Raw genomic sequence first — 72,089 nt, 5'->3', positions numbered from 1 at the left:
TAACTCTTTATTTTTTGGTTGATTGAATTTATAGATTATTTAAACAAAAAGTGACCCAACAATATTGGTCATTAAACTCCTATTAAAAAAAATTTAGCCTCACATTTTTCTCCTCCATTGAAATCCTATAAAATTGCAATATAAATGGTGGCCTTATATACATGAGATTTGCGGAGCCTAAACATATCGATGAATTATATTCTTTTTATACCCTACTTTCACAATCACATCTCTAATATTAATGATCATAAACAAAAAGTCACTAATAACCTAGATCCTAATTAGAGTAAATTACAGTTTTGGTCCCTATGGTTTAGGTAGATTCGTACTTTTCGTCCTACCTTTGAAAAATGGACAAAACGCATCCTTGTGGTTTCCCAATCTTGCAGTTTTGGTCCTTGATACATATAAACAAATTATATTGCCCTTTCTAATTTCTTTTACTCACTTATAAAATTTGATAATATAAAAAATAAAAAATGTCCACACCCACTCACCCCTACCTCCTCACCCCCACCCCTCTCCACCCCACCACAACCCATCATGTTCATCTCTATCATTCACCGTCGGATACAACCTCAAAGCTTTAGTGGTGGCCGTTACTTCATCTCTTACTATCATCAATCAACACCACCATAAGAAAATCAAAATAAGAAGACAAGGCACAAACAATTTCTTGCCAGTAAGTACCTCCCTTCACATCGACTCCTTTCCCAATCTCCTTTAGAAACCACCCATCACCGTCCCTTTGCCTTTGATTCATCACATGCATATATCACAGATCCTTCTGTTCCCTTTGATTCATCACCTTCAGATCTCAAAGATCCTCCATCTCCCCCTTTAGTGTCTCAGCCTCTCTCCCTCCAACGACCTGTAGATATCTCATCTCCATCACCATTTTTTATTTCTAATCCTAGTAACATACCAATTATAACAAATGACTCTTCGACTCATACTCACATTTTCCAAACTCCGAAACTATCATATCTTTGACTATGTATCAACTATCTTCTCCATTGTCGCCATCCTATTCTTCATCGTCATACCCCTCCCCCTCTCTTGGTGACTCCGCTACTTCCTACAGTAATTAAACCATCAGCTGCTCCACCACCTCCAATCTCAAACATCTACCATTATTATGATTCTATGCTGATGAGGAAGAAGAAGGAAGGAAGAAATAGGAAGAAGAAATGTGGGGGTAGAGCGACATTCTTGAACAGAGTGAAAGAAGAACGAAATAGGAAGAAGAAGGGAGAGAGACAATGAGATGGGGTGGAGGGTTAGGGGAGGTGTGCCCAAAGTATATTTTATATTTAAAAAGAGTAAAAGAAAATAGAAATATAAATTAGAAAGGGCAATATAGTCTATTTATATGGATTGAGGACCAAATCCGCAAGATTGGAAAACAATAGGGATGCGTCTTGTTCATTTTCCAAAGGTTGGACCAAAAGTACGAATATACCTAAATCATAGGGACCAAACTGTAAATTACTCTCCTAATTTAAGTAAATTACAAAACTAGTCCCTAAACTTTACCAAATATTGCAAGATTGGTCCCTTGTTTTTGTAGTTTTCCTAAACATTTCCTTAAGTTGCATTTTTCTTCCATAGATTGCACCCTTCTTAAATTGCATTTTTTTTTCTCTATATTAATTCTTGTAAATTTAAAACTCTAGTATTAGAGTTTATCTACATTTAATATCTTCTTTTTCTAATTCCTTAATATACACTTATAATCTTCATTACAAGTTTCAAAAAATTCATTTGGAAAAACCGACTGATCTAGAAGATGACAGTGTTCAACAATGGTGTCAAAGAAGTGGCAAGATCCAAAATATTGGAATTCAAAAAAGCAAGTTGAACAACTTCATATAAACGATAAAAAAACGGAATAAAACTACTAGAAAACTGCAAAAAATAAAAATAAAAAATCGAAACATAGTACTTAACATGATTCATTACGATTTGTTTAATCGGCTAATAAATCGACGACCGAGAGATGATTTTCCTATCACCAAAAAATTACAATCATAGAAGAGTGCACTTATAATCTCATATTCACATTAATGTTACACTAACATGAGCTGCCAACAAATAATAATCTCTCTTTATAGAGTCTATTCCAATGTTGAATGTGCTTTCAACTTCATAATAAATGCTCTAAGAATTTTCTCACAGGAGTTGTGCTCTTAATTTTGTATGGACTTCTACATTTTGCTGCACTTCTCCAATCTTAGAGCACACACATATATACTTAGCGAGCCGTCAACTTTTAATTAGCATTCACACATGTGTAAAACCAATAAAGCCACTGGTTGATGTTGAATTGCAAAATTTATTTTAACATATATGTGGAAATGATAAAGCCACCGATTGATGTTGAATGTGGAAATGACAAAGCCACCGGTTGAGAATTGCAAAATTTACGCCTGCCTTTCATGACTGACTTTCTTCCTCGTACATGAAAAAAAAAAAAGATCTACCAATTTGATACACGACACAAACACGATATGGGCTTTCCGTGTATGGGTTTTAGAAATTTATGTCAAAATAAATTTTAAAATTCGTGTTTGTGTCTTACGTGTGTCAAACATGAATTTACCAGTTTAAACACTTATAGACATAAATTTAATTTGTGTTGACACGCGAAATGTATAAACACGCGACGCACGACACCTATAAACACAAATTAATTTTGTGCAAATTCGTGTTTATCCGTGTTTTCATGTAACATGGTTAAAACATGTTTATTCGTGTTATATCACGTGTCACACGAATTAATTACGTAGCGTGTTCGTGTTTGATACCTAAGACATGTTTTACAGTTCGTGTCGTGTTTATGTTTGTCAAGTTTGTGTTGTGTAATTGTAAATTCGTGTCTAACAGGTATACAGGCAAACACAAATTGCTAGGTCCCAAAAGATATTGAATTGATGATAGTTATGATTTTGTCCCTTGAACTTTAAATATCTTCTCATTCATGGCTTCACAAAACCAACAATCTCCCACTTGAAGACTTGTATAATTTAGCATTTCTCTTCCATCCAAGACTTTTGCAATATGGGTGTACAGTACTTAACCGATCCAATTCAAACCGATCGATCCAATTACAAACCAACTAATTAGAGTGGATTGGATCGATTTCAAAATTTATAAATCCAATTGGATTGAATTGGTTACTGGATCATCCTGAAAATCCAATGGATAACCGAACCGAACCGAACCAATCCAATAAATATCCAATTTCCATAAATATTATTATCCAATTAATTTTAAACTAAATCGTAAATATACCAAATTCTCTTAAAGATTTTGCATGTTTCAACCTTGGTCGTTGAAGTTGAAGACGTGAAGTGTCGTTTGGTAGTCATATTTAGCGTAATTATATGCACTTTCATTTTAATTATCATAATTATATTTAGTTGTATCGGATAGAAAAAGGATTAGAATTGGTTGTATAATGAATCATCAATCAAATATATCCAATTGATAAAACCGATCCAATCCAATACCCAATTGAATTAGTTCGTTTCGGTCGTATATAATGAATTCGATTGGATTAGTAGACAAAATACAAAAAAATATATAATTGGATTAAATTGGTTCCATCAAAATCCATTGGAGTTGAACCGATGAACAACCCTAAACATTCCTTAATCTCTCTCACTCTTTCTATCGTTCCATTTTCTTAGAACTTCTAGAAGGCCAGCTGAATCGATACAAAGCTGAATCGATACAAAGCTTCATCTTCTTAGTAGTAAACATCTTGGTACACTTATTTGTTGAATCCTTTATAGCAAGGAATTTCTATAACTTTTCAACCCCTCGGTTTTGTAACGCTCGTCTCAGGTATCAAATTATTTTTAGAAATTTTAGGGTTTTGGATTGGAACTCGACGAGTGGGGGAGTTCCAACTCGTCGAGTAGAGATCATTTATGAGGATGCAGGACTTTGGATCTACTCGAGGAGTCGGAAGGCCCCGACTCGAAGAGTAGATACTGGAAAGGAAAACCCTAATTTTTAGGGTTTGTACCCTATTTAAAGGCCTTAAGCCTCATTTGTAGCCTCCCTTATCACCCCCTTTATCCAAAGAAATCCTAAATCGTGTCTCATCTCCCATTTTGAGTGTGTGAAGGATTAAGGGGTGCCTTTTTGGTGTTTATGTGAAGAAGCTTGAAGTGGTTGGTGTATAGCTGAAGAGAGAGGCTGTAGATCCGATGTTTACTCTGCTGTGGCAACCATTTTAAGGTATAAAGTCGAAACCTTGACCTTCCATTGCTTAGATATTCTTCTATGAAAGTTTATGACCATTATTAGCCTAGTTTGGTACCATTCTTGGTTTTGAGCATGATATGAAGATATGGATTTAGATTTGGACATCTCAGGGCCCTTGGGGACTTAAAGTTGCCAACTTTATCAAGTCTTGGCCCTCCTTCATGCTCTAAGTCCCTTGACAAGCTTTGATTAAGTGTTTTTAGCCTTTGATGCCTTGCATGCACGTAAAGTTTGCAGCTTTACGTGGTAACTACACTATAAGGGTTTGGATCTGTAGTTTAGAGCCTTGGATCCCATTGGAAAGGACTGAACACAAAAAGAGCTGAAGGGACTCGAGGAGTTGCTTAGCCAACTCGACGAGTCGGGAAGGGTTTTCCCGTTTTCCGGATCCTAAGTGATTTTGGTGAGTTGATTAAGAGATTTCGGTCAAGAGATTTCAGTTTAGAGTTTTCAGCCCTTGGATATTAAGGAACTCGACGAGTTACTCAGGTGACTCGGCGAGTTGACTTAGGACTTCAGTATGGAATCTGAAGGAACTCAGTGAGTTACTGAGGTGACTCGGTGAGTTGGCTCGGGATTTCAGTTGTATGGACTCTGAAGGAACTTGATGAGTTAGTCAGGTGACTCGGCGAGTTGTCTCGGGATTTTAGTTGTATGGACTCTGAAGGAACTCGACGAGTTACTTAGGTGACTCGGCGAGTTGGCTCGGGATTTCAGTTGTATAGACTCTGAAGGAACTTGACGAGTTGTTAGACGCACTCGACGAGTTGGGTCAACATGGACTGTTGACCTTGACTGTTGACTTTGACTTTGACCTTAAATTTGGGCAAATTAGTTCCAAGGGATGCTTGGAGTAAACTAAATTATAATGGAGGAGATTATAGGATTAGATTAAGGCCTGTAGGGAGTTGGGGCCCAATTTGGAAAATTAGGCCATTGATGGATTTATGGACATCATGGTGTTAGGCCTCAGTTTTGGATCATACTGGGCTAGGGGTAGAATGGTCATTTTACCCCATGTATGGATTAAGGATTATAGTATGGAACTTAATGGCTAAATGGGTATATTGGTTGGTATTGACAACTTGGGAAGTCGGCAGGGCAGCAACTAAGGATGTCATTCGGGAAGCTTCTACATTCGAGGTGAGTCTCCTCACCATACCAATGGGTCAAAGGCACTAAGGCTGGCCCATTTTATGTTATGTGGTACACTAGTTGATGTAGTGATATGTGGTATACTAGTTGGTTATATGCTATGTGATATGCTAGTTGTCTTTGTGATGCTTCGATGGAAGACCATAGGGGAGCCCATGACACTTGGATGTAAGTGTTGGATTAGTGTCTAAGTCCATAACTATTTTGGTATGTACTTGACCCGATGGTGCATGGTCCTTTTGGGTTACCTTCACCAAAGCAACTTGATAGGATGAATTATGGAGAGAAAGGATTAATTATGATTTATTAATATGTTATGAGAATAATATATTAAAGGAGAAATCATATTGTTTAGTTAATATTAGTCAAGAATTAATTGATAATTAATTTTGTGACTAAAAGAGATTAATTAAAATTAAGGGACTGGAAGTGTAATTATAAGATAATTGCATTTGGGCTATAGATTACTTAATGATATATAAGTTGGACGAATTCTATGGGGAAGCCCATTAGAAATCGTCCAAGGGATGTACCAATGGAATCCATGGGCTGCTTAGGGCTTAAGCAGTCAGATTAGGGTTTCCTAGTTTAAAACCCTAATAGCCTACATGTATAAATAGCACCCTTAAGCCCCAAAAAACGTATAGAAGAGTTCCTCTAGCGTTTTCACACGTTTTGGGTAGCCTCCTTCTCTTCTCCTCTTCATCCTCTTGCTCTTGGTGTTTGTGAAACATTAGAGGAGTGACATTTGTGACTCTAAGCTTTCTAAAGTCATTACAAGAAGGATTTGAGATTGTTATTGTTCCATAACAATCAAGGTAATATCTTAAACTCATTCGTATGTTAATATTGATTATCACATGCTAGAACTAAGGTTCAAAGTATTGGATGAATTGCATGTACAATAGAGAAACCTAGATCCAAGCATTAGGGTTTGTATGAGCACATAGGATGTTCTTATGGCTAAAACCCATCAGTGGTATCAGAGCCTTGATTGGTTTCTATTGTACTGATGCCTTGTATGTTTGTTCAAGCTGTAAAATCGATTTTTGGCCTCCCTGCATGCTGAACTCGGCGAGTTCCAATGTGGACTCGCGAGTTGGCTCCTACTCGGCGAGTCCATAGAGGAACTCGGCGAGTTCGAGCGTCAGAAAGAGGCAGTTTCGGGATTTCTTGCTGTTTTACTCAAAGATACTTGCCTTAACTGTTATGGGTCATTAAAATTTGAATTTTAATCATATTTTGAGTGTATCCTTGATTGAACAAAAGATAATTACCAATTGATTAGATAATAACTTCCTTATTTGATTAAAGTTTGATTATTTGTATTAATTGGGTAACTTATTTTGCTTGAAATTGAAATTAGGCCAAATATAGATAATGATAAAATTAAATGTTTAATTTATATTATTTGTTATTTGATCCTTATGTTATGAAAAAGTTTAAATTTTCTCCCTTTAGGTTTTATAGTTTAAATTTGAACTCAAAAGTTTTTGTTTTGAAATTTAAATAGTTGACACCATAATGTTTTGAAAAGTTTCAAACTTGCCCTCAAGTTTTGGAATTTAAAAGTTGATTAAAAGTTTAATTAAGGAATGTTAAATTCTAAAACCCTAATATTATTTTGAAAAGTTCAAATCTCACCCTTATGGTTTTATTAATTAATTAAGGTGTATAATTAAAAGAGATTTAATAAATCCATATAGTTTTTGGTTTACATTTAATTAAGTTAAAGGTATAATCTTTAAATTAAACCAACTAGTATTTTAAAAGTGTAAAGTACACTTAATACTATATATAACATTAAAAGTGTAACATTATATATATGTATGAGTAAAAGTCAGTCTTACCGTTAGTAGGCCTCATTCACGAAGCTGGTCTATAAGGGGTGTTTAAGGAAATTGCCTATAAAATGACGATTGAATGGGTATCCACTCTTACCCACCGCACTCTTGACTAGTGGAGGGTCATTAGCCGAACGGGTAGGATAGGACAAAAACCTTCCATTATAAGTATAATGAAGTACAAAAGTAACTAAATGTTTTACAATTCCCGATCTTAGTTACTTTAGGCAAAAGTGAATTGATGCAATTCGATGAAATTACACTTTGTACCCTTGCAAAGACGTTAGTGGAGCGTGTGTGGTTTACCGACACACTAAATGGTTCTAAGGAAAGGTAGCAAAGGGTGACTCAATGTTTGTCATAGTTCGGTGGAGCGTGTGTGGTTAACCGGCATATCGAATAGGTGACTATAACATGTGGGGGAACCATGTAAGTTTGCATGGTTATTCACACCCGCTTTGCGATCCTCGGTACCCCAGTCACAAACTAGAGGGGCATATCGAGATTTAAACATGCCATAAAAAAGTTCAATGAATCTCAAAGGATCTAGGAGTTTTCATAGCATTTAAAACTTAATCGGTTTTTCGTTTTTCATGGTGGAAAATTAGTGAATCGTCATTCACTTACCTTCAAATGTTCTGCAACTTGGGTTACGACATCTCTCTCCCGAGTTGTGGAATATTGTGTTGGGTCCTAGCCTTAATATCTCATTTGGGTGATTTATTAAGGACTCAATCATCAACTAACTTGAATTTATTTTCTCCCGTTTTGTTGATGTCAAAGTACGACAACTATGGTCTTCCCAAATCCCGTGGAACAAACATTCCACATGAAGATGATATTCCACGATTCGATCGAGTAACAAGAGATCATGCTTCACTTCCTCCACCTCCTCCAATTATTCTCCATAACCCACAAGTTCGAAGGCTTGAAAAATTCAAACTCACTCAAGCCCTTTGGCAAGTAAACATAAAGAAGGAAAGTCGGTGTGTGCACACGTCCTAGGGATGAAGTCACACATTGATAGGTTAAGAATGTTGGGATCCGTTGTCTGTGAGGAGATGGTTGTTGACTGGGTTCTTCAGTCGCTTCCCAAATCATATAGTGAGTTCGTGAGAGAGTACTATATGATGAACCACGATGTGACCCTCATCGATCTCACCTATATGCTTATTGCTGCTGAATCAGAAATGGTTTGGCGCACTGGAAAAGCAAAGTTGATTGGTGAATCTGCCTTCCAGACCTCTATGGATATAGGCAATGGCAACGAAAGACATGCCATGATCAAAGAGTTTGATTATAAGAGAAAGGCAATGTCTGAAGTAGTTCCATGTGCTGTTCCAAAAGAGTCAATTTGCTTTTATTGCCAAGAGAAGGGGCATTGGAGACGAAGCTGTCCTATTTACCTAAGATATCTAAGAGATGGGAGAGTCAAAACGTATGGCTTTGTTTTAGGTAAAATCCATTAACTAAATCTTTTAAGCTCATATTGTAGATTCTTAATAAATGATGTGATAAGATTACAATTGATGTTTTGTAGGATCGAAGAAAAGAAAGGAAGTTTAAGGGAAGAAGTGAGCTGAATCTAATCATGAAGAAATGGATTTCGATCGCATTGCTTGAAGATTAGAATTTTGATCTACTACTTGGAGTTAGAATAAGAGTGCTAAGAAATATGTATTAGCATAGTTTTTCAATGAATTGCATTGTAAGGACAAATTTTTCCGCAATAAAAAAACTAAATTTTGATTTTATATTATTTATCCTTGCAATGGCGTGTATAAAAAAATTGATGTTTGAATGTTTCTATTATTAGCAATAATGGATTTGATTCTCAATTAGGTTATTTGTGGAAATGTCGAGAATTTACCAAATAGGGAGAGTTTCTCATCACCCAAGTTTCAATCGGATAGAAACTTGGAATCATGCAACTTGGTTGCACGATGAATGAGAAATTTCATATTTGGAAATTAGACTAATTGATTGACCAAGTGTCAAGTGAAGGACTAAGAGATCGAGTACAGAAAGTTGTGTGTTGATTAAGTCCACCACAAGAGTAAAAAAAAAAAAAGAAATTCGTCATGATTTACTAAAAGTTTAGTAAATGTGATTATACTTACAAGATTAAGTGTAATTCTGAATTGATTAAAAGAGTTTCAATCACTAGCAGAACGAATAAGAAGAATCAAGTAGGCAGAAGGATAAAAGTTTCTCTATTCTAAGAAGAAGAGAGAGTACCTTTTATTATGTTTTATGATATGTTTTAATGATTAAGAACCATATCTTAATTAATCCTCTACGTGAGTCTTAGTGCAATTGTATGTCTAAGAAGAGGAATCAAGAATTGAAGAAATGGTTAAAGCAGAAAGTCAATCATACTTCGTTCAAAAACAAGTCTTAGAGTTAAGATTGTGACATTAAGTGACAAGTATTAGGAAGGTTTATAACATTCATCAAATGTGAAAAGTTGTGATGTCTTGGATAAGACAAAGACCAACTAGGACCAATTTATGAAGTGTTTTGATAAAAAACTACACTAACTCTTGAATATTTGTTTGTCAAGAAATGTTTATTGACAAGAGAATCTTATATGTCAAGGAGTCAGTGGGAGTCTTAATGGTCTTGAAAGGTTTCAAGAACAAATCAAAATAAACCTTATCGATCATCACTAGCACACGAGTTGAGGTTTACAACCTATCGTGTTGACACTATTTTGTTTCTTTGCCGTTCCAATTGAGTTAATTATGCATGTGAGTTCTATGAGTTCTTATTTGAACGCATAAAAGACAGGCACCTTGATCAATGGAAAGTACATTGATAGGAAAGGATGAGCTGCTTAACTACTTGGAAGACATGGTGGGCATTGGTGCTACCATAAGGCAAGAAATCAAGATTGAGAAAGCTCGGTCCATATGAGTTTGAATTTGTCGCAAACTTTAGTTTTGAAAAATTCACATGGATAGGAACACATACACCATTAAAATATAAGTTTCATGAGATTCCATCCTTCATGAAAATGACTGTGAGAAAATGCTTTCACTAAGAAAGATTTTAAGAAGATAGTGATTGTGAAAATTGGATTCTCGAATTCGATTATGGTTACGGTATCCCTTTCCATGATTTGAATTGTGAGATTTGGCAATTAGTCTGAACTGTTTAGACACACATATGAGCTATCTAAGGCAAAGGTGTATAAGCTTAGATAAAGGATTATCAAAGCATTAGTTATTAGAAACATGGACTTAAGAAATTCAATAGGTATTGTTTTTCTGAAAGTTAAACTGTTTCTGAATACATGTCAAAGCTAGTGGGAGCATAAGTGTTATGTTTATAATAATCATCATAGTGGGAGCATAAATGTTATGATTGTATGACTATTAAGGCAAGTATTGCAAGTTAGCAATATTAATTATAGAAAAACAAGAGTTATACCTTGCAAAGTCGTAAGGGTTGTAAAGTTGTTTTACTATAATTAAGGGAGAGAATATTATGCTTCATTTCAAATCTAAAGGCTTAGGTTGTGGAATGTTAATAAATTTAGTCAAATATACCTACTGCGTTCTCAAATTTCGATTATGATTATGGCATCATTCTTCATAAATCGAATTGTGAGAATGTGACACATAAAATATTATGGCAAAAGATTGATAAAGTATCAGATCTTTATGTAAGACATTATGCATGGTGTCCTATACGATTTGGGTAAAGGATCGAATGCAAATGCTATAATATTTAACCATTCTAAAATTTTCCAAATGTCTAGCACATTTAGAGGGAAAAAGGACAAGAATCGGTTTTGACTAATATAATTAAACAACTATCAAATGACAATCCAAAGTTCGCCGAGGATTGGTCGCTTGTGAGTAGTTGGAAGCATGATATTGGATGGACCATATCGACATTATTATGAGTAGATAAGATTCTATTGAGAATGAGTAGTCATATGGTAAGTATGGAAAGGTTTCCATACTGGGAGTTGGATATTGAGAATCAATGTCTAGATTAGAAACTTTTATGCAAAAGGATATTCAAAGGAATGTATTTGAGTGAGAAACATCACATCTAAGGATTTGTCTTGTAACAATCTCCAATAGAGGATTTTGTAATTGGCAATAGTTATTGTGACTTTTGTGCTATTACATTACGAAAGGATCATTGCATAAAATGTTAGAATCTACCATATTCTATAAGTGGAAAGAATTTGATATTCTTTCACTTGTGAAAAAGGATTAGGAGTTGTGAAATAAGTATGATTGGAAATGTGTTCATTTGATCTATTTCACAAAGTAAGAACCATACGTAAACATTGTGTGCATGCTAAGAGCATGGGACAAGTGTTGTAATAATTCAAGAAAGAAGTTGATTACCTGAAACAACAAATAATGAGTAATCGATATGGTGATAAATAATAGGTGTTTTATTTATACTTAAAGGATTGAGGCCATATGGGATTAGTATTATTCTTGTGTTTCACTTTGCATGTTTTGACTTCCTGAATAATTTAATTGGTTTAGAATAGTAAAATTATTCGAACGGGCCACAGTCGTTCATATGTTGGAAGTAGGTATGAATGAAGACTGTCGTGAATTGGTGTGTGGATTGTCTAAAGAGTATTAGACATAAAAAAATGTTTGCTGGAACGTTCATGAGTGCTTATGAATATGATTTGAGCATTGGATTAAACCCACGCTCACTTGGATCACTTCATGAATTGTATCACGAGTTATTGGCGAGATGATAACATCTTATATTCTTGAAACCGAGATGTGTGAGTTGTATCTTGCAAATCAGTTGCACATTGATAATATGTAAACGCACCAGTAACTTGGTGTTATAAAACATATTGTTGTGTGTGATTTGGTGAGTGAGTGCAAGCAAGCATTGAATCAAAGTTTATCCATTCCTTTTATCCAAAGTAGGATAAAAGCGATATCTTTGGTCCCTCGATGATTTAGTGATGACAAACGTAAATGCTCGGCCGGGATAGGGCTAACTTGATTTGTTCAATTAGTCAGTCGTCATAAATCGGAAGTCGGGAAATAGTATAGAGAGAATGATTAGAATTCATGTCTTATATCTATACGATATCTAGAATGGAGGAATATATGATCCCTTATCTAAAGGACACGTGTATCTGATAAGATCAGAGTTGACAGCGGCTTTAGAAAGCTATGATTGCAGATCAGGATCTGAAGTCATACGCAAAATATTTATTAGACTTATCCAAGTGGGAGAATGTTGGATTAGTGTCTAAGTCCATAACTATTTTGGTATGTACTTAACCCGATGGTGCATGGTCCTTTTGGGTTGCCTTCAAAGCAACTTGATAGGATGAATTCTAGAGAGAAAGGATTAATTATGATTTATTAATATATCATGAGAATAATATATTAAAGGAGAAATCATATTGTTTAATTAATATTAGTCAAGAATTAATTGATAATTAATTTTGTGACTAAAAGAGATTAATTAAAATTAAGGGACTGGAAGTGTAATTATAAGATAATTGCATTTGGGCTATAGATTACTTAATGATATATAAGTTGGACGAATTCTATGGGGAAGCCCATTAGAAATCGTCCAAGGGATGTACCAATGGAATCCATGGGCTGCTTAGGGCTTAAGCAGTCAGATTAGGGTTTCCTAGTTTAAAACCCTAATAGCCTGTTGGATTAGTGTCTAAGTCCATAACTATTTTGGTATGTACTTGACCCGATGGTGCATTGTCCTTTTGGGTTGCCTTCACCAAAGCAACTTGATAGGATGAATTATGGAGAGAAAGGATTAAATATGATTTATTAATATATTATGAGAATAATATATTAAAGGAGGAATAATATTGTTTAATTAGTATTAGTCAAGAATTAATTAGTAATTAGTTTTGTGACTAAAAGAGATCAATTAAACTTAAGGGACTGGAATTGTAATTATAAGATAATTGTAATTTGGGCCGTGGATTATATTATATTAAGGCTTGGACGAATTCTATGGGGAAGCCCATAAGGAAATCATCCAAGGCCTTAATTAAAGGAGTCTATGGGTTGCTTAGGGCTTAAGCATCCAAATTAGGGTTTCCTTGTTAGATAAGCTTAATAGCCTCACTATATATAGAACCCTTAAGGCTCAAAAACGTGGGGAACTTCTCTTCTAGGGTTAGAACATGTTTTGGGCAGCCTCCATCCTCTCTCCTCTTCATCCTCTCGCTCTTGGTGTTTGTGAAACATTAGAGGAGTGACATTTGTGACTCTAAGCTTTCTAAAGTCAATACAAGGAGGAATTGGATTGTTATTGCTACATAACAATCAAGGTATGATCTTAAACCTATTCTCATGTTAATATGATTACTTGAATGCTAGAATTAGGGTTTATAGTCTTGGATAACTTGCATATACAATAGAGAAACCTAGATCCAAGCATTAGGGTTTGTATAAGCACATAGGATGTTCTTAGGACCAAAACCCATCATAGCCTACATGTATAAATAGCACCCTTAATCCCCAAAAAAGTAGAGAATAGTTCCTCTAAGGTTTTCACACGTTTTGGGCAGCCTCCTTCTCTTCTCCTCTTCATCCTCTTTCTCTTGGTGTTTGTGAACCATTAGAGGAGTGACATTTGTGACTCTAAGCTTTCTAAAGTCATTACAAGAAGGATTTGAGATTGTTATTGTTCCATAACAATCAAGGTAATATCTTAAACTCATTCGTATGTTAATATTGATTATCACATGCTAGAACTAGGGTTCAAAGTCTTGGATGTATTGCATGTACAATAGAGAAACCTAGATCCAAGCATTAGGGTTTGTATGACGTGACATCCCCATTTTCACGGCCAGAAAAGACTGATTTTGTTTATGCTTTATAAAAATCAGAGTACTTCTTTTAATAAAAATGTTGCGGAATTTGTTCCCAGAAAAATACGATAAATACGTTATTAAAACATTTTCGAGGAAACGTATTTCATTTCAAAATGTTTGGGATGTCATCGTTAATATAGAAACATAAGCATAAACAGAACTTACATTTATTTACACTAGTTATCTACATCGCTTTAAATCTCTCAGTTTAATATGACTTCATATCAACACCTGTGATATAAATAAACTGAGTGGGTCAGGTTGGGAAACCTGGTGAGTACATAGGGTTTTCAACCCACAATAATATAATTATTATGTTTAAACAATCAAACAATCAACCTAATTACCAATCCCCATTATCTTCTTTAATCTTAAGGATCTACCCTAAGAATCAGCTATTCCTCGTTCATTCATTCCTAAGGATCATCCTAAGGAATCGGCACAAAGTCCATCGTTGCCACGGTTTACAACGGGCACTAAGTCTGCATAGTCGCCGGGGTTTAGGCATCAAGTCTGCATGATCACCAAGGTTTAGGCATCAAGTCTGCATGATCACCAGAGTTTAGAGTACACCGGGTGAACACATCGTTCACAACACCTACAGGTTGCGAGCCTGCTAGTGTTCCACTGACTGTCTAGAATAGTCTGTGGTTGTCATCCATACTCTGCTGAATGACGGGGCCATCATTTGGGAAAAAAGGCTTCTCACATCATCCACCTCTCACCCTCACCTCGTGGTCTATAACACCTCTCAACTCATCATTCAACTCATATTCCATCTATTATATCTACCCATGTTTACCCCAACATTATCGTAGATATAAAATACATATACAGTTTAAATCATTTAAAACATGTATAAAATCGTTCATTTAGCATAGACAACTAGTACTCAGATAATATGCACACATAGCATGTAATTTATATAAAATACTTCATATCTATGTGTAAGATGAAAGAGAACTATGCACTCACCTGAAAGGTGGTGACTCAGCACTCAGACAGCGCTTCGATACTCTCAAAACAATTTCCTTCGATAAAACCTAGTACCAATACCACTAGGGTTTAGTCTAACGATAAATGCGACAAATTAATTAGTCTGACTATTATTATTATTATTATTATTTATATAAGCGTTAATAACACTTAATATAACTCATACTAATAGCCCAAATAATTATTTTAAGGACCTAATAACATTCCTATAATTATTCGAAAGCTATATTAAAAGTTGCGTAAGCGGAGCTCACTTACAGTGAATTTTATCGAAAACCGGAACTTTATTTGGAGCAGTGTTTCGAAACCGAAAGACTCCTTTTTCTCGGGACTCCGGGAGCCTCGGGGCTTCCCTCGGGAGCTAAGGGGTTTTCCTAGGGTTTAGGGGTGGTTTGGGGAGCTAGAGAGAGAAAGAAAATAGAGAGAGAAGGAGATTTTGGTGTGAAAATGGAGGCAGCCTCGGCCTCCTTTTATAGCCGCGAGGCCTCGGATTACGCTGGGCGTAATCCTTGGCTACGCTGGGCGTAAGGCTCGGATATGGTTGCCACCCGGATCCAACTGTCTCGCACTCGTCGGAAGGATAAGGCCGGAGGTACGCGGGGCGTACCGGACCTTGTACGCGGGGCGTAATACGAAGGGAGCCGTGTCCTCATCGGATGCGAGACCGTGGGGGGGGGGGGGGGGGGCAAGGGAAGGTCAGGATTGTGCCACGTCATCGCAGCTTCGCAAATTGCACACTTAACTTCTAAAAATCATAACTTTTGCATACGAGCTCTGTTTTCTATGTTCTTTATATCCACGCGAAGGTGGGAACGTACTCTACAACTTTCGTTTAGACTTCGTTGGCTAATTTTGACTCGATTTTAAATTTTACATTATTAACAGACCGGGACAAGATTGGTTCATTAAATCCTCATAACTTCTTCATCCGACATCCGTTTTCGCCCATCTTTTTGTCGTTACGCTACTCTTATCGAGATCTTCGATTCTCGTTTAGGTCGTGTCGGCTAAAAATCACTCAATCTAATATTCGAATTTCGTGCTGTACACTGCTAATCCGAAACTTCGAAAAATCATAACTTATTCATACGAAGTCAGATTTGGGAGTTCTTTTTATCGATGTTCTTAGTTTAACATATTCTACCACTTTTGTTTAGATCGATAAGGTTAAATCTCGCTCTATCGTAAATTACTATTTACGCTTCCCGGTATCGTGCCGGTTCCGTCGCGAAACTTCAACGGGTCATAACTTCTTCGTTATAACTCGGATTTTGGCGTTCTTTATATGTATGAAAACCTTGTAACATATTATACAACTTGGTTAAGATTATTTATTCTAAATAATCTTTTGTCGAAAAAGTCGTTTTCGACCTGTATTACCTCTAAATCAACTAGCCCGGATCTACAGGCGTTACAATTATCCCCCCCTTAGGATGATTACGTCCTGTAATCATCAACGAAACAGGGCTCGCATGATGACTCCATTCGTTATCTATTCATCCTAAGTCATAACTTCGATGTTTCTTCGAACGTGTATCTAACTCTTAGATTCCTTGACTACAGGCGGTGCTCGATCCTACATCCGCCCTCTATCTCACATTGGACTCCAAATTATGACCTTCAACTCACAATCATCAATCCTCAGTTGATACGAATTTAATGGAACGATGCGTCATATTCTAATGACCTATCATCTTGCGATGCATTGCTTGGACTTAGGTCGTCTAGAGTCAAATTCCGGAACAGTCTATACCTTCCTTCATGTTCTAATTTACATCTTAAAAGGTAGAATTTTTAGCAACTGTCGCGATAATTCTACTGATCACTTTGATTAATTCTTCTGGCTTAAGTCGGTGCTACATCAAACTTGGTTCTCTGAACCACGTAACATACTTATCGTAGTCGGACTCAATTCGATATGACCACTCGGGTCGGAATATCAACAATCTTCTTGGTCATTACCGAAACGATGGTAACGACATGTTTGAATAAAACAAAATCATTTACTAGCTTCTTGGTAACCTTGTGACTTTCCCCGATCCAAGCGTGAGTCTTGTGCTTCCGGTAGTATATGCATCTACTACCTTCCACACCTACTCATACTCGTCCCAAGTATTGTCTCGCAGTTTTCCCAAGTCACCATACAAGAAAATCACATAACAGTTTAACACATCAGATAACAAAACGAAGGTTTTATTATTTCTTGAAACTATTACATAGGTGTTCAAGTTCACCCTAGACTATGCCTCTAATAGGCTACATCATACAATACTATGGGTACTGCATAACTCGATCTTCGGATATGAAGTCCTCATCCTTGATTCCTCGCACGGTTTTCTGCTTCATCGAGGATCATGTGGAATGTCCGTGGTCTCGGTGGCATTTTTGGTCTTGCTGCTTTATTTTTCCCCGGGCAGTCCCTAGAAATATGCCCTTCCTTGTTACATCCATAACACACCTTCTTGTTGGACGCACACTTGCTGGCGTAATGCCTTGTCTTTCCACATGTGTAGCAAGTCACCTCCTTGCTACATTTCCCAAAGTGCTTCTTTTTACACTTCTCACACCACTTGGTTTCACCTCCTCCTCCTTTTTCAGTCTTTGAGAATTTCCTTTCTTTGTTGGATTTTGAAGATCCTTCATGCTTCCTTTTCTCGCCAACTTCAGCTCTCTCCAGAACTTTTTCCCTAATCTGGGTCTCAACATTCCTGGCTGCCCAGATGGCTCCTTTCAAAGTGGTTGCTTGCTTGACCATTGGTCCAAAGTCTGCTGGTAATCCATGGGCAAACTTATTGACCTTGGAGAGCTCAGTTGGAACTAGGTAAGGAACAAGCTTCATTTTCTCTGTAAAACTTGCAGCATACTCGATGACACTCATCTTTCCCTTCTTTAGATTCTGAAACTCGTTGTTCATCTCCAGAAGATCTTGCTCAGAGCAGTACTGCATTTTTAACTGCACCAGAAAATCCTCCCATGACATCTTGCTCGCTTCTCCTTTGGGCATCAAATCGGCTAGTAGCTTCCACCAGCTTAGTACTCCATATTTCAACAAGGGAACCGCGAGAGCGGTCTTCTACCTTTTGCTACACTCGCGACTCTCAAACATCGTCTCCATCTCAGAGATCCAGTTCATGACTTCCACTGGCGTCGGGCTTCCAGATAGACTCGGTGGTTTGGACGCCATGAAATCCTTGTATTTGCATCCACGTCCATCATTTCCTCCATCCTGGTGGTTTTGCCTAACTATCGGTGGGTTGGCTTGACCAACAGTCCCACTGTGGTTTCCCTCTTCAGTCTGCCCTTCGTTCAACTCGGGCTGTTCAATCTGTATGGTCGCTTCCTCTCGATTTTGCTGGAGCAAACATCTGGTTTCCTCCATTTGACGATCCAACATCGCCTGGATCATCGCTTGTACTCCGGCTAATGTTATTGGCTCAGTAGCGGCTACCACAACCGGTATTTGCTCAATCACTGGGGGTTGGTTTCGGTTCCCATTTGTATCCACGTTTCCGCTATCGGTCCTTGCCATCTTTATCTATACACCGAATAAGGTGAATCTAGACCTTTACTTAGGATTGACGTTTAAATCATCCTTATCACTCCGAAATGTTTATATGATAGTTCTACTATCGTAGTAGTACGTTTAGAATCTTAAACACATAAGGTTTGCAGATCCGGTCGGCAACAGACCGTAGATCCGAACAAATAACAGCATATAAGGCATCTTTATAGCTATAACATAAATCATTTAGCATATAAAACTTTTTAGGCATCTTTCCTAAAATAAACTAGTGCCCGTGTCTAAATTATAGCAGACACTCATCTCACAATCATCACTTAGCATTCTAAGTTTAACTCTAGAAATAAATCCTTATTCCTAGTCCGCTTAAACTAATGCTCTGATACCAACTGTGACATCCCCATTTTCATGGTCAGAAAAGACCGATTTTGTTTATGCTTTATAAAAATCAGAGTACTTCTTTTAATAAAAATTTTGCGGAATTGTTCCCAGAAAAATACGATAAATACGTTATTAAAACATTTTTGAAGAAACGTATTTTATTCATTTCAAAACGTTTGGGATGTCATTGTTAGTACCGAAACATAAGCATAAACATAACTTACATTTATTTACACTAGTGATCTACATCTCTTTAAATCTCTCAGTTTAATGTGACTTCATATCAACACCTGTGATATAAATAAACTGAGTGGGTCAGGTTGGGAAACCTGGTGAGTACATAGGGTTTTCAACCCACAATAATATAATTATTATGTTTAAATGATCAAACAATCAACCTAATTACCCATCCCCATTATCTTCTTTAATCTTAAGGATCTACCCTAAGAATCAGCTATTCCTCGTTCATTCATTCCTAAGGATCATCCTAAGGAATCGGCACAAAGTCCATCGTTGCCACGGTTTACAACGGGCACTAAGTCTGCATAGTCGCCGGGGTTTAGGCATCAAGTCTGCATGATCACCAAGGTTTAGGCATCAAGTCTGCATGATCACCAGAGTTTAGAGTACACCAGGTGAACACATCGTTCACAACACCTACAGGTTGCAAGCCTGCAAGTGTTCCACTGACTGTCTAGAATAGTCTGTGGTTGTCATCCATACTCTGCTGAATGACGGGGCCATCATTTGGGAAAAAAGGCTTCTCACATCATCCACCTCTCACCCTCACCTTGTGGTCTATAATACCTCTCAAATCATCATTCAACTCATATTCCATCTATTATATCTACCCATGTTTACCCCAACATTATTGTAGATATAAAATACATATACAATTTAAATCATTTAAAACATGTATAAAATCGTTCATTTAGCATAGACAACAAGTACTCAAGTAATATGCACACATAGCATGTAATTTATATAAAATACTTCATATCTATGTGTAAGATGAAAGGGAACTATGCACTCACCTGAAAGGTGGTGACTTAGCACTCGGACAACGCTTCGATACTCTCAAAACAATTTCCTTCGATAAAACCTAGTACCAATACCACTAGGGTTTAGTCTAACGATAACCGCGACAAATTAATTAGTCTGACTATTATTATTATTTATATAAGCGTTAATAACACTCAATATAACTCATACTAATGGCCCAAATAATTATTTGAAGGACCTAATAACATTCTTATAATTATTCGAAAGCTATATTAAAAGTTGCGTAAGCGTAGCTCACTTACAGTGAATTTTATCAAAAACCGGAACTTTATTTGGAGCAGTGTTTCGAAACCGAAAGACTCCTTTTTCTCGGGACTTCGGGAGCCTCGGGGCTTCCCTCGGGAGCTAAGGGGTTTTCCTAGGGTTTAGGGGTGGTTTGGGGAGCTAGAGAGAGAAAGAAAATAGAGAGAGAAGGAGATTTCGGTGTGAAAATGGAGGCAGCCTCGGCCTCCTTTTATAGCCGCGAGGCCTCGGATTACGCTGGGTGTAATCCTTGGCTATGCTGGGCGTAAGGCTCGGATATGGTTGCCACCCGGATCCAACAGTCTCGCACTCATCGGAAGGATAAGGCTGGAGGTACGCGGGGTGTACCGGACCTCGTACGCGGGGAGTAATGCGAAGGGAGGCGTATCCTCATCAGATGCGAGACCGTGGGGGGGGGGGGGGGGGCAAGGGAAGGTCAGGATTGTGCCACGTCATCGCAGCTTCGCAAATTGCACACTTAACTTCTAAAAATCATAACTTTTGCATACGAGCTCCGTTTTCGACGTTCTTTATATCCACGCGAAGGTGGGAACGTAATCTACAACTTTTGTTTAGGCTTCGTTGGCTAATTTTGACTCGATTTTAAATTTTACATTATTAACAGACCGGGATAGGATTGGTACGTTAAATCCTCATAACTTCTTCATCCAACATCTGTTTTTGCCCATCTTTTTCTCGTTATGCTACTCTTATCGAGATCTTCGATTCTCATTTAGGTCGTGTCGGCTAAAAATCACTCGATCTAATATTCGAATTTCGGGCTGTACACTGCTAATCCGAAACTTCGAAAAATCATAACTTCTTCATACGAAGTCAGATTTGGGAGTTCTTTTTATCGATGGTCTTAGTTTAACATATTCTACCACTTTTGTTTAGATCGCTAAGGCTAAATCTCGCTCTATCATAAATTACTATTTACGATTCCCAGTATCGTACCGGTTCCGTAGCAAAACTTCAACGGGTCATAACTTCTTTGTTATAACTCGGATTTCGGCGTTCTTTATATGTACGGAAACCTTGTAACATATTCTACAACTTGGTTAAGATTATTTATTCTAAATAATATTTTGTCGAAAAAGTCATTTTCGACCCCTATTACCTTTAAATCGACTAGCCCGGATCCACAGGCGTTACATATGAGCACATAGGATGTTCTTATGGCTAAAACCCATCAATAAGACCATGTGAAGAGCCCATGACTTTCCTATCAAAGACCATGGGGGACCCCATGGCACTTGGATGTAAGACCATGTGAAGGAGCCCATGGCTTTTCAAGTCAAGATCATAGGGGAGCCCATGACACCTGGATGTAAGACCATGTTGGGAGGCAATGGATTTTCTATTAAAGACCATGGGGGAGCCCATGGAACTTAGGTGTAAGACCATGTGGGGAGCCCATGGAATCCTGGAGTAAGACCCTGGGGACGAGCCCACGACATCCTTATATGTTTATATGCATAGAGTATGTGATTGATATGGTTTATGTAGTTGTTATAACTGATACGGATTATGTGGATTGTGTGCGGTATGCTCTGGGGAACTCACTAAGCTTCATGCTTACAATTTTGTTTATGGTTTCAAGTATCTTTGGTTTTGAAAGGAAGGGTCCAGCTTGATCGCAACGCACACACTCGTATTTTCTGCTTTATGTTATTTTGGGACGTAACTCTGATAAAAGTTTTAATTTAAGTAATGTTTTGAAGGATTGGATGAAGTAACATTTGTTTTTGACTATAATGAAAATTGAAACTTTTACCCTTGATTTTTGGTTCGTTACAAGTTCCTTATCTTGAACTCTTTAGATATTTGTATCTTAAGTTCGTTGATCTTCTACATGTCGGAACTAGCAATCAACACGACATCAACATTCAATATAAGGATGATCTAAGAGGGGCTGAATTTCTTTAAGTAACAACAATGATATATTTCATGTCTCTTATACCATGTACTCTTTATGAGCTTATCAAACTTTAATTACCACGAATGAAAAGCATATTTCATGCCATACAAACTTTTCTTAATCTTGCAAACTAGATTTTCCTTACCAACTATGAAAAATCCCTCTACTCACACCATTTAGTTTTCATATTACATGTCTTCATGGATAAATGTTGTATTCACATCTAGCTGCTCTAGATGGAGATTTTTAGAGGCTACAATTTCCAAGACTGATCTGATTGTAGTCATCTTCTCAAATGGAGAGAAGATCACATTATAATCAATATCTTTGTTTTGTTAGACCCCCTTGGCATCCACTATATCCTTATAATTATTTCTACCATCTATCTCATACTTGAGCCAAAATACGCACATGTTTTATAGTTCTTTCTTCCCCGATGGGAGCTTGACCAAAGACCAAGTATGGTTTTTGTCAAGTGATCTTAACTTGTCTTCTATAGCCTTCTTCTGGTGTATGAAGTCTTTCATACTCAATGCCTATGGATATGAATCATGTTCATAATTCTCAGACAAAAAGTATTTAGCTAATGGAGAATACCTTACTGGAGTTCTTCATTCTCTAGTAGACTTGGACCTATGGACAGTACGAGGTTAAATCTGTGCATCATCTGCAACCTCATCCTCTGAACTACTATCCTATGTGCTCCCACTATCTCTAAATACATTAGATCCCCACTGCTTCCTAAACTTTCACCCATCTCTAGAATACATATAGGTCTTGTTACATCATCTTTAGAAATATCTTCAAACTCAACTTTATTATATGTTCATCCTTGTATAGAGCTTTCTTATTGAATATAACATCCCAAATTGTTATAACCATTTTGTTTTTGTTATCCAAAAAATGGTACACCATGTCATCCAACCCATAGCCTATAAAGGTGCACTTACTTGCCTTAACTTTTAGCATATTTCTCTCAGAGTATTTAAATTTTACATACTAGACATAACCAAAAACTTCAAGTGTTTGAGTTGAAATGTCACGAACTTTCCGTTGCTCTTGTGGAATCTTGAGCACTATAGGGACTGAGGGCCTTCTACTGATTGAATATACTATTGTGTTAACCGAATCAGTCCAAAATATATTGGGTAAATGTACATGGAGTCTCGTGCTCTTAGACCTATTATTCAATGTATGATTCATCATCTCAGCTACTTCATTTTACTGAGGTAACTATAGCATCTTCATTCTATTTTCACTCATATGACCAAGGTTTTAGTGCCATATAATGGATTCCCCAACTTTATTAACAATGTGTGCTTCATCTTTAGAATCTCCACCATAAATTCCCTTTCTTCATTCCATTGTGGATCACCAAATGTAACATAGTGGCCCTTATTATCAAGTTTCCCTACTAGATCAACATTCTCTTTAAGTATAGAATGAAATTGATATTCTTCAAAGTCCAATTTGTTTGTAAAGTCATCTTGAGAACCATGTGCTCAACACCTCTGATATCTAAGCACTTTTTATATGCTAGTATGAAGTTCCCATTGTAGTGCATTGGAATTTTCTATTACATCTTTGGAATGACTAGAATGAAATAACACACCCGAATCCATGATACATGATTCTATTAGGTTTTTGATATGATAAATAAGTATGTAATCATAAAAATCTGCTACCACATTCATCTCCTTCTGGCGTTTACTGACCAAGGGCTTCAGACACTAATTTCTAAACCGACAACTCTCTTTGTAATTCAAACATGTAACATCCTTCATGCTATTTTTCCACCCCTTTTTCCCTACATTGATCTTTCTATACCATTATCCCATATATTAGACCTCCTTCATTTGTCTTTCGTACTCAGCAGACTACTGGAAGATTACATGTTACTCTAAATGTGTACATCGTCACCAAGGATTAAATCTCGAATAACTTCGAATGCCAGCTTATCATGATATATAACAAGGATATCTAACATGTATACCATGGGAACATCAATCACACACACATATTTGGGCGACACTAAACCCCTAACCCTCATCCATGAAATCACCCGAGGAGGGATGAAACCCGGTATTGGGTTACCGAGGATCTACAATATAGAAACATAGTCATCATCCAAATGTATAAGATTAAGATGCCAAACTAGTAGCAAACATAATTATGTTAAAAAACATTTTTTCTTGCAAAATAATTATTTTCACCTTAAAGGTATACATAAACCCATTCATGGTATGTGAGTCCCTCTAGCCGATTCTTCAATAGTAGGGCTACATAAACATGATACATGTTGAATTGGTCCAAGTTAGACACAAATGCAATCTATTGTTCTTTCACTAGCTACCGAACAATGAAACGATTTGAAATCGAGTATTACAACTCTCCCCTACTTAAATTTGATTTCGTCCTTGAAATCATTCCTTACCATTCCCGGCATGCCCGATAGGCCAAGGGACACAGTCATAACCTTGAGCATACAACGACCTTCCCAAGGAAACCGAGCCGAACCCAAGAAAAACTTTCCAATCCGAAGAAGACGAATCCAAAATCCCATGCATAAACCAACCCTACTTTTTCTGAAATCTGAAATCTCGAATTGGTATGACTCCCCGACTGACCGCCCATACTGAACCATTGCTAAATCTATTCCACTTATCCCCCAACTGGCTACTCGTCTTCTAATAACTTGAGGTCCCCATTAGAGAACATAATCACTGTCCAATTATTGATGTAGAAAACTTTTACTTGATAGAAGGCTCATATAATCCTTCGAGTAGAGGACTCATCCCTGCAACGGTTAGACTTAAACGAGAGTTGCACAACAAGGTCAAATCTTTTACTCTGAGATTATTTAACCCAAACTGCAAGTGATCTAACATATTCTCCAATAACAAGCGACTCCACCCATGAGATCCAAATCAATAATACCATCTTGACTTATCTTGTTGTCCTTCACGAATAGAATCAATTCAAGACACATTCATAAGAGCTTGATCTATCATCAAAACTGAACCCATTCATTACCCTTGAACACAACGATTGATGCCCTTGGCATATAGATACCCCAATTTGTATTCCACTGAAACGAAAATCCTACACAAAACACTCACGCTACCCGATTTGAGATCTTACCCAAAAACCAATTCGATACTCAACTCATAACCCGAGATCCACAAATCTACATTTGCATCTCACACCAAAACCTTTTGATTCCCGATGACCCTTCAATTGACCGATATATATATATATATATATATATATATATATATATATATATATATATATATGTCACACCCCCGAACCAGACGACGGAAACGTCCGGGGGCTGTCGTGACTCAATTGAAATACCATCACAATGAATATACATGAAACATAACATTATACATCACCAAGCATTGGAATGATACAACTGGTAGCGTTCACATCCATTACATTGTTTCAAAATATTATATTCCAAAATACATGGTTCATTGTTACTTAAACAACCGCAAAACAATCATATAATATTGTCCTTTCTGCACTTATCTGTTACCTGAGAATACAAGTATTTTGAAAAACGTCAACATGTGAAATGTTGGTGAGTTCATAAGTAATGTTTAAAATCCAATGTTTGTAATGTTTAAAAAAAAAACCACCAGAAAATCCGATATTTTCTGAAAATAGAATAGCGTAAAAATATGTGAAGATCCGTGAGTATGCTTGTTTGAATTCTATAGATGTAAGCGTAATAGTTGTGAAATTCAACATGTAGTTCATAAGTGTACTCGTTGAAAACCCTAGGAAAACCCGACGTTTTCCTATCACTTTGCTTTACTTATTTCGTGTATGGTTATTTCGTTACGTTAGAGGTATTTGTTGAGCTCCGGAGGCATTGAGTATACAGTGGGTGGTGAATTGTTGTAACGTCCGTTAATGAAAACGTCCAGTCGACAACCGTACTAGTGATCCCTTAGGCGTCACTCGCACTTATTCACACAACTCAATCCTCCCGGACTTGTGTAGTCCCACGACCGAAGGGAAAAAGAGAAGGTGCGAAATCCTCGGTATTTCCCTACGTCGTTCAAGACCATTGCAATTGCGAAGGGCCCGAAGCCCAACCCGCAATCGTGAGTTCCCAACTTTACTAGCAGCACTGAAGGACCCTTGGGGACCAGCAGCATGTTTGCCATTGAAAGTCCTTTTACACGCGGTCGAGTCATATTAGACCCAACTACATGTAAGCAAGTGTCCTTTGGGCCTAAAGATCATGTCATCGGGCTAGCTAGGCTCGACAAGCATGATTTGCAACTTTTGGGCCTAAGGAGTGTACGTCGATGTATTGAGTAATTCCACGAGAGTAAAGAGTTCCAAGAGTTTCATATGTGTATTGAGCGTTATAGTGTTAGTAGTTTTGGATTTGTTATTGATTCGAGACCGAATCAATTCGTTTGGTAACGATTGTTGGTGATATTGTGTATTGTAATTCATCGAGAGTCGTAGTGTCAATCTTTGTTCACAACGAGTGTATTGAATTACCATTGAAAATTTTCTTTTTACAACCCCTCTTTATTTTGTAAATTTACTTTTTCACCCCTTTAAAAAAAAATTTCCGGTTTAGTCCTTAAACCATTTTTCTTGACATTTTAACACCAAAAATTATTGAAATTAATATTTTTCAGCATATTTTTCATTGAAAACAGTTTAAGTCCCTGAAATTGCAGTTTTCTCGGTTACGACCCCTCTTTTTCTCAATTTTTACATTTTTGGCCCAAATTGGAGAATTTTTGCAACTTTGGTCCTTTTTAAATTTGTAAAGCATGTTAAACCTTTGAAAAGTACTTGTGACACTAATGGTCCATTGTTTTACAGAAAAACACAGTTTTGGCCCTCCAAAACAGAAATTTCGCATAATGGGCCCTATTGGGCCGAAATTGTCATTTTTAGCCCATTAAGCTTGAAATTTATGTTTTTAATCCTCCAAATAGTATATTTTCAGAAAATACATTATGGAAACTGTTTTGACTCATCTCACCCATCAGATTTCATAATATTTCATTTTAGGCCCTTCAACTTCGTATTTTTAACATTTTGTGTCAAAAAAATGAGTTTTTAGCCCAAAATAAGTGTTGTCAAGCCATTTGGCTATTTTTCTTGGTATACTTTGCATGTAGTAGTATATTTTATGCTAGTATAAGATATATCTCGGTTTCTAGCAATTCATAACTAGATCTAGCATCAAAGTCATACAAAACATAGATATAAGCATATAAATCAACCAAAACATACACATAATGATGGATCTACACCTTTGCTTGTATTCTCCCCCACAAAAACTTATAAAAACCGAAAATAAGGGGGTATGAAGCTCACCTTTGGATGTTGATTCAGTTTTTGAAGAAAGGATGGAAGAGAACTTGGTGATTTTTGACCCTAGTACCCTTTGATGAAGATTTCGAGTTTATGGAGTTCTAAGACACAAGTTTATGATTTCATGAGAGTTAAGAAGAGATTTTTGAAAATAAGAAAGAGTCCAAAGCATGGATCCAAGTGTAGCCTTACCTTAGATGATGATTTTAGTGGAGAATTTTCCTCTTGAAAGCCTCCTAATTTTCGAGATTTTTGTGTGGAGAGGAAGGAGGATTTCTTGAGTAATCTAGAGAGAATTTGTGAGGTGTATGTATGTGTGCTACTCTCGGCCGAACAAGAAGAGGGAAAGAGAGAGATAAAGTTGCATGAAGAAATGAGATGGCATGGAGGTTTGGAGGGTAATGCATGGATAACCACCATATAATAAAGATGTGGCATGCATTAGTCAACCCTTCCTCTCCTCTTCTTGGATTTGGGCCTTGGGCCGAAAATTTGGGAAGGAAAAAGGTTTTTGGGCTTTTTGCCCCTAAGCCCAATATTAGAGTTAGTTTGAGTGAGTTTTAACCAAAAAAATATAATATGATTTTTACACTTTGTTGGGCTAGTTTAGGTTAATCATGGTTCATAATTTTGAATTTATTTCATTCTAGGCCCAATATGGCCCAAAATGTTGAAATAAATAGATGTGGGTCCAATTAGAGCCCATTTAAGGGTTCTAAGCCCATGATAGTCAAATTGGAAGCTTATTGATCCATTTAGGTCCAATAAGGAAGTCCTAGTCCCAAAATGGACCTAATCAAGAACTTCTAGGGTTTCCAATTGCTTGATGTAGTGAATTGGGGTTTAGTTTTCCATTGAGTAAGCATCATACATGCTCTTGAGTTTTTGAATTCAACATTTACTTGAGTATAGTGATTACAAGACACAAAATTTCTAGTTGTGACAATATATGTTCCTAAGCTATCTCTGAGACTACCAGTCTCGCACCTGGTCCAACCATCAAGTTCCCAAGAGTCTAAACAACAAGGCTACCCAACCTAGTAACCCCTATGCATCACACACTTACCACCCATTTGATCGTGCAACTCAAGATCCAAAACCTTGACCCAACGATCTCTACCAGGTCCAACCTGTATTGCCATAGTCACACGGGTCTCGCCCACAGGACCCACCCATCAAGAGCTACTCATGCCTGATTCCGCCTCGGACCCCAATGGTCCTCAACCTAAAACTAGAATACTCCTCGAGAATCATGGCCGGTGTGCCCAAGGCACGAACCAATTCCTCCACCACACTCGTGAGCATCTATAACAATAATCTACCTCGAACTGGTGAATTCTACGATCCCATCACAGTCTTACAACACATCAACCAACCATGGTTACCACCCATGGCCTTACCACACCCTAATCATCACAACTCTAGGTATCCTGAGCCAAAACCTACATCCAACTGCATCCCGATAGATGTTTGGGACATACTTCGAATTTTGAAGCCCTCAACTTGGACTCAACCACAAGACTACTATGCATAATAAAGGAGACACCAACCAGCGGTTGGAAGTTTCTTGAACTCCCACCTACACAAACTCAATCTGAACAGCCACATGGGTCGTCTCTCTCCCCTGGATAGAATGTGAAACTTGCCCTAGCTCCACACCCTTCCTAAATTCCTGAGATCTGGATCGATCCTCCCCCACTTGGATTCGATGAAGCTGTCTCTTTCACCTCTTAATTCTGTTGGATCTTCGACCCATCTACCACAAATATCATGAACCGTCTATAAGCTTTGCTAATCAATACTAGCATTCCATTGCTAGCCCAACTCAAGGATCTCCCAAATTCTGATACCCTGAAGAATTCTCCTGAAAGCTTAGCCAATCTGATAATCCAAATCACCTTCATGATACCATACCAATTTCCCGAGTTCTTATGCTGGTGACTAAAAACCATAACCCTTGCCCTAAACTGACGAATCTTCACCCCGGTTTCCATTCTCAAAATACCACTGAACTCTAGTCGCCTACAATCCATGTGAATCTATAATTCCCCTGACACATCCAATGACTAAACAACTCATGCAACTGACACCACTATCATCTTGCTACCGCTCATTTCAAATCAACGGTAGTGTTTTAACCCAACAATTCTTCCACAACAGACTACCGCCCTACCGGAACAATTACTAAAACCACTGAACCTTGACGATTATGGGAGAACTAATCGCTGAATCCTGACCAAAGACCTTCCACATAATACCCCTGAACCAATCTTGACCAAAAACAAAATAACAACCGAACACATTGGAACCCGCTACATGAGATACAACCCCTCAATAACCCACTAATGATCACGACATGCAAAATGCATATAAAAATTATTCGAAGATATAAACCAAGAATAACAGAGAACTAAACTAAACATAACGGTTACCTAAGCCAAAATAAATTTCCAAGCAACATAAATATACTGATAACAACCAAAGAGAACACAAAAGGTAACATACTGCAAAATTACGTGCTGAAGCACGAGTCTCCCCTGCCTATCACTGAAATAACCAGCTTCCCCATTGTTGGGGCTCCTTCCCTACCCTCACAACTATAAGAGATCCACAAAATAGCTGGAGCAAGCACACTTATTGCTCCTCCCCTCCTCATCGGACAAATGACCCTCTTGTAGCCTACTTGGTCGTAGAGAAAACATAACGGGCTTGCCCCTGTGGATAATCCCTACTGACATGATCAATCCTTCTACACTTGTAGCAAGCCATACCCTTGGAATGACCAGATCCATCTTGCAGTTTCATGCATGTGCCGTACTGACCCCGACCTCGATGGCCTCCTAATCGTTGATCTGAAGTCTTCGTTCTTTTCTTGAGACCCTCGCTTATTTGCACTTGATCTGGCCCCCTCTTCCACAGGTGCTCCAAATCGATCTCCCCTCATAGAAAAATGAAGTAAGAGCTCCAAAGATACCCATAACCTTAGAATGGATCGCGCCCAAGTGCTCATCTAAGAACTCCAACAGTGAACCAAAGATCGCAGGAGTTTGCTCCAGAACACCACCGGTAATCTCCGACGAGATGAATTTCCGCATCTACTCGATAATCGGCTCAATACCTGCACCTGATATGGAACTAGAACCGAAACCTCCTTCATGGGTGCTCATCACCCAACTGAAATACACCATGCAAATGATCAAAACATACTCAAGAATACTCTTCCCACATGCTCCTTAGGTTCTCCAAGACTCTACCTGATTCGAGTATGGATCTTGTGTTTTCAGTAGTACGGCCCAATATTACCTTCCAAACCTATCCATACTTTCCTCAAGAATCATTCTAAATCCTCTAAGTCACATTCTCCAACCGATGCACCCAAAACTCACTAAACAGTGCAACAAAAACCACTAAATTACTTTTTAGGCTCTCCTAGGTTCCCGACCTCACCCTGCCATCAAATGCTGAAGAACTCCCCATAATATGCCAGTCACCCACCTCATGAATACATATATATTCACTTAGTAGCTAGCTCCCATTACCTAAGAGTTCCATAAAGCACAAAGCACAAAGCAAGCAACTTTCATGTAGTAACACTCCAAACCATAAAATGATCATAATACATTCAATTCACATACCACAACTCGTGCTAGAAATTTCCACTCTTATTGCCGACTGCCTTATGCATGCGAATTATACACAGAACATGATCAAATAGACTGTCGAATAATAAAATCTACCCTAGGACCACAACCAGACAAGGAACAGGAAATAAGGCCAAATGAATTATTTTAGGGCTATAAGATCCTAACCGTATACAATTTTTAAAGCATACACTTAGTAGTACTGATACCAATAGAAATTTCCATTACAGTGTAGCACCCAATACTCCCATGACTACAAAGCATCACACATATCAAGACAATCTATCACTGACTAATCAGCTCTAGCTTGCAAGTCTACCATCTCATAAAATAGACATACAAAGGCATCTCCCCTAGCATTCTATCATGCATAAACTGAGTAGATCCTTAGCCATAACTAGCATGTGATTCACAAATTCATGAATCAAATCGTATCAGATAACATGTATGGGTATTTTGGGAAGCTTACTTGAGTTCAGCTGATTGCATGCACCACACCCTTTGCTTATCATAGAAAATTTATTTTCTTAAAAATAATTTTCTTTTGAAAACTCTAGAAAATCCTCAGTTTGAGTTCAGACACACCCGAGAGTATGTCCGAATCCCTCAAACCAAGGCTCTGATACCAACTTGTAACGTTCCAAAAATCATGACATAAAATTTTTCATTTTTAGATTAATAAATCGTTACTACATATCTTTCCCATAAAACCAAAGTAAACAAGTTTTAGTTAAACATAATCAAATCAGAGTAGTTCACAGAATGAGGAAACGTGTGGTGTGTGCTCTGCAATCATCCCGAGCCCTTCTATTTGAAAACCGGAGTATCTGAAACATAAACTGCAAACCGTAAGCACAAAGCTGTTGGGTTTTATGTACTCTAACATTCCTATGGTGCACATACAACCATAATGATTTGGATCTAAGTTTTCTCTAATTATACATGCAATAAACATTTTCCAAAGCATGAAGCCTAAACTAGCATGCAAGGGGATATTTAAATCATAAAAACTAGTTAGAATATTACCTTGTGTAGTAGCATGAATGACTTGGTCTCAATAAAGCTTAGCACCCTAAGTGTGATGCGTCAAATGGAATCACAAAACACCAAGGACAATTAGGATGAATATGGATAGGTTTTGGAGACTCTAAAATTGGTTCTTACTCTTCAAAATACAAGTGGTAGGCGTAACTGATTTTAGCTTATGAATACATGTATATATATATATATATATATATATATATATATATATATATATATATATATATATATATATATAGAATATCAATGGTCATGTGTAACCCTAATCCATAACCATAAGCTTATGATCCATCCATTTGATTTGGATAACCACTTTATGGACTAACCCATAAGCCCATCACAAATCAATCATGGATCATTAGCCCAATCCATATGTATCAATTTAATTAGTCTCTTTTGATCACTATATTAATTTTTGATCAATACTAATTAAATAATATGATTCATCAATTAATATATTATACTTATAATATATTAATAAATCATAACTAACCTCTTACTCAAATATCCTTCCTAACATATTGCTTTGATGAATGCAACCCAAATGGACCATGCTACTATCGGGTCAAGTACATACGCATTATAGTTATGGGTTTAGACACATTTTCCAACAAAATCTTAGTGAGTTCCCCAAAAATACCACATAACATACAACCACAGAATATCATGCAACATACAAATAGTTCCCATGGGCTCCCCCATGGTCTTTAACTGGAATGCCATGGGCTGCCCCCATGGTCTAATATCCAAGTGCCATGAGCTCTCCAATGGTCTTTTCCTGGAATGCCATGAGTCCCCCATGGTCTGATATCCAAGTATCATGGGTTCCCCCATGGTCTTTCATGCAAGTATCACAAAGACAACTAACATTCCACACAACAAGTGATGGGCCGACATTGGTGCCTTCGATCCATGGATATATTGAGAAGATTCATCTCGTACTGCTGGATCCCACAGATAAATCCTTGGCTGCTGGCTGATCGAACCCCAAACTATCAATATCAAAACAACACCCAATTAACAATTGGGTTCCAATCCATAACCATAAATCCATACTTGGGGTAAAAAGACCATTTTATCCCTAACCTAGTTTGGTCCAAGACTAAGGCCCAAACTCACAATTTGCAAGACTCAAAGTCCAAATAATCAACCAAGGCACAAATATGGCCTAATTTTCTAAATTGGGCCTTAACCCTTACATGGGCCTTACCCTAAAGCCCAACCATTCATCATATTCCAAAACACTTGTACCTAGATGGCCCATTAATAACTTAAACATCCAAACCCAAACGAAAGCCCAAACTTGAGGCCCAAAATGCAAAACCACATCTAATTGAGTGCACCCCACATACTCAATGGGTACGCTAAACGTATGCCCAAGAATCCCAGTACACCCCGTGTACTGACCCTGCCCACATCCAACCTAGAAACGTCTTAAACCCTTTAGCCAAGATGTCCGAAACCTCAGAATAACTAAATTTAAGTGTCTTGATCCACAAAGTCGAAACTTTTAAACCTTTGCATGGCTTAATGAAGCCCAACACCAAACATGAACTCCAAAAGGTTAGAATCACCTCAAAATGTCTTAGGAACTTCTTAATACCTTAAGACCTTAATCCAAACTTCCAGATCTTAATCAAAGGGACTTCTTAAGTCATAAAGATCCCAGATTTATGAATTAGCATGACTTAATGGGACCCAAATCAAAATCCTAAGTCCCAAGATTCATCAAAAGACTACTAAATCATGCATGTGAGGTTTACACTCATCAAGATCCAAACTTTATGACTCTATAACCCCAACAAAGGCCAAAAATAAGGATTAAAGGTTCTGGAGTAACTTCTACTCACAAGAACCACCACAAAGGGACCAAAATCGTAACCAAGAGCCACCTAGCTAGATCTACAAGAAAGAGTAGTCAAGGTTGAGACTTTATACACCCAGAAGTAAGATCTAGGTGAACAAAGCCTGGATCCAAAAGATCCAAGTCAAGTAATGACTCTTGAAGAAGTTCCTTCTTCCTCCTCAAGCACCAAAAGCACAAATAAATCACTTTAAGCTCAAGAATCACTCAAATGAAGGCTAAGGGTCGATTTCTAGGGTTTGGAGGGATGGAGGCTGACGATATTAGGGTTAGATTATGAGATAAAGAGCTTAAATAGGGTCCACAACCCTAAAATAGGGTTTGGGTCTGATTGGAGTACGCCCAACGTACTCTATAGAGCACCCGCGACCAACTTGAGCAGTATGCCCAACGTACGCCGAAGTATGCACCGCGTACTGCCCTTTTCACTATTACACTATGCGTACACCTGTGTACGCCCCACATACCCGACTAAACCACAAAACCCACCAAACTTCCGAAGGCCATAACTTCTTCATTATAAGTCCGTTTCCAACAAATTTTATAATTATGGAAAGGTGACGAGAAGCCTACACTTTTATCAATTGACCTCCACCTAAGAACTTTCTGAACAAAAACCCAAAATTAATAAAGGAATGAGATATCAAATTACGATTATACCCTTGGGCTCCGAAACACAAACGAACACTCGGATCACTTAGACTATAATACCTATATCCAAAAGGGCCAAATCCTTGCTTCCCCAAGGCTGAAAACCTTATGATGACCGATGACCATGCCACAACCCCAAACAATGAACCGATTTGAAACTGAGTGTTATAGTTAATAAAATGCAAACCTTTTAGATCATCTTTGCAAATTTCTAAAATTAGAGTTTAAAACTGGTTACATGAATTAATGGATGAGTTTTTTTAGACCAACAAATCTAATCTATTCTTAAGTTACTCTTTAAAACCACCTATGTCTACGACAAGACTTGAACGCTCAACCCAATGTCGCTTCTGAGGATTTAAATATTCTCAAATGCCTAGGATTTAAAAAAGAACTCTTATATATATACATACATACATATATATATATATATATATATATATATATATATATATATATATATTATAATAATAACTAGGGAGGAGACCCATGCTTTGCATGGGTCAGGAGAGGTTTTGTTTTTTGTTTGTCTAAACATAGTGCATTTTGATTGGTACTTTGAGAATAATAGCATTCTACTAATGTTTCTTTACACATAGAAGCAAAATACATACAAATTGTTGCAAATTCATACCTATAAAGTACACTCATATTATGGTTAAAAACTATAAGTATGTTGGAAGTGGCAATTTGGCTTTGAGGATTCGAAATTGAAGTTTCAAGTGGTCGCTCCCTCTCAATCCAACAACACCAACAGTCCCCTGCAATTAGCAAGAAATTGAGATGTTCTCAACAACTACAGTTCTTCCTATAACTGTAATACTTCATATGTTCTCCATCATCCCAACCATAATGTCAAAAATTGGGCTCGAATCACCAACCTGTTTGATTAAAATAAAATCATAACACTTCAGAAACTTGCTACACCTCTAGGGGCATTTTAGTAAGCATGTGATAATGGGCAAATGAAACCAAAAATTGTTTTTAATGAGTATTTCGTCCCTTTATGAAGTAAATGAGTAAATTGGCATATTATGAGAATCATAAAATCATATAATAAAGCAAGGAGAGGCACCCGAAGTTTCAACTTTTAAGAAGTCCATTATTTTATAATTACCTTTTTGTCCTTCTTAGGCACATCATTGTTAATTTCCTCACTTGTGTCAAGTGAAACATATAACTCCATATTTTCTTCATCTAAATATGCAAGCTGTTAGAAAATTCAAACTAAAATGACTGATAATAAAGTCTTTCATGTATTGGCTTACCAGTTCTCACGTCTGCTGCTCCTTCTCCTAATACTTTCATCTCTTTTTTCTTCATTTTGCCTTTCTCTTCCTCTATTTTTACTTCTTTCTCACTTTTATCTATAGCACATTCTTGAAATACTAATGAAGTAGTTTTATAAAGTAGTTTCAGATAATGTAATCAAAATAATGAAGTTTGAAGCACATTGTTCATGGTGGTGTCTCGACACTCTTCAATGCAATATCCAGATTCTCCCTTATTTGAATAACAAACTTCGTTTTTCCTATATGAGGCATAAGGTTGCAAACGGAAATGAAGCTACTTAGGTAGGAAAGACTAAATACGTCAAAATGCATTTATGAATGGTAAACATGATGTTACATGTATGGAATGTCGATGTCGACAATTCTTTTGTTAGTTTCTGAACAACCACAAAAGCAGGGAGCAAAGAAAAAAATCAACACATGTAGATAGTCGGACCATACAGACGATGGTGGAGCAGGGAAAGAAAAACGGTCGTGTATTGCAGCTCCGATGAAGACAAAGGGCTTGTTGGGAACATGAACGAAAAATGTTGTTCGGATGCTTTTCTTTGTAATGTATTTGGAAATCCTCCCTGAAACAATCAAAAAACCAATGGATTAGAAAAAATAAAGAGTCGCCAGTTTAGGCGTTATAACCCAGACGGCGGTGGTTGGAATCGACGATGGCGATATTTTGAAGGGCGTCACAATTGGCAATAGTAGGACAATTGACGGACCAACACGCTAGAGATGATTGATTGTGCACCCCTTTCTCCAACTTTGAATCAAAGGATTTATGACTGAAGATAACAACCAGTGAGAAAGGATGTGGGGATCGTAATTACAGAAAAAGAGGATTAAAGGTATAGATACATTTGAGGCGGTGAACGGTGTAACCAAGGTAAATGAAGCGGTGGAGTACAATAATCTACTTTTAGTGGTTACAATGACGGTAAAATCTGAAAGATTGAAAAAAAAGAGAGAAAAATCAACCATTGACATGGAAAAACTGTGCATAAGAGAACAAAAAATTAATAGTATAATAATAATAATAATAATAATAATAATAATAATAATAATAATAAAGTTGGGCCTCAAAATTAGTTTGCTATCACACATTGGTATCAGTTGTTCTTTTAGTAGACGACATACCCTTTAAAAAAGTTAAAAGAAGACAAGACTTATCCCTAAATATTATACATTTCCAAACCAAAAAATCAAATATTCTCCTTTGTTTTTCTTTCTATTTCTCTTTCTACTTATTAGATCAAAACAAGTGTTAAAATTAAGAAAAAGAAATAATGGATTTTATATGTCATTATTTTATAGAAATATGAAGATTGTTAAGAACAAAAAGTAGAATGATATTTAAATTTTCTTTTTTTTTTATATTATTTTTTAAAATTTTAAAATTTTTATGCAAACGAGTGATTATAAGACTAAATAGGTGTGAGCAACATATTTCGAAATGTTACCATACCAAAAAAGTGTCACCTCACATGCAATGTCAGTCATAGTGTTATAACACAAAGTGAGAAAATATACAACATGTTATAACACCCATTATTTTCCATGTCATCATTTTTTTGGATTTAATTTTAAAATTTTTTAGTAACCAAATTAATTTAATAAAACATGTTATTTAAATAAATCTAATTTGTTTTAATTAAACATAACATTTAAAATTCTAAAAAAGTTACAACAAAACAAATAATATTTAAAAACAAATACATACATACATACATATATATATATATATATATATATATATATATATATATATATATATATATATATATATATATATATATATATATATATTTCCCCCTAAATTATTCGTCTTGGTTACCATCGTACATATAATCTATCAAGTCTTCTCAAAGTTGTTTTTGTTTTAGCGCATCTTGAATATCAATGACTCTATATAAATATTTTGCTGTTCCTGATTGAAATTCTGTTGTCCATGGTTGAAAAGCACGTTCCACGTCCTTACGTACTCTTTTTTGTCTTCTCTTGAAAATTTTGTCTATTGATGTTATTGGGTGTCGAAACGCCTCCACAAATGTGGAATATGCTGGATATATTCCATCCATAAGGTAATACCCAAACTTATATTGATTTCCATTAACTGTGAAATGAGCATTCAATGCCTTTTCTGACAAAAGATCGTCGAATATTGGTGACTGATCAAGAACGTTGACGTCGTTGTTGGAACCCGCAACCCTTAAAAAAGCATGCCACATCCATAAATCTTGGGAAACAACAACCTCTAATACCAATGAAGACACTCCATGATGACCACTTTCATATTAGCCTTTCCACACCACGAGACAATTTTTCCATTTATGGTGTATGCAATCAATGCTTCCAAGCATATTCAGAAAATCATGTATTTCTTCATGCACTGTATATAGTTGTTGCATCTCATTCAACGAATATTTGTGTAAATATTTCTCACCGAAGGTTCGACAACACCTCTTGCTAATCTATAATTTTTTTTTTCGTGCAACTTTCTCAGACATTCGCATATAATCATCAATAGAATTAGACGACTCACCCATAGCCATAAACTTAATTGCCGCAATACATTTCTACAACCCTGTAAATCATCGCTTACCTCTAGCATCATATCTCATTTGGAAAAATTCATATCTAAAATATATTTAACAGGTAAAAAATTGTATTTATTTTTTCTAAAAGCTACTTCTATAATTTATTACAAAACTTGAAAGAAATGATATCTGCTTTCCAATGCGTTGACTATCCGTTCAAACACACTTTTTCGCAAACGGAACATTCTTTTGAGATCGTGTGACTGACAAACACAATTATCCGTAAAATGACCGTGAACTAGACGCTTATGCCATTCTTCACGATCTCTGTTTAACGTCACACATCGTCTTAGTAGTGGAGACTGGATCAGGTTGTAGTAACACGTTCGTACAATACTGGTACATCATACTCATAAATATATCGTCATCATCATCATTGGACAAGTCGAACAGATCCATTTTTTAAAAAAATTGAGAAGAATTGAGATTTTATAAAATGTAGGGAAAGAAAGAATGAGGGTGAATGAATGAGGAATGGATTGTATGTATATTGGGTAAATACAAATTAATTTTTTTTAATGAAAATTGACCCTTCAACGATCACATTAGTCCAAAATCAAAAAAATCAAACGTGTTGCATTCCGTTATCATGATCACATTAGTCCAAAATCAAAAAAATCAAACGTGTTGCATTCCGTTATCATGATCACAGGACACCACATAACGGCTGAGGGGGCTATCTACACCCCGTTATGGGGCGTGAAGAAGCTCCCACGTTGGCAATAACTTACCCGATCGTCTAAAGAAAAAGTTGGGTAAAAAAAAGAGATTTTTTTCCATCACGTGTTTAAAATTTTATATATTTGTGTTCATTTATTATTTCATTCCGTTTTCTATGTGTACCGTTATTCTTTCAAACGTTTCTTTAAAACAATGTTAAATTCAGAGAATACATATTCTGACACTGTTAAATGCAAGCATTAAATACTTGTAAATGTATTTCTTTGTTGATTTTATGAGAGCATTTGTTACTCTTCAAAGATCAAAGTATCAAACAATTCACGTGGCAACCAATTTACCGCATCAAAAGGGCATGCAGTTTGCAATTCAGAAGTCTTAAGACTTTCATCTTATTTTTAGCCTAATTTTTTCATTACTTTTATTCATCCACTTTTAATCGCTTTATTATCTTTCTCATGTCATATTATACTATTGTATGATTAAATATATATTAATATTCAAATTGTAGAATCATATGTCTAAATATTTTGTTCTTCTATCATATAATCTATCTCATCCAAAAATTAAATCGTGCAAATAACATTTAATTACTTTCAACTATGTAAGATTATGTTTGGTGACAGAAAAGTTATTTGATGGATAAAAGACTGGTTGCTGATATATATGTTAGTGCCGATAAAAAATGATGTTTGATAAAACACATGAAAGATATATAATGATATAAAATATGATTTAGGATACTAAATTTCTATAATTAATTAAGGAATATTTAGAATATTTTCAAAAAACTTCTGTTTTAAAAAAGACAAAACTATAAAAATGGTTCTTGTGGTTTGTAAAAAACTTTGGATAGGATCAAAAAAGTTTTTAACTTCAATGGAAAGTTCAAAATCAAGAAATTCATGCTATTTTAGTCCAAAAAAACTTGAAAAGACGTTTATACCCTTATTTATTTACTTTTACTTTTTTTTTTTTTTTTTTTTTTTTTTTTTTTTTTTTTACATTTTATTAACATAATAATAATAATAATAATAATAATAATAATAATAATAATAATAATAATAATAATTGGTTTTGCCATCCAGAAAGGACTAACGGCGCAGCTTGTTGCCCGTTTGCCTTGAATCGATATGTATTGAACTTTTATGTAAGATTAATTAATATATATTTGTTAGAAAAAAATAAGAAAAAATAGACAAAACTCTCCTTCTCTCTATCTTATGTCTCTCTTTCTCTCTTTCTCTCTCTCTCTCTCTCTCACACACACACACACAAACATATACTCACAGACGATCAAACCCAAAAGACTAGAACATCTCCGACGTATCCCGTCCTCTGATGTATGTTATCGTTCACCCTTCCCTTTTTCCTCAAAACCCACAGACATATTTCACACACAAACACTAGTTTCTTGGTTTTTTTTTTTATTTTTTTTTTATTTTTTTATTTTTTATATTTGTGATTGTATATAAAACCCAGTTTCAAACTTCAATCTGAAGCTTGAAAATTACACATACATACGCACCATTGGTAACTCCTCAAAACTCGAGATTTCTCCAATAAGCTTGCATCCGGTCTCATCCTAATTTATCCCTTCCTCATCAGCAAAAGAACGACAAAACATTAACTCCATAACCTCCACTCAATTGACTCGTGTGGTATTAGAACACAATGGTTGGTGGTTTTTGATACAATGTGATCATCTCAGTTCTCTATGCAAATTAGATTTTAACTAAACCTGAAAAACTTATCCAGAAAGGCGATACATAGTTCAAAGTTTAATTTGACATCCTGAAGGGGAATGTATATATCCGAGTTCTACTTAAATAGTCTCGGTTTTCATATTCTTTATCTTTGATATGTGCAGTCCTCAATCGCCGGACGGCTGCCCTCCACCCCGTTGCTTCACCTGCATGCCCTTTTTATCATTTGTTGGCTAGCCCCTTGTATTTCATGGCATGACCCTCGCTTTCCCACCGACGAACCAGTATAGAAGTCGAAAGGGAAGGCAATAGAAAGGGGTCTCCCTCTCTTTGTTTTCTTCTCGCCGCTTTTCTCGTCCATCCTACCCTGTGCCTCTTAAAAATTCAGTTACATGTATATAAGCATCCATTAGTTAAGGGGGTTGGGGGGTTTTTAGGTTGTTAAGTGGGGGGCGGCCCCGACCCCCTGGATGGCTAGCTGATTCCGGGTGCTCTTTTCTCTCTGTTCATTTAGTTGTGCTCTTTTCTCTCTGATTCCGGGTGCTCTTTTTCTCTCTGTTCATTTAGTTGTGCTTGAACCGCGTACTTTCCCCGACCCCCCTATTCTGCCTAAATTCATTTTCTTCTTCTAAGCCCTTCTTTCTTAGCACTAAGTTACTTACGGAATCTCAAATCTCTCTCGCTTCTTCAGCTTGTTCCTGTTCGTCTATTCGGGATGGGGCAGGCATCCCACATACATGAAGAATAGAGAGGGGGTTATCCTGCTTAAACTTGGGAAGTTTACTACTGGAAATTGGGAATGGCTATAAGTAGGCCGAATCTTCCTGAAGTGAGCGAATTGCATGTAGAGATCCGTAGGGGCTTATAGCTTAATTGGTTGAAACGTACCGCTCATAACAGTGATATTGTAGGTTCGAGCCCTAATAAGCCTACCTTTTCACCTTCGATGGTTTCTCTTCACCTCAGTCAAAGTACCCACCAGCCTGCATATCTCAATCTAGAGACGGGGGGTTTCATCGAAGCTGTGTTTAGGAAATCTGCAATGGGGTTCACTCATTAGGAGGCTGCGCAATTGACTGGAGGATGCCGACAATGGGGTTAAGAGGTAGATTCTAGAAGATGAAATGACAGAAACTTGTAGATGTCTGACAATGGGGTTTTACCATCGAGGTTTCATGATGGTAGGTTTCAATATTCAAGACGTGAATCCATTGGTTCAAGAAAAAGGGGGGGGGGGATAGAGGCGATGAGAAGTAAGATACTTACCGGCGATGAAGGGCGGCGAGAAATCTGGGCGGTCGACGACGACATTAGGGTGGCCACGTTAGGGCTTCTCGACGGGAAAGGTGAGTGAGAATGGAGAGCAATTTTGATGCTGATGACTTTTTGATGAGTGAGAGAAGGAGAAAGAAATAAGTCGGGGTGTTGTAGCTTGTAGGGCCCATTATTTTTTTTAATTATAAAACAATTAAAATAAATAAAGAAAATTTTAAAAAGAAATTAAAAGGGCATAAAAGTCATTTCAAGTATTATAGGGATTAAAACCAAAGAAAGTTTTTGATTTTGGACCTTCCATACAACTTGCAAACTTGTTGGACTCTATCTAAAATTTTTAGAAACCACAGTGACCAATTTTACAGTTTTATCTTTAAAAAAAACTAACTTATAAATTATTTTTTTGATTGACAAAAATAATAATTTAAAAAATTAAAAAAATAAGTTAACTTTATAAGTTAGTTGTAGCTTATTAAACTCAACCTAAGACAAAAGTTAAGACATTTAATTGGTAATGTTTCTAAAATACGTTATGATTTTGTCTTTTTTAACATTTTATTGTTGTAATTTATTAACATATTTCTATATTTAGTTAGCAACCATTAAAAAAGAGTTTATTAGTGATTATATATAAAAAATGATTTTTCCTCGTGAAGCATTAAGATTTTGTTAGTGTTTACCTACTCCTTTAAATATGAATTTTCCTCATGATTCATGAAACATAGAGATTTGAGAGTTGCAAAAAGAAATAAAGGTGCAGAACCAAGGTGGGACACGTATCGAATCAAAACTAGAGAAAGCCGGAGAAGGGAAACGAAGAAGCAACATGAACTTGTAGTTGTTCGGCTGCATGGATTTGTTGGTTTAGAATAGAGATATGTATGTTAAACACTTAGTTACTCACACACGCATATTTGTGTTTGCATGATCGTGGTCGGTTGATTATTTTATTATTGATCACTTGAACTTATTAGACACATGTCTAATCTATTTTTGGTTGATGTGTTCCATGATCACATGTGTAAAGAGGCTAGATATGATCTAGCTCGTAATTGATAGAGAATTTAGATCGAGACCACTTTTGGTGACTTCGTTTTTGGAAGATAGCCTTTAGAGTTTTCAGGTAGTAATCCCCAATAGCATGAATATCGAGTGAACACCACCCCAGGGGTGGGTAGGTTGCGTGTGACGTGAGGCGGAAGACGGGTGAAGACGGATGCTCTGACTGGGCAATTCAATTTTGGACCGTTGTAATACCTTTTTCAACCGTTTGTGAATTAAAAAAAAAAAATCTTTTTATTATTTTTCAAATTCTATCTATATATACATTCATTTTAGACATAATTTCCACTAGAATACACCCATATTATTCCAAAACAAACACACACATTCAACCAAAAAATGAATAATTTTCCAGGTTCAATTTATGTGTGTATTATAGAGCTATTGCATGTATTTTGTGGCGTGGTATTGTATAAATGTAATTTTTGCCGGATTGATCAAGGAAAACCCATCACCACCATCATGAGATGGTGGCTGCTACCGCCACCGGCCGCCACCTTGGTTGGTTGTGTGCTCTTGCATGTGATTGGACCGTTATTTGGGATGATTTTGATATATTTTGGTTTAGAATCATAACCACCATCACCGCGAGGTGGTGGCTGCCGCCGTGAGCCGCCGTCGAGGACCACTGCCTGAGGTGGCAGTAGGTGGTGCCCGGCCTAGTGAAACCCTAATTTGACCAAAAACTTAACAATTAGACTAATTGGCATGTGATTGGGTTAGAAACCCTAATTAGGGTTTAGAAAACCCTAATTTTGGAGATTTTAGTTTGGACTTGCCGGGACCCGCGTTTTGGACCAGTGTATTGAAGCTATGACTTATGCCCAATTACATTGTATGATCGGTCTAGTGGAGTGATGGACTTAATGGATTAAGTAAGAACACTTAACCCTAATCGTCATATTATGTGAAAACCCTAATTGTGTTGGGGTTTAAGTTGGGCTTAGATGTTTGGATTCTTGATGGGCCATCCAAGAACAAGTATATGGACTAGAATATTTGGATATGCTTTAGGGTAAGGCCCATGTATGGGGTTTGGGCCCAAATTGGAAAATTAGGTAATATATTGGGCCCTTATTTATTATTTGACTTTTAGGCCTCCAGAGTTTGATTTTGGGCCTTGGTTTTGGACCAATCTGGGTTAGGGTAAAATAGTCTCTTTATGTCACACCCCAAAACCAAGAACGGCGGAAACGTTCTGGGGCGGAGGACGTCATGTAAAGTATCACAACACAGTGAATGTAAATAAGCAAACAACATCATCCATTGCATTAAATATATAATTTTAATACAAGCGTGTTCTGTACAATATAGACACCAAAAATAATGTATATCAAAATAATAAGATGAGTCTTGGATGCGCTCCATCTTCTCAAAAGATGGCCTCGGTACCTGTCTACTGATGAACTGAGAATACAAGTTATTTTGAAAGAGTTTATCAGCATTAAGCTGGTGAGTTCATAAGTATTTTAGTGTCGGTATTTGTCATCCAAAAATGTTTGAACATGTATCAAGTATAAGTTTGTAAAATGTATGTAAAGGTTTGCAATTGTTTGTAAAAGTTTGAATCTCTCAGAAAAACCTATATTTTCTATTAAAGTAGCCTTCTACCAAGGCTTAACTGTTTTGTATGCTCGTTTGATGTAAAAGTGTGTAATTTCCCAAACGTAACTATCATTTAACAAAATATAGTTTGTACATTATCATTTAAGTGAGGTTATCACTAAAATATGTAATGGGTAAATCATTGTAGTACTGTAGTCTTGTATTATAAGAACTACTGTTGTACTAACTACCTTAAACCGGATTTATATTAAGGCATTATGTGATAAATTGCACCATACTATCGACTAGTAACAACGACATAATGAATGGTCGTAATAATGGAATGACGTTTGGCACCCGCAGACCTGCAGGTCTGGCTGTAGCTAGCAGCAAGGTGTAGGATTGTCAATCCAGTATAGATCTATACACAAACTCACGCTCTCCCTCCAAGAGAATTCTGGCTACAACTCGAGCCATGACATTTAAGTCATGCTCCGATTTAAATCACAATAATTAAAGTATTCATGTATATGTAATGTTTCTCGTTCTAGTATAGTTGTATATGTATTGTTTCTAGCATCGTTGTATATGTATTGTTTCTAGTATAGTTGTATATGTATTGTTTCTAGCATCGTTGTATATGTATTGTTTCTAGTATAGTTGTATATGTATTGTTTCTAGTCTAGCTATATATGTATCGTTTCTAGTATAGTTGTATATGTATCGTTTCTAGTATAGTTGCATATGTATTGTTTCTAGTATAGATGTATATGTATTGTATTACCCCGATGGTAACTAGCTATTGATGTACTGGTAAATATGAATATGGAAGTACTTTTTATGTCTATACATGTATATATGATATATAACTAATATGGAAACGACCCTCGAATGGTCACCCGAAATCCCACCAGACCACATCTCAGTGCGCGAAAAGGAAATAGGGCGGATGGCCTTCCTAAGCCCTTTAAACATTACTTATATATATATATATATATATATATATATATATATATATATATATACACATATATGGGCATGCAATTTATAAGAAGTAAAACAAAGTTTAATAAAAGCATTTGATAAGTAAAAAGAGTTTGTAAAACATTTTGAAGTGAAACAGTTTGATAAACAGTTGAACAGTGATAAAATCATTGGTTTTCTAGTTATTAATCACATGTGATTAATGCAATCACATGTGATTGATGTAATAACTATAAGTATTTGACTTGTATTCCCCACCCCATAAAGTATTTAAAACATTTAAAAGTATTTCAAAGGTTGATTAAAGGGGTATGAACTCACCTGTGGTGAGTACATTGGATTGATGTATCGGGTACCGTGCTAGGTGGCAAACGGAGACTTGTTCACACGTTCGAGCCTAGTTATCATATAATGAGCATATATATAACTAATTAGCCAAATAATAACTTAAAAAAGTAAGTTAAGACACTTAGGAACATGTATACACTTTATATAAGTGTTATAGGTCCTAATGGTTGCATCTAAGTTGATACGGGACAAGGCAAAGGGGGTTTAATGCACCAATGACCTTGTATATGAGTTCACCACCCAACAAACCCCACCCTTTGGAGTTTATTGCCGTGAACCCATGAGTTTACAGTCGTGAACTTCTCACTTGGTGGTTTTGGGTGTTTTTAAGTGTTATCTTGATCCTAGAATAAGCCTAGCCTTGTTGGAATAATCCTTGAAGTAGTTTAAGGCCTTGGAATGCTCCTTTGGGGAGTTTACGGCCAAAGGAACATATCCCCTAGAGTTTACGGCCGTAAACTCCCTTTAAGGGATGATTTTGATGTAATTTGTTCCCCATTCAAGTCCCAAGTAGTCAAGGTTAATTGTCTTAAGGCTTTAAGGGTGTTTAGGGCATCTTTAACACTTGAAAAAGGGGTTTACGGCCCAAGATCTTTCCTTGGCCGTAAACTCCTAAAACCCTTAGATTTTGAAGTGTTTTGGTGTCAAAATTAAGCACAAGCATTAGAGGGTAAAGTCCTTAAGCTTTAGGGGGTGATTTAGGGCATTTATAACCCTTAAAAAGGGGTTTACGGCCCAAGAGAGTTCCTTGGCCGTAAAATCCTATAAATAGGGTTTCTTTGTTGATTTCTAGTCCTCCGTTTTGGACTTTACACCCCAAGAACGTTCTTGGGCCGTAAGCTCCCGGATCTTGTATTTTGGACATGTAAACAATGTTATAAAGCATATAACAAACATTAAAACACATTTAGGAAAGTAGACTCACAATCCGGGATGAAAACCCGAAGATCCGTCAGAGAGAAATGGCTTTTCTCTAGTTGGAATTGTGAATAATGAATTATTTAAATTCAGAAATCTATTTATAGTCCTGAAATATTTTGACAGAAAATATTTTTATTCCAGAAGTCGGACTATAACATTATGATACTTGAAATGTTCAAGTTTCACAATTACAGGAGCATCCACTCTCCTGATATATCCAGAAACGTAAACCCTAAAGTCTGGATCGTCCTCTCACTCTATCCGTCAGTCTGTGGATGGTAGGTTGTGCTCATGTCTAGCCTTGTTCCTAGGGAATGTTGCAGTGATTGCCAGAATTTTGAGGTGAACCTACTATCTCGTTTGGAGATAATGGATATAGGCACACCATGTAGTCGTATGATTTCCCTAATGTATGTTCTCGTCAGTTTCTCCATCTCTTCGGTTTCTTTGATAGGCAGGAAGTGTGTAGACTTGGTCAATCTATCAACGATGACCCATATGGTATCAAGTCCACCCGTTGTCTTGGGCAACTTGGTTATGAAGTCCATAGTGATCCGCTCCCACTTCCATTCTGGAATCTCTGGTTGTTGCAGTAAACCGGAGGGCTTCTGGTACTCGACCTTAACCTTTGCGCAAGTAAGGCATTTACTTACTAAGGTAGCAATCTCTGCTTTCATATTAGGCAACCAGTATAGCTTTTTAAGATCCAGATACATCTTATCTGAACCTGGGTGGACGGAATACCGAGTGTTGTGCGCCTCGGTTATGACTAAGTCTCGGAAACCACCGTGTTTCGGTGTCCAGATCCGGTCCATGAAGTATAAGGCTCCGTCACCCTTGGCTTCTAAATTCTTGTCCATTCCTCTGAGGGATTCACTCGTCACATTTTCAGGTTTCATGGCTTCAAGTTGGGCCGCCTGAATTTGGTTAGACAAGTGTGAATGGATGGTTATTGATAGTGATTTGACTTTGCGACCAGAATATTCCTTCTGACTTAGGGCGTCTGCTAATACGTTGGCTTTACCCGGATGATAACGAATGTCGCATTCGTAATCACTGAGTAGCTCGACCCACCTTCGTTGTCTCATGTTGAGCTCCTTTTGATCGAATATGTGTTGTAAACTCTTGTGGTCGGTAAAGATAGTGCTCTTCGTTCCATACAAGTAATGTCTCCAGATCTTCAGAGCAAACACCACTGCTCCCAGTTCAAGATCGTGGGTCGTATAGTTAACTTCGTGTGTCTTCAACTGTCTGGAAGCATAGGCGATGACCTTACCTCGCTGCATCAGAACACACCCGAGCCCTTGGTTCGATGCATCACAATAGACTACGAAGTCTTCTAACCCTTCGGGGAGAGATAGTATTGGTGCGGTGCACAAGGCTCGCTTGAGCGTTTGGAACCCTCTCTCTTGTTTCTCTTCCTAGTCAAAGGCCACGCCTTTCTGGGTCAGGGTTGTAAGAGGTTTCGCTATTCGGGAGAAGTTCTGAATGAATCTGCGGTAGTAGCCAGCGAGACCTAGAAATTGACGAATTTCTGTCGGTGTCTTGGGTGCTGACCAGTTCTCAATGGCTTTAATTTTGGATGGGTCCACGTGGATTCCCTCTTCGCTTACCACGTGTCCTAAGAATTCGACTCTTCGGATCCAAAATTCACATTTCGAGAACTTCGCATAAAGTTTCTCCGTTCGTAAAGTTCCTAAAACTAGTCGTAGGTGATCGCCATGCTCTTCTTTATTTCGGGAGTAGATCAGGATGTCGTCAATGAAAACGATGACGAACTGATCCAAGTAAGGCCGACATACTCTGTTCATCAGGTCCATGAAAACTGCTGGCGCATTGGTCAATCCGAATGGCATCACCACGAACTCGTAATGTCCGTAACGAGTTCGGAAGGCTGTCTTCGGCACATCCTCCTCGAGCACTCGTAACCGGTGATATCCGGATCTTAGATCAATTTTGGAAAAATAGTTCGCCCCTTGCAGTTGGTCAAATAGATCGTCTATGCGAGGCAGAGGGTAACGATTTTTGACCGTCAGTTTGTTGAGTTCTTTGTAGTCGATACACATACGGAATGATCCATCTTTCTTCTTAACGAACAAGACCGGTGCTCCCCAAGGTGAGAAGCTTGGTCTTATGAAGCCCTTGCTGAGTAGTTCGTTAAGTTAATCAGATAATTCCTGCATCTCTGCTGGTGCTAAGCGGTAGGGCGACTTGGCTACTGGGGTAGCTCCTGGGACTAAGTCGATTCTGAACTCGACTTGTCGTTGCGGAGGTAATCCAGGTAGTTCTTCTGGGAAAATGTCGGGGAAGTCGCTCAATACTGGAATGTTCTTGAGTTCTTTCGTTTCGAGGTTCGTGTCGACGACATGAGCAAGGAATGCGTGGTATTCTTTGCGCAGATATTTCTGTGCTTGAATACTTGATATAATGCGAAGACTCGCACCAGGTTTGTCGCCGTAGACTATAAGAGTTTCGTTAGACGGAAGGTTTAGTCGGACTGCTTTCTCGAAGCACATGATGTCGGCGTGATGAAGACTCAATCAATCCATGCCGATGATAACGTCAAAGCTTTTTATTGAGACCGGCATGAGGTCGATTGGGAATGAATGGTTATCTAGGGTTAGGATACACCCTAAGTATATGTTACTGGTGTTTTCTGTTTTTCCATTAGCCATTTCTATTGTGAATTGTTCTTTAAGTGCGTGTGGCTGTTGTTTAAGCATGCGAGCAAATTTGTGGTTCACGAAGCTTCGCTCCGCTCCACTATCGAACAGAATGCATGCATAGGAGTTATCGAGGAGGAACGTACCAGTTACCACTGTCGGGTCAGCAACTGCTTCCCCATGGCCTATAGCTAGTACCCTCCCTGCTCCTCCAGCATTTCTCGCTTTGGGGCAGTCCCTTTTATAGTGGCCTGTTTCGCCACATCCATAGCAAGTTGGGCTCGCGCCAGAGCCAGGGACTTGTGTGATTGGTTATGCCAGGAACTTACAGAAACGGACGGTGTGTCCTTTCCTGTTGCAGTTAGAGCACTGCATTTCACGGCAGGGGCCGTTGTGGTGGAAGTTGCATTTGTTGCACTTCGGCAGACTTCCAGCATACTGCTTCATCGGAGCAGTAGTAGTAGCAGGGGTTACCGTGGCATGTGCTGCCACAATTTGCTGCTTCTTGGCAGCTCACTGCCTCTTCTTGTCATCCTAGAACTTCCGCTTGGTGTCAGCGGGTTTGGAGGGTTCCGAGATGGCTAGGGTTGTTGTGGTTGCAGGGGTTTTGACACCATGGTCAATGAGTCGCTGTGCTAGTCGCTTGGCACTGTCGAAGGTAGCGGGGTTTGATGATAGGACATTCCCCTGATACGGAGGCACTAGCCCCCATATGTACCTTTCAATCTTCTTCCCTTCAGTGGGAACCATATTAGGGCAGAGGGCCACCAGTTCGCTAAATCTGGCGGTGTAAGCAACAATGTTGGTGCCCTTCATGGTCAGGCTCCAAAGCTCCTACTCTAATTTCTGGATCTCGCCCCTCGGGCAGTATTCCTCAATCATGAGGTCTTTCATCGTATCCCAGCCTATGTTGTTGGCCACGACGAGAGTTAGAGATTTAACGTGGCCGTTCCACCACGTCAGTGCCTTCCCTTCGAAGGTGCATGCGGCATATTTGAGTTTGCTCGCAGCAGGGCAAGAACAAATTTCGAAGACTGATTCAGTCTTCTCGAACCATTACGAGAGAGCAATGACTCCGCCGGTCCCATGAAAGGACTTCGGCTTGCAGTTGGTGAAATCCTTGTAAGTGCACTCTCTCGAGCGCATAGGAGTTTCAACCGGAATGGAGTTAACCGGGGTTCCACCTCTGCTGGCATCAGTAGAGTGATACTGAGCCATGGCAGTTGCCACTGCTGTAGCTACGGCAGCATTTAGGGCTGCTGTATCAATGACCGAAGGTGGTGGAGGTGGTGTAGGTGTAGGGTTATTCCGGGTAGATTTGTGAGGAGGTATCTTTCAGCTATAAGTTTATAAAGATGAGAAAAGTGGTAAGAATCAATTTGTAAGTAATGTGAGGATGACACATGGACTAACTAACCATAGCCCAACAATTGAATGAGTGTTTGAGATCGTAACCAGAAAGATGTGTAGGAAAACCCAAATGTAAAGATTCTTCCCACAGAGTAGGTAGTTGTCAATAATACTGGTATTACTGATGTTATGAGTTCAATGAAAATTGACCTAACAGTAGGTCTTACATCATACCATACGGAAAGTTTGATAGTTTTTAAATTCCTAATTAGAGTACTGAAAGTTAGGAATATTTTACAGATAAGTGCTACTTAGAGCACGGATGTTAAAGGCTAATCCTTAACCCAAAAGATAATGATGTACTAGACATCATCTAACAGCGATGAGTATTCCTCGGGAGAACCCTGAGGTCTCTCATTTGTCGGACCACCTCTTGAAGGTGTCGTTCATGAGCCCTTTGACGAGCTTGCAGTTCCATGACTTTAGCTTGAGAGGCAACCAGATGTTGCTGTAGGGTTTCATTGGTTCTCCGGGTCCGTTCCATGTCTTCTTCGAGACGGAGAATGCGGACTGTGTTGACACCAAAGTTGGCATCAATCTCCACGACCCGGTCGACGGCTGCTCGACCTTGCTCGACATTACGAGCTATTCTGCGGATAATGACAGGTAGAGCTCGGTCAGCAGAGCCACCATCACTGACGTTGTAAAAGATTCGGTCCCCAAAGTATGGTAAGGGTTGACCTTGTTCATCATTCCAGCGATTCTAGTTATCTACCCACAAGGGAGTGGGACCTAGAAACGCTGGTCGAGGGTTGTTATTCGGGGCTTGACCTACTGGAGGTAGGTTGTTGATTTCGGGCTCAGAGTCTGATCCATCCTAGAAGCCTTCAGCTTGATGATCATCCAACGGGATTTGGTGTTCATCGTCAGACTCTGCTTCGAGCCATCCTGCGTTGCCTTCATTTGGAAAGTATGGGTCGCCGTGATGGAATCCAACCATTTAAATCTACGCGAGAAGAGAGGTATAAAGATATAGTATACATGTAGTTGGTAGTACAAAATACACCTATAGTATTTTAAGTTTAGGTTCTACTGATCTTCTTGTGGTATTATTGATAAGTTTTTAGACTTGTTAACACATCACAACCATTCTAGGGCATATGCTAATCACTCCTTGGACCAACATAGTTGATCAGGCTATGCCATTCCCAGGACTGACCATATATCACCGAGCTTACCTGTGATATTTAACAATCGTAATACTTTTGTTCTTGTCGTTGTGACACTGTTTTAGTATGAATGTAGACTAGTATACTTAATTAAATATTTTAGTATTTTAAGTATAGACTCTTGGTCAGAGTGTTTTAATCCCAACTAGGTTTATAGTTTAGTATATCTTTTATGGGTTGATATACTTGATTCACTATAAACAATGCTCTGATACCAATCTGTCACACCCCAAAACCAAGAACGGCGGAAACATTCTAGGGCGGAGGACGTCATGTAAAGTATCACAACACAGTGAATGTAAATAAGCAAACAACATCATCCATTACATTAAATATATAATTTTAATACAAGCGTGTTCTGTACAATATAGACACCAAAAATAATGTATATCAAAATAATAAGATGAGTCTTGGATGCGCTCCATCTTCTCAAAAGCTGGCCTCGGTACCTGTCTACTGATGACCTGAGAATATAAGTTATTTTGAAAGAGTTTATCAGCATTAAGCTGGTGAGTTCATAAGTATTTTAGTGTTGGTATTTGTCATCCAAAAATGTTTGAACATGTATCAAGTATAAGTTTGTAAAATGTATGTAAAGGTTTGCAATTGTTTGTAAAAGTTTGAATCTCTCAGAAAAACCTATATTTTCTATTAAAGTAGCCTTCTACCAAGGCTTAACTGTTTTGTATGCTCGTTTGATGTAAAAGTGTGTAATTTCCCAAGCGTAACTATCATTTAACAAAATATAGTTTGTACATTATCGTTTAAGTGAGGTTATCACTAAAATATGTAATGGGTAAATCATTGTAGTACTGTAGTCTTGTATTATAAGAACTACTGTTGTACTAACTACCTTAAACCGGATTTATATTAAGGCATTATGTGATAACTTGCACCATACTATCGACTAGTAACAACGACATAATGAATGGTCGTAATAACGGAATGACGTTTGGCACCCGCAGACCTGCAGGTCCGGCTGTAGCTAGCAGCAAGGTGTAGGATTGTCAATCCAGTATAGATCTATACGCAAACTCACGCTCTCCCTCCAAGAGAATTCTGGCTACAACTCGAGCCATGACATTTAAGTCATGCTCCGATTTAAATCACAATAATTAAAGTATTCATGTATATGTAATATTTCTCCTTCTAGTATAGTTGTATATGTATTGTTTCTAGTATAGTTGTATATGTATTGTTTCTAGCATCATTGTATATGTATTGTTTCTAGTATAGTTGTATATGTATTGTTTCTAGTCTAGCTGTATATGTATCGTTTCTAGTATAGTTGTATATGTATCGTTTCTAGTATAGTTGTATATGTATTGTTTCTAGTATAGATGTATATGTATTGTATTACCCCGATGGTAACTAGCTATTGATGTACTGGTAAATATGAATATAGAAGTACTTTTTATGTCTATACATGTATATATGATATATAACTAATATGGAAACGACCCTCGGATGGTCACCCGAAATCCCACCAGACCACATCTCAGTGCGCGAAAAGGAAATAGGGCGGATGGCCTTCCTAAGCCCTTTAAACATTACTTATATATATATATATACATATATGGGCATGCAATTTATAAGAAGTAAAACAAAGTTTAATAAAAGCATTTGATAAGTAAAAAGAGTTTGTAAAACATTTTGAAGTGAAACAGTTTGATAAACAGTTGAACAGTGATAAAATCATTGGTTTTCTAGTTATTAATCACATGTGATTAATGCAATCACATGTGATTGATGTAATAACTATAAGTATTTGACTTGTATTCCCCACCCCATAAAGTATTTAAAACATTTAAAAGTATTTCAAAGGTTGATTAAAGGGGTATGAACTCACCTGTGGTGAGTACATTGGATTGATGTATCGGGTACCGTGCTAGGTGGCAAACGGAGACTTGTTCACATGTTCGAGCCTAGTTATCATATAATGAGCATATATATAACTAATTAGCCAAATAATAACTTAACAAAGTAAGTTAAGACACTTAGGAACATGTATACACTTTATATAAGTGTTATAGGTCCTAATGGTTGCATCTAAGTTGATACGGGACAAGGCAAAGGGGGTTTATTGCACCAATGACCTTGTATATGAGTTCACCACCCAACAAACCCCACCCTTTGGAGTTTACGGCTGTGAACCCATGAGTTTACGTCCGTGAACTCCTCACTTGGTGGTTTTGGGTGTTTTTAAGTGTTATCTTGATCCTAGAATAAGCCTAGCATTGTTGGAATAATCCTTGAAGTAGTTTAAGGCCTTGGAATGCTCCTTTGGGGAGTTTACGGCCAAAGGACCATATCCCCTAGAGTTTACGGCCGTAAACTCCCTTTAAGGGATGATTTTGATGTAATTTGTTCCCCATTCAAGTCCCAAGTAGTCAAGGTTAATTGTCTTAAGGCTTTAAGGGTGTTTAGGGCATCTTTAACACTTGAAAAAGGGGTTTACGGCCCAAGATCTTTCCTTGGCCATAAACTCCTAAAACCCTAAGATTTTGAAGTGTTTTGGTGTCTAAATTAAGCACAAGCATTAGAGGGTAAAGTCCTTAAGCTTTAGGGGGTGACTTAGGGCATTTATAACCCTTAAAAAGGGGTTTATGGCCCAAGAGAGTTCCTTGGCCGTAAACTCCTATAACTAGGGTTTCTTTGTTGATTTCTAGTCTCAAATGTTTATACATTAACCCCTAAACAAGTTGTCTAACAAGGAATCGGGACTAGGAAGCCTTTAGGCTCCGTTTTGGAGTTTACACCCCAAGAACGTTCTTGGGCCGTAAGCTCCCGGATCTTGTATTTTGGACATGTAAAAAATGTTATAAAGCATATAACAAACATTAAAACACATTTAGGAAAGTAGACTCACAATCCGGGATGAAAACCCGAAGATCCGTCAGAGAGAAATGGCTTTTCTCTAGTTGGAATTGTGAATAATGAATTATTTAAATTCAGAAATCTATTTATAGTCTTGAAATATTTTGACAGAAAATATTTTTATTCCAGAAGTCGGACTATAACATTATGAAACTTGAAATGTTCAAGTTTCACAATTACAGGAGCATCCACTCTCCTGATATATCCAGAAACGTAAACCCTAATGTACACAAACTTGTTCGGACAAGTTTGAAAATCACCGAAACTGGACTAGCTTCTATTGAATAGATAATGTTCGTACAATTGGAACTTTCGGGTTGTCACACTTTACCCCAAGTATGGAGTTATGGTTATGCATTGAAACCTAAATGGTTAATTGGGTGTTGTTTTGATGTTAACAGTTCGGGAATCTGTCATCCAACAACTAGTGTTTTATCCGCGGGACTTTAGTAGTGTGAGGCGAGTCTCCTCACCATACCAATGGGTCGAAGGCACCAAGGCCCACCCATTATGTGTTATGTGGTATGCTGGTTGATATGTGGTATGTTAGTTAATTATGTGGTATGTGATATGCTAGTTGTCTTTGTGGTACTTGCATAGAAGACCCCGAGGGTTCCCGAGGCAATTGTATATAAGACCATGTGGGGGTTCCCATGGCAGTGGGCTAAGACCATGTGGGGGTTTCCATGGCACCCGAAGTAAGACCTTGGAGGGTTTCTAGGGCATCCTTATATGTTTGTATGTATGGTTTATATGGTAGTTAGTTAAGATCATGTTTGGGTTCCCATGACAGTGGGCTAAGACCATGTGGGGGTTCCCATGGCACCCGATGTAAGACCTTGGAGGGTTTCCATGGTATCCAAATATGTTTGCATGCATGACTTATGTGGTTGATGTGACTTATGTAACTTATATGGTTGATATGGTTCATGTGATTATGTGGATTTTGTGGGTATGTTATGGGGAACTCACTAAGCTTCGTGCTTACAATTTTGTTTATGGATTCATGTATCATTGGTTTTGAAAGAAAGGGCACGACTTGATCACAATGCACACACCCGTGTTTTCCGCATTATGTGATTTTAGGATGTAACTCTGATAAATGTTTTAATTAAGCGATGTTTTTGAATGGTTGGATTAAGTAACATCTGTGTTTGATTATAATGAAAAATGATTTTTTTACCCATGATTTTTGAGTTGTTACAGTGTGGTTTTATTTTTTTATGTTTTCAAAAAATTAATTTATATTATAAATTATGTTTTTTATTTAATATAATATTTAAAAAATAAAAAAATAAAAAATGAATTTGTGGAGTGATAACCATTTCTAATGTTTAGTGGGTTGGTGGTGAAGCTGACGTATCAACGCTTTTTCGGTGGGTTGGGTGTGACCACTCCACACAGCCTAATGCCATGTCTATCTCCCCTCTCCACTTAATTCGTTAGACCGTTTTTAATTTGATTTTTTACCTTTTTAAAATACATCTATGTACATATAGTTGGAAATAGTGTCAAATGTCATTAAACAGTTGGTAATATTTCTGAATAATAATAGAATCTTTTTTAGGGGTTGCATCATTACACAAATAACATTAAGGAAATGGAATAAATAAGTAGTTAATTTATTAAAGATTAATAAACTAATAAGAAATTATTTTGGTAATTAATTAAATTGTTTTGTATTAATTAAATAGCTTAAATATTAATTAATCAAAGAGATTAATTGAAATATTCTACAAGGTCCTAGAGAGATGATGGTGGACGATTTTGTTATCCATATGATAGGGATAAGACATGTTTTGAATAATATAAATATAAACCTTAAGAGTTTGACTCTCTTGAGGATTTATTTGCTTCCTACAAATAGGATACTTAGGATCACACTCAAGATATTCCTAAGAGTAAAAATTCGTTCTCCTCCCTCTCTATATTCTACTTGGACGAAATTCATAACCCCTTTCCTAGGGTTAGTGAATTGCGCATAAATGTAGTGACAAAGAACATAGTTTGGCATGCTGAATTAAAGTTTGTACAATTAAACATGGTGATTTGGGTGTTCAAGAAATGTATTGATTGTATATGGTGTTACAAAAAGGATCTAGATCTAGACTACATAAATAACACACACTTACACACTCAACTTTTACATCCCTCAAGAACACCTCTACAAGTGGACTAAACCCACCTTATATAGAGGTGTTTACATGTCTCTTTCTTTCTCACTCTCACTAACACATGTGTCAAAAGGCTAATGCGCCACATGGAAGTGAGTTTTACAAAAGTCAAACTATTACAAACTCAATCATGAATAACTTTGTACCCAAACATTCTCCCCATCATAGTTAGGAATGAATGACTCGCTTCAACTCTTCCAAATTCGAGCAACTACGCGATTCGAGCCTCAAAGGTGACACATGTTGAAACGAACTTCAATCTTCAATTCTTCCATGATTCTTCAATTTGGGCTCTAGGATGTGGGATCATACAATCCGAGCAGCAACGAATGATTAGCTCCAAATAATCATCCAAAATTTGCGCGTAAAAACACACCCAAAAAATCTTCAGTAAAACCAAACCCATTTAGAATACATCACTTCCGAACTTCCAATTGCATCATCTTGTAGGCTTCAAAACTTCAAGATCACTTTGGTCTTTAAATCCGTGTATGAAAAATTCAAGTTCGCGTTTCCATATAAACTTCTCCCCATTTTTATAATCAAAATTTGATTATAAAACCTCCAAGAAAAAAGAACGTGCTCTATTCAGAATTTTTCATGTCAAAACTCTCCCTTAACATGTGGCATAAACTTTGTGCTTCAATCCGGAAAATCCAAAAAATAATCAATCTTTATCTTCGTTCGTGGATCGCCTTTGACAAAATTTCTCAAAAGTGGGTAGAAATTGTCAATTTCAAAATTCTATAGTGACTCGTTGCGCCGAAAACAACAGAATATGCAAAACTCTCCCCCTTTTTCAAATCTGGGTAAAAAGCATCAATTTGTAAAAAGCATCAATTTGCACAAACTGCAGGGGCCTGAAATGCACTTTCTTCAATTTTCAGCAAAACCAATCCTTTTTCGAATTTGGGTGTAAACTACCAAAAATTTGAAGTCTTATGGACTATTTTTGAAAATTCTGCCCTTTGTGCTCAATTCATACGAAGCATAACCCAAAACATACGAAGCTTCAAAAATTTTCGAATTTGGGTGAAAAGTGTCAAACATTCGAAACTTGGGTTAATTTTCGAAATGTCAAAAATTCGAAGGTTCAGGGTGTTGGATTAGTGTCTAAGTCCATAACTAATTTGGTATGTACTTGACCCGATTGTGCATGATCCTTTTGGGTTGCCTTTACCAAAGCAACTTGATAGGATGATTTATGGAGAAAGAGGATTAATTATGATTTATTAATATATTATGTGAATAATATATTAAAAGAGAAATCATATTTTTTTAATTAATAATAGTCAAGAATTAATAAGAATTAATTTTGTTGCTAAAAGACATTAATTAAATAAAGGGGACTAGAATTGTCAATTGTGTGATAGTTGAATATTGGGCTAATGGACTCTATATTAGAGATGTGGACGAATTTTATGGGGAAACCCATTAGAAATCGTCCAAGGCATCTAAGAAGGGAGTCCATGGGATCCTTAGGGCCTAAGCAGTAAAATTAGGGTTTCCTTGTTTGATAACCCTAATAGCCTCACTATTTAAGGACCCCTAGAGCACCAAAAACGTGAGAAAGAGTTTCCTTAGGGTTTCTAGACGTTTTTGGGTGCTTCTCCTCTTTTCCTAAGTCATCCTCTTGCTCTTGGTGTTTGTGAGCCATTAGAGGTACTACACTTGTGGTACTTGCTTTCAAAGCTAAAGAGATTCAAGGAACTAGTTGTTATTACTATATAACAACAAAATGTATGTATTCTATTCTTCTATGTGGAATTCAAAAATAGTACTAGCATGCCAGGTTTCTTTTTGTGTTCATAAATTTGTACAACTAATAGTGAAAACATAGATCCAGCTTTAGGGTTGCATGTACACATATGATTGTTTGTATAAAACCCATCAGTGGTATCAGAGCCTTTGGTTTTTGTTTTTACTTAGATTTGATACAAATATATGAATATGACAATTAGGGTTTATGGCTAATAAACCCTGGAGGCTTGATTTTCGAAATTAGGGTTTCTAAACCCAAGATTTCAAAATTTTTGGTAAGATTTTCTAAACCTTTTTCTTTGGGTCCAAGATTTTGATTTTAGGGTCGTCTAACCCTAGAATTTCAAAATTGCCTCCTTCCCCAATATTAGATCCTAAATTTTAGGAATTTGGATAATGTCATATCTTGTAATTATCCTTTATATGTTTAAATTTGGTAATTAAAGATTTTGATTTATCCCATCCCATAATTTCGAATTCTAGGGGATTTAATGGATTAGATTAAATTAATTGTTTAATTTCAAAGATATCCTTACCAAAATAAAAGATAATTGTCAAATTAATTAGATAATCATTTCCTTATGTGATAAACTTGATTTATTTGTATTATTTGATAGCTTATCTTGCAAGAAATTGAATTAGATCATATTTAGATAATTACTAATTAATTGTTTAATTATTATTATTTGTAATTTGATCTAGAATGTTCTTACTTATGTTTTGAAAAGTTTCAAAAACTTACCCTCAAGTTTTGGAATTTAAATTGTTTGATTAAAAGGTTTAATTTTGAAAGTCTAAATTCTAAAACCCGTAGTTTTGAAAAGTTCAAATTACACCCTTATGGTTTTGTTAAGTTAATTAAAAGTATAATTAAAAGAGATTTAATAAATCCATAATCATATGGTTTATATTTAATCAAATTAAAAGTGTAATTTATTAAATTAAACCACCTAGTATTTTAAAAGTGTAAAATACACCTTATACTATATATAACATTAAAAGTCTAATATCATATATGTATAAGTTAAACTGATAGTCTTACCATTATTAGGCCTCATTCACGAAGCCGATCTATAGGGGGGGGGGGGCGTATAAGGTTATGGCCTATAAAATGGCCGTTTAATGGGTGTCCACTCTCACCCACCGCTTCCTTGATTGGTGGAGGGTCGTTAGCCGAATGGGTAGGATATGGAAAACCCTCTCCTCATTAAAAGTATAATGAATAATAAAGTAACTAAATGTTTACAAAATTCCCAATCTTAGTTACTTTAGGAAAAAGTGAATTGATGCAATTCCATGAAATTACACTTTTTACCCTTGCGAAGACGTCAGTGGAGCATGTGTGGTTAACCGACACACTAAATGGTTCTAAGCAAAGGTAGCAAAGGTGACTCAATGTTTTTCATAGTTCGGTGGAGCGTGTGTGGTTAACCGACACATCGAATAGGCAACTGTAACATTGGAGGCACCATGTACATTTGCATGGTTATTCACACCCTGTTTTGTGATCCTCGGCATCCCAGTCACAAATCGAGGGGCATATCAAGATTTAAACATGCCATTGAAAAGTTCAATAAATCTCAAAAGATCTAGGAGTTTTCAATACATTTGAAACTTAGATTTCTTTTTCGTTTTTCATGGTGGAAATTGGTAAATCGTTATTTACCTATCTTCAAATATTCTGCAACTAGATTACGACATCTCTCTTCTAGGTTGTAGAGTATTGTGTTGGATCCTAGCCTCGATGTTTCATTTGGGTGTCACATCAAGGATTCTAATCAACTTAACTTGAATTTTCTCCCGTTTTGTAGATGTCTAGTTATGACAATCATGGTCTTCCCAAATCCCATGAAACGAGCTTTCCAAACGAAGATGATATTCCACGATAAGATCGAAGAACAAGAGATCATGCTTCACTACCTCCACCTTCTCTAATTATTCTCCCTAACCCACAAGTTCGAAGGCTTGAAAATTTCAAGCTTACTCAAGCCCTTTTGGCAAGTATACATGGGAAACCTATATGTGTGTACATGTCTTAGAGATGAAGTCACACATTGATAGGTTAAGGATGTTGGGTGTCGAGATTTCAGGTGAGTTGGCTGTTGATTGGGTTCTTCAGTCGCTTCCTGAATCATATAGTGAGTTCGTTAGAGAGTAATGTATGATGGATCTCGACATGACCTTCATGGATCTCACCTATTTATAGCTGCTGAATCAGCAATGATTTGGCGTGCTGGTCAAGCAAATTTGTCTGGTGAGTCAAACTCCCAAATTGTAATGTACACTGGCAACATCGAAAGTCTAGAAAGAACTAAGTCTATGATTGTTGGATGTTCTATGCCAAAGGAGTCCATTTGCTTTTACTGCCAAGAGAAGGGGCATTGGAGACGAAGCTTCCCTATTTACCTGAGAGATCTAAGAGATGGGAGAGTCAAGACGTATGACTCTACTTCAGGTAAAATCCATTAACTAACTCTTTTAAGTTCCTATTCTAAGATTCTTAATACATGATGTGATAAGATTACATTTTGATGTTTTATAGGATCGGAGAAAAGAGAGGAAGCTTAAGGGAAGAAGTGAGCTGAATCTAATCGTGAAGAAATTGATTTCGATCGCATTCCTTGAAGATTAGATTCTTGAGCTACTAATTGGAGTTAGAATAGATTGCTAAGAAATATGTATTAACATAGTTTTCAATTAAATTGCATTGTAAGGACAAATTTTTCCACAATAAAATAAAATTTGATTTTATCTTATTTATTTATCCTTGCAATGACGTGTATGAGAAATTGATGTTTGAAGGTTTCTATTATTAGCAATGATGGATTTGATTCTTAATTAGGTCATTTGTGGAAATGTCGAGAATTTACCAAATAGGAAGAGTTTCTCATCGCCCAAGTTTCAATTGGACATAAACTTGGAATCATACAACTTGGTTGCGTGATGAATGAGAGACTCCATATTTTGGAAATTAGACTAATTCTTTGACAAAGTGTCAAGTGAAGGACTAGGAGATCGAGCACACTAGGCTGTGTGTTGATCAAGTCCCCCACAAGAATGACAAAGATATTCGTAATGATTTACTAAATTTTAGTAAATATGATTATACTTATACGATTAAGTGTAATTCTGAGTTGATTGAAAGAGTTTCAATGAATATCAGAATGAATAACAAGAATCAAGAAGGCAGAAAGATAAAAGTTTCTCCATTCTAAGAAGAAGGGAGAGTACCTTTTATAATGTTTAATGATAAGTCTTAATGATTAAGAGCCAGATCTCAATTGATCCTCTAAGTGAGTCTTAGTGCATTTGTATGTCTAAGAAGAGGAATCGAGAATTGTGGAAATGGTTAAATGAAGAAGTCAATCATACTTCGTTCCAAAATCAAATCTTAGAGTTATACTCCAAGATTGTGAATTGAGTGACAAGTCTTAAGAAGGTTTATAACACTCAACAAATGTGGAATTTGGAAAGTTTTCTTATTCTTGCACATTTGAAATTGGTAAGTTGTGATGTCTTGGATAAGACAAAGACCAACTAGGACCAATTATGTGAAGTGTTTTCTCTTGATAAGAACTACACTAACTCTTGAATATTTGTTTTGTCAAGGAATGTTTCTTGACAAGAGAATCTTATATGTCAAGGATTCAATGGGAGTCTTAATGGTCTTGAAAGGTTTCAAGAACAAATCAAGAATAAACCTTATCGATCATCACTAGCACACGACTTGAGGTTTACAACCTATCGTGTTGACATTATTTTGTTTCTGTGCCATTCCAATTGAGCTAATTATGCATGTGATTTCTATGAGTTCTCATTTGAATGCATAAAGACAAAGCACCTTGATCGATGGAAAGTACATTGATATGTAAGGATAAGTTGCTAAACTGCTTGGAAGACATGGTGGGCACTCGTGTTACCATAAGGAAAGAAATCAAGATTAAGAGAGTTCGGTCCATATGAGTTTGGATTTGTAGCAAACTTTGGTTTTGGAAAATTCACATGGATAGGAACACATACACCATAAAATCTAAGTGTCATAAGATTCCCTCTTTCATGAAAATGACTGTGAGGAAATGCTTTCACTAAGAGAGATTTTAAGAATATAGCAATTGTGAAAATTGTATTCTCGAATTCGATTATGGTTACGACATCCCTTTCCATAGTTCGAATTGTGAGATTTGGCAATTGGGTATTAGAAATATGAACTTAAGAAATTCAATAGGTATTATTATCTGGAAGTTCAGCTGTTTTCTAAATACATGTCAAAGGTAGTGGGAGCATAAGTGTTATGCTTATATGATAATAATCATCATGATAGTGGGAGCATAAATATTATGCTTGTATGATTATTAAGGCAAGTATTGCAAGTTAGCAATATTAATTATAGAAAACAAGAGTTATACTTTGCAAAGTCGTAAGGGTTGAAAAGTTATTTTGCTATAATTAAGGGAGAGAATATTGTACTTCGTTTCAAAATTTAAAACTTAGATTGAGAAATTTTAATAAATTTAGTCAAGGATACATAGTGTGTTCTCAAATTTCGATTATGATTACGGTGCCCCTCCTCATAGTTCGAATTGTGAGAACGTGACACATAAAATATTATGGCAGAAGATTGATAAAGTATCACATCTTTATGTAAGACATTATGCATCGTGTCCCATACGCTTCGGGTATAGGATCAATTGCAAATACTATTATATTTGAACATTCTAAAATTTTCCAAATGTCTAGCGCATTAAGAAGGAAAGAGGACTAGAATCGATTTTAACTAAAATAATTAAACAACTATCAAAGGACGATCCAAAGTTCGCTGAAGATTGGTTGCTTGTGAGTAGTTGGAAGTATGGTATTGGATGGACCATATCGACATTATTATGAATAGATAAGATTCTATTAAGAATGAGTTGTCATATGGCAAATATGGAAATGATTCCATATTGGGAGTTGGATATTGAGAGTTTATGTTTAGATTAGAAAATTTTATGCAAAAGGATGTTGAAAGGAATGTACTTTGAGTGAGAGACATCACGTCTATGGGATTGTCTTGTAACAATCTCCAATAGAGGACTTTGTAATTTGATTGGCAATAGTCATTGTGACTTTAGTGCAGTGACATTACGAAAGGATCGTTGCGTGAAACGTTAGAATATAACATATTCTATAAGTGGAAAATTTTTGATATTCTTACACGTGTGATAAGGATTGGGAGTTGTGAAATGAGTATGATTGGAAATGTGTTCATTTGATCTATTTCACAATGTAAGGACCATAGGTAAACATTGTGTGCATGCTAAGAGCATGGGACAATTCTAGTAATAATTCAAGTAATAAGTTAAATAACAGAAACAACAAATAATGAGTAATCGATATGGTGATGAATAAATGGTGTTTTATTTATACTCAAAGGTTTGGGACCATATAGGATTAGTATTATTCTTGTGTTTCACTTTGCATGTTTTGATTTCCTGAATAATTAATTATTTTAGAATAATCAAATTATTCGAATGGTCCACAGTCGCTCATATGTTAGAAGTAGGTATGAATGAGGACTGTCATGAATTGGTTTGTAGATTGTCTAAAGTGTATTAGACATAGCAAAGGTTTGCTTTAATGTTCGTGAGTGCTTATGAATATGATTTTGAGCATTAGATTAAACCTACACTCACAAGAATCACTTCATGGATTTTATCACGAGTGATTATGAGTCGATAATATTGTATATTCTTGAAACCGAGATGTGTGAGTTGTTATTTACTGGTCGGTTGCACATTGATGATAAGTAAATGCACTAGTAACTTGGTGTTATAAAACTTATTGTTGTGTGTGATTCGATGAGTGAGTACAAGCAAGCATTGAGTCGAAGTTTATCCGTTCCTTTTCCCAAATTGGGATAAAAGTGATATATTTGGGCCCCTCAATGATTTAGTGATGACACCCTAAGCGCTTGGCCAAGCCGGGACTAATTTGATGTGTTCAATTGTAGTCTGTTGTCAGTCGTCATCAATCGGAAATCAGGAAACAACACATAGACTGAGAGAATGATTTCAATCCATGTCTCACATCTATGTGATATCAAGAATGGAGGAATATATGATCCCTTATCTAAAGGACACGCTTCTGATAAGATCAGAGTTGACAACGGCTTTTAAAAGCTACGATTACTAATCAGAATCTGAAGTTATACAAAGAATAGTTATTAGACTTATCCAAGTGGGAGACTGTTGGATTAGTGTCTAAGTCCATAACTATTTTGGTATGTACTTGACCCGATTGTGCATGATCCTTTTGGGTTGCCTTTACCAAAGCAACTTGATAGGATGATTTATGGAGAAAGAGGATCAATTATGATTTATTAATATATTATGTGAATAATATATTAAAAGAGAAATCATATTTTTTAATTAATAATAGTCAAGAATTAATAAGAATTAATTTTGTGGTTAAAAGACATTAATTAAATAAAGGGGACTAGAATTTTTAATTGTGTGATAGTTGAATATTGGGCTAATGGACTCTATATTAGAGGGGTGGACGAATTTTATGGGAAACCCATTAGAAATTGTCCAAGGCATCTAAGAAGGGAGTCCATGGGATCCTTAGGGCCTAAGCAGTAAAATTAGGGTTTCCTTGTTTGATAACCCTAATAGCCTCACTATTTAAGGACCCCTAGAGCACCAAAAACGTGAGAAAGAGTTTCCTTAAGGTTTCTAGACGTTTTTGGGTGCTTCTCCTCTTTTCCTAAGTCATCCTCTTGCTCTTGGTGTTTGTGAGCCATTAGAGGTACTACACTTGTGGTACTTGCTTTCAAAGCTAAGGAGATTCAAGGAACTAGTTGTTATTACTATATAACAACAAAAGGTATGTATTCTATTCTTCTATGTGGATTTTGAAAATAGTACTAGCATGCAAAGTTTCTTTTTGTGTTCATAAAGTTGTATAACTAATAGTGAAAACATAGATCCAACTCTAGAGTTGCATGCACACATATGATTGTTTGTATAAAACCCATCACAGGGGTCAAATTCGAAACTTTTACTTTTGTCCAAAATCATACGAAGCTTTTTCACAAATTATACAAAGGGTTGAATCATACGAAGCTTTTCCATTTGACAAACATTCGAAACTTCAAGGATGAAATTCGAAACTTTTCCAGCTTCTTTAATTCATACGAGTCCAATCTTCGTATTTCATACGAAATCCCAAACACCCCTTCGTATATTGCTAAAAAAAACACCCTTCGTTCAAAGTCACAAACACCCCTTAGATCATTCGAATATCAAACCCAAAGCAGAGTCTTCGTTAATCAACATCACCCAGTCATGATATCAACACACCACCATCATCGACAACACAGGAACCATTTGACCTTCGTTAACAATAACTCCATCTGTTCTTCTTTGATTTCAATACAAGTTCTTTTTCAAGAAATTCATCCCAAATCATATCACAAGCTTTACTTTAATCATCGACTCCAACAAACAGCAACTTTCAAAATCACAGATCAAAATCATTCGCTTATCATTCAACAAAAACACAACTTTGATCTTTCGAATCCAAATCTAATTACCCTTCGCTTTCAAAATCAACATTGTTTCCAAATCTTCATTCGGTTCTTTATCCCCAAAATATCCCAGTCGATTATCAAGAACTCATTCTGTAAGGATTTGAAATCAAACTAAATAACATCTTGAACCACAAACGAAAAGCGATCATTCTCTATGCTTGAACGACCTTCAAAATCATAACCAGTTTCAAACCCATTATCATAAAGAAAACAAATTCACGATGTTAACTGTGTTCAGCATCACGAACTTCGATCCAAATAATTTCGATATTAACCGATCAAATTAAACTCGATTTCAACATCTGAATCCTCATCATAACATGTATCTTTCGATTTCCATCTTCACTTCATTGATTCATCGATTTTCATATTGAATTTGACTTTTCTTTTTTAAGTTTGACTTTTTGAAATTGAAGATGAACAAACAACAAATGGATGATTCAAACACCAATCTTGGATCAAAACATGACTATCCAACAGTTTATCACCACATTCATGTGTTTTTTTTGTACAAGTTCATCAGAATCAAGCATCAATTTTGAAGATTGCTTCACTTGAACTTGTATGAAATCGATTTCATCATGTCTTAAATCATTTGAAATCGAATCTCACAAAAAACAACCATCGATTATTAGAAACGATGGAATGAAAATGTAACTCAAGAACTAGATTAACCAGTAACGTTGAATGCCGACATCCGAGTTCCAAACAAATGTTGACGAACACATAAACAAATTTTAATGAATAAAAGAGATCAATTAACTGAACAATATTCGATCCATTATTTTGGGCTCAAATATTCTCGGATATTGAATTAAAAGGAGTTTTGGGCTCAAAAATTGTTTGTTAAAAATATGGATCCATTCGTTTGAATCACCAACAATGGATATATCGGGCCCTCAAATATATGAACAGTAACAAATTTCTTTTATTGAGCTCGATATGAATTAAAGATCAGTAACATGATTCGAAAATGTAGATCATAAAAGAATTTTGAAAATCTAATCGAACAAACAAATATAGGACTGGATTGGGACTTGATCAATAAAAAAATTATTGGATCACACCGAATGGGTTTTTCAAAGAAAATTTAATCCAACGAGTTAAATGATCATGAATCAAGAACGCAACGCATGATTTCAATGAAATTAAGAGAGATCATAGAGAGAGACTCACCAAAAATTGCTCAAATTGCGACAAAATTTGCCAAACCGAGAATCGTTCTTCAAAAATCACCTTGATCTTGAAGACCCGCTCTGATACCAATTGTAGTGACAAAGAACATAGTTTGGCATGCGGAATTAAATTTCGCAGAACTGAACATGGTGATTTGGGTGTTCAAGAGATGTATTGATTGTATATGGTGTTACAAAAAGGATCTAGATCAAGACTACATAAATAACACACTTACACACTCAACTTTTACATCCCTCAAGCACACCTCTACAAGTGGACTAAACCCACCTTATATAAAGGTGTTTACATGTCTCTCTCTCACTCTCACTAACACGTGTGTCAAAAGGCTAATGCACCTTATAAATCATGCTAGTTGCTCAATTTTGAAAGATTTGAAGTGGGTCATTCATTCCTAACTTTGAGGGGGAGAATCTTAGGGTACAAAGTTATTCATGATTGACTTTATAAATGTTTGACTTTGTAAATGTTTGACTTTTGTAAAACCCACTTGCATGTGGTGCATTAGTGTGACAACCCGAAAAACTTCTCGCATACACTCTTTAATTCTTTCCAATATTAGACTTATTTTACTATATAGTAGTACCCTTTAGAGTCTAATGAAGCGTTCTAAATATGATATAATCAAGGTAGGAGTGTTAAAAAGGTTTAACTCGAAGTGTAGGAATCAAAACCGTGCTAAACACTCCAACACATGGAGTGTGCGGCTACACAGTTGAGTGTGCGGCCACACACTCTTGTTTGCGGCCTCACACCCTTTCCAACCGCACAATCCATATATATATATATATATATATATATATATATATATATATATATATACCACACTTGAATCACTTTTGAACACTTCCTTCATTTCTTCAAGCATGGAACACGAAATCCTCTTAAGTATCATCCATTCTCCTTGAAGATCTTTATAAAAAGGTACCAAGAACACCAAGAACACCATCTGGCTGCACACATGGCAGCACACACCATCTGGTAGCACACAGGGCCACACACATGTGCTGGCAGCACACTAGGCCGCACACACACATATAGTGTGTATCTTGTCCATACACCCTCTTGTATAGCCTTATAAACCCTCATACAATCATATATGATTATAACACTTCATTATAAGTGTTTACTAGTCCCTATGATGGTCCCAAAATCATCAATTAGTTGTTCATAACACTAATTATATCCATACATGTACCAATATATGCTAAATAGGCTTCGCGTGTGTACTCAAGTCACCACTTGACACCTAGCATCAAATCCAACTTTGTCATCAGAACCACTCACTATAGGTGAGTTTATACCCTTTTAATTAACCTTTGAAATACTTTTAAATGTTTTAAATACTTTTATGGGGGGGGGGAGTACAAGTTGAATACTTATAGTTATTACATCAATCACATGTGATTAATAACTACAAAACCAATGATTTCATCACTCTTTCAAAATGTTTATCAAACTGTCTTACTTCAAAATGTTTTACAAACTCATTTACTTATTAAATACTTTTATTCACACTTTATTATACTTCTTATAAATTGCATGTCCATATATGCATAGATATATAAGAAATGTTTAAAAGGCTTAGGAAGGCCATCCGCCCTATTTCCTTTTCCTCGATTTGGATGTGGACTGGTGGGATGTCGGGTAGCCGTCCGAGGGTCGTTTCAATATTAATTATATATCATAGGTGCATATATAGACATAAAAGTACTTCCATATTCATGCTTATCAGTTACATCATTAGTAAGTTACCATCGGGGTAGCACATTACACTTATACTATTACTACATCAATGAGTAAGTTCATTCATGAGTCAATACTTATCACTATGAGAACATATACATTACATTACTATGAGTACATATACGACTATACTAGGAAGAGAATATATACAATGATACTAGAACAGGAACAATACATTACATATACATACATACACTTACATAAATGCGATCCACTGTATCGGAGCATGCCTTAAATGTCATGGCCCGAGTTGTAACCAGAGTCTCTTGGAGGGAGAGCGTGAGTTTGCGTATAGATCTATACTGGATTGACTATCCTACACCTTGTTGCTAGCTACAGCCGGACCTGCAGGTCTGTGGGTGCCAAATGTCATAACGTTTTACGACCTACATGTGTCGTTGTTACTCAGTCGATAGTATGGTACAATTAATCACATGATACCTTAATATAAATCCGGTTTAAGGTAGTTAGTATAGCAGTAGCTCTTATAATACAATACTACAGTACTATAGTAATTTATCCTTTATATACATTTAGTGATTACTTCACTTAAACAATAATGTATAAACTATATTTTGATAATGATAGTTACACTTGGAAAATTACACACGTTTACGATAAACAAACATACAAAATAGTTAGGCCTTGGTAGAAGGCTACTTTTAATAGAAAATATAGGTTTTTCTGTGAGATTCAACCTTTTACAAACATCTATATACATTTTACAAACTTACACTTGAGACATGTTCAAACGTTTTAATAACAAACACCGACATTAAAATACTTATGAACTCACCAACTTAAATGCTGATAAACTCTTTCAAAATAACTTGTATTCTCAGGTCATCAGTAGACAGGTACCGAGACTAGCTTTTGAGAAGATGGAGCACATTCAGGACTCATCTCTTTATTTTGATTTACATTATTTTTGGTGTCTATAACTGTACAGAACACACTTGTATTAAAAATTATATATTTAATGCAATGGATGATGTTGTTTGCTTGTTTACTATTACTGTGTTGTGATACTTTACATGACGTCCTCCACCCCATAACGTTTCCGCCATTCTCGGTTTTGGGGTGTGACAATTAGCCTTTTGACACATGTGTTAGTGAGAGTGAGAGAGAGACATGTAAACACCTCTATATAAGGTGGGTTTAGTCCACTTGTAGAGGTGTGCTTGAGAGATGTAAAAGTTGAGTGTGTAAGTGTGTGTTATTTATGTAGTCTAGATCTAGATCCTTTTTGTAACACAATATACAATCAATACATCTCTTGAACACCTAAATCACCATGTTCAATTGTGCAAACTTTAATTCTGCATGCCAAACTATGTTCTTTGTCACTACAATAAAACCTAATAGGGTTTATTCCTTGTTTGCTTTTGGACTCTTGGGCCTAACTTCATTAGAGGAGTTCTATGTTGGGCTCTTCATCCTTTGAAAGAGATGTCCATCATATCATCCAAGAATAAAGAGGTAAGTATTTTATCCTTCCCTTTAGCTGATTTTAATGTACGTTGCTAAAACTAGTAAAACCTAGATTCTAGGATACATGTGCACTTAAGTAAATCTCTTGATTGTTTCCGCTACCTTTAAACACTGTATTGGATGCTAATAATCCTTGATAGTGGTATCAGATGCAACAAGTTTTAGTTTTTGGCACAAACTTGGTAACAATAAAAAATTGAAAGAAATCTGCTTTGTCGTAGTGTGCGATGCGCCCTGGATGCGGCAAGCCAACCCGATTTTTCTGATTTCAAAATTTTGTCCTAAAATTTGTTTTTTGGGATTAACCTCTTGATTAAAATATTTTTTTAATTGTTTAAATTTGAATATTCAAATAAAAATATTGGTTTAGAATATTATTTAATTAGATCTCAGTTTTGAATATTAAATTAATTCAATTTGAATATTAAACTTGAATCAAACTTGAATATTCTTTTAATCGTTTAAATCTGAATATTCGAATTTTGAGATTAACTTGAAATATTATTTAATTGAAAATAAATTTGAATATTTAATTAAATTATTTAAACATGAATTAAAATGTAATATTTATCTTGATATTATTCAATAAGAGAATTAAATTAGAAAGACAAGAACATAAATTTAAAAGGTTTAATTTTAGTATATGGTATAATCCTATATACGTATAACAATTATGTCACATGTGTCCTCACATGTTGATAAAAACATTATCGTCGAATCAGGACTAGGCCCACCTACTCATTTACTTTAAGAAAAGTTTAAGGAGGTCTTTATGATTCCTAATGAGATCGGTAAAATGTTTTGCTCTTAAATCCTTCACCGACCTTTTG

General features: G+C 36.5%; 1 long non-coding RNA gene across 2 annotated transcripts; it reads right to left on the bottom strand.

Annotated features, from left to right (window-relative positions):
• Positions 1 to 35,363: 35,363 nt before the first annotated feature.
• LOC145038780 (uncharacterized) lies at positions 35,364 to 36,895 on the bottom strand. Of its 2 annotated transcripts, XR_013679563.1 has the most exons (4): positions 36,432 to 36,895; positions 36,071 to 36,333; positions 35,920 to 35,999; positions 35,364 to 35,683 (listed from the first exon to the last, which is right to left on the bottom strand). It is a non-coding gene; the product is annotated as an uncharacterized LOC145038780 (long non-coding RNA). The 2 variants fall into 2 exon arrangements; XR_013679562.1 differs by having other exon boundaries at positions 36,071 to 36,895.
• Between the last annotated feature and the right edge of the window lie 35,194 nt (positions 36,896 to 72,089).

Source organism: Lactuca saligna, chromosome 4, assembly GCF_052625555.1.
Source record: "Lactuca saligna cultivar CGN05327 chromosome 4, ASM5262555v1, whole genome shotgun sequence".
Lineage (NCBI taxonomy): Eukaryota > Viridiplantae > Streptophyta > Magnoliopsida > Asterales > Asteraceae > Lactuca > Lactuca saligna.
This window is presented reverse-complemented; position numbering and strand designations above follow the sequence as displayed.